Source organism: Rattus norvegicus, chromosome 2 (genome assembly GCF_021556685.1).
Source record: "Rattus norvegicus strain SHRSP/BbbUtx chromosome 2, alternate assembly SHRSP_T2T, whole genome shotgun sequence".
Taxonomy (NCBI): Eukaryota; Metazoa; Chordata; class Mammalia; order Rodentia; family Muridae; genus Rattus; species Rattus norvegicus.
The window spans coordinates 179,926,673-179,998,761 of record NC_141535.1 but is presented as its reverse complement, the minus strand read 5'-3'; the positions used below and the strand labels follow the sequence as shown (position 1 = coordinate 179,998,761).

Here is a 72,089-nt window from a genome sequence, read left to right as displayed (position 1 = left end):
AACACCACAGGATGAAGGGCCTCCTCTCCCATTGATACCAAGTAAGGGAAACCTCTACTACACAAGCAGCTGGAGCCATGAGTCCCTCCATGTGTACTCCTTGGTTGCTGATTTAGTTCCTCGGAGCTCTGGGGTATATGGTCCATTGATAATGGGGCTCTTTCTATAAGGTTGCAAATCCCTTCAGCTTTTTAAGTCTTTCCCATAGCTCCTCCATTGTGGTCCCATGTTCAGTCCAGTGATTTGCTGCAAGTATTTATATCTGTATTGGTCAGGCTCTGGCAGAGCCTCTCAGAGGACAGCCATGCCAGGATCCTCTCAGCAACCAATTTTGGCATTAAGAATCTTGTCTGGGTTTGGTATCTGCAGATGAGATGGTTCCCTTGGTGGGGTAGTCTCTAGATAGCTTTTCCTTCAGGCTCTGCTGCTGTTTGTGCATTTCCTTTAGACAGGAAGAATTCTGTGCTAATATTTTTGAGATGTGTGGGTGGCCCTTTCCCTCAAAAGTGGGCTGTACCTAACTTCTGGATATGGTCACTACAAGTTCTCTATCCCCTTTCTTAGTTATATCAGCTAATACTATCCCTCTTGGGTCCTGGGACTCTCTTGACTTTCTGGCATCTGTGTCTTTCTCATGTCTTCCCCCAGTCTCCCAATCCCCACTGTTACACACCTTCATTAAATTTCCTGACCCTATGTACTTCTCTCTCCTATCTCCTTCTACACTTGATCTTGGCCTTCTTTTTTCCTCCCCCTCCCTCCCTCTGCCTCCTGTGATAAATTTGTTCACCCTTCTATATTCTAAGAGTGGTAGTTAAATCATAAATGTACTCCAGTATCACTGCTTGAAAAAGATCCATCACTAATATTGTGTCAGGCACACTGCACAATGAGGAGCTGAAAACCTCCTAAAGTATTCATATAACTCATTGGTTAGGAGGAGGATGGTGGCCTTGAGAGCAACAAACAGAGGAAAACTCTACAACATCATGTAGTCCTCAGAACACTTAGTCCTCAGGTCTCCCCTTCTCCTAGGCATACACATTATGGTTGCGCTAACCAGTGGATAGTTTCCTTGAGTTCTAAAGTGTTGTGCTGTATTATATGTATTCTCCCCTTGACCAATACCTACAACATCCCATGTGGGTCTAATATGGAAAATCCACAGTTAACTCAAAGTGAAGGAGAGGAGCCAAAAAGATAAAGAGAGGGGTGGTGTGGAGAAAGAGAAAGAAAAAGAAAGAAAAATATGAAACCGTAACCACTGCTAACTACTGAGAACAGTGCTGTGCCTAAGTGTCTCTGCTTTCAGCCTGTCTCCCTGGTTGTCATTGTCACAAGTCAAAACCTCAAGAACCAATGAAGAACTACAGGAAACACTCAGAAATATAGAGACACATATGTTGGCAAACACAGAAATTTCATTTTAAAAGGAAAAAGAAATAAAAATGTGTAACCATAATAAACAAGGAAAAGTTGTATAGGATAACAGGAAAAAATCACAAAATTCTAATGAATTCACTTTCTGTTGAACAGCTCCAGCTGGTCATGTGTCCTGGATTTGAATAGTTTGTATACCTACTAAGACACTTGGAGAAAATGTATTGTTCTTTTGCAAATGATTGTCAGCTGAAGATATTTTGTAGATTAAGTTTCTCGGTGTCTGCTTGTCTCTCAGCACTGAAACGCATTCAGGCCTAGGCCTGTCCTCACCCTGTGACTACTATCACATACTCTGAAAGATCATATGTTCACAAATCCTGTTGTGCTTAGAAACATAATGACGTCAACATGCACAAGACTCTAAATGTTATAGTAGTAGGATGGACAAATATGTGAACTTGGCATAGATGCCTGAGAGTGGGGATGTAGAGTATGAAGAGAACAACTCTCAATTTTTAGAGGCCCCCTAGTGGAAGATTGCGGACTCTAACCAGAATGTAAAAGTTATGTTCCCAGAGTGTTCACATCTAGAAGAGGGACAGTGACAAGGAAGAAGCAGAGGCTCACCAATGACCTGCCCAATTTGTCATCCATCCCAGTGACAGGCAACAAAAACTGACACTATTACTGATGTTACGTTATGCTTGAAGATGGTAGACAAGCATGGCTGTCCTCAAAGAGGCTCTACCAGCAGATGACTGAAAGGGACGCAGATGCTCAAAGCTAAATACTTAATTGAAGATTGAGACCCATTTTTTTGGAGTTGGAGGAAACATAGAAGGAACTTAAGGGGATAGTAACCCCATACTTACCTGGAATCCTAGGAGCTCTGATTGTCTGGATCACCAAACATGGAGCAAGCATGGGCTGGTCTGAGGCCCCAGGCATATATGCAGAAGAGTACTGCTTTGTCTGGCCAGTACAAGAGGATGTCATTAGTCCTGTAGAGACTTAGTGCCCTAAAGAGAGGGCTTACTAGGGAGGGAAAACACTCAGTGTTTAGCAGGAAAGGGCAATTGGTGAATGAATTCCATGGTGGTGGGACTGGGAATTGGCAGCATTAGGAATGTAAAGAAATAAAATAATTAATGAATACTAATTTTTATAAGAGACAAAAGAGAAAGAGAAGAGAGAAAAGAGAGAGAGGGAGAGAGAGAGAGAGAGAGAGAGAGAGAGAGAGAATGGAAATTAGGTAGGAAGAAAGGAAGGAAGAAAGAAAGAAGGAAAGAAAAAAGAAAGGAAACAGAAAAAAACATTTTAAAGTACCAGGCATGAAATAATAATAGACTTTAATATGTGGAACAAATTATAACCATTATATCCTGATGTTTGGTTACATATAAACAACAGTTCATCATATCTAAAATATAGAAATAGATAATGCCAACATCAAAGAAATTTTTACTGCATAGAAAATTAGATGCTGAGAAACATTTGACAAAATTCAACTCCCCTTCATGATAAATTTCCTGGAAAAATAGGAATTCAAGGCCCATACCTAAACATAGTATAAGCCATACACAGCAAACCAGTAGCTAACATTAAACTGAATGAAGAGAAACTTGAAGCAATCCTACTAAAATCAGGCACTAGACAAGGCTGACCACTCTCTCCCTACTTATTCAATAGAGTTTTTGAAGTTCTAGCCAGAGCAATCAGACAACAAACGAAGATGAACGAGATACAGATTGGAAAAGAAGAAGTCAAAATATCACTATTGGCAGATGGTATGATAGTATATTTAAGTGATCCCAAAAGTCCCACCAGAGAACTACTAAACCTGATGAACAACTTCAGCAAAGTGGCTGGGTATAAAATTAACTCAAATAAATCATCAGCCTTCGTCTACACAAAAGAGAAACAGGCCGAGAAAGAAATTAAGGAAACAACTCCCTTCATAATAGTCCCAAATAATATAAAACACCTCAGTGTGACTTTAACCAACAAAGTGAAAGATCTGTATGAGAAGAACTTCAAGCCTCTGAAGAAAGGAATTGAAGAAGGTCTCAGAAGATGGAAAGATCTCCCATGCTCATGGATTGGCAGGATTAATATAGTAAAAATGGCCATTTTACCAAAAGCGATCTACAGATTCAATGCAATCCCCATCAAAATACCAATCCAATTCTTCAGAGAGTTAGACAGAACAATTTGCAAATTCATCTGGAATAACAAAAAACCCAGGATAGCTAAAACTAGCCTCAACAATAAAAGAACTTCTGTGGGAATCACTATCCCTGAACTCAAGCAGTATTAGAGAGCAATAGTGATAAAAATGGCATGGTATAGGTACAGAGACAGACAGATAGACCAATGGAATAGAATTGAAGACAGAGAAATGAACCCACACACCTATGGTCACTTGATTTTTGACAAAGGAGCCAGAACCATCCAATGGAAAAAAGATAGCATTTTCAGCAAATGGAGGTCAGCATGTAGAAGAATGCAGATCGATTCATGCTTATCACCTGTACAGAGCTTAAATCCAAGTGGATCGAGGACCTCAACATCAAACCAGGTACACTCAAACTAATAGAAGAAAAAGTGGGGAAGAGTCTGGAACATATGGGCACTGGAGAAAATTTCCTGAACAAAACACCAATGGCTTATGCTCTAAGATAAAGAATCAACAAATGGAATCTCATAAAACTGCAAAGCTTCTGTAAGGCAAAGGACACTGTTGTTAAGACAAAACAGCAGCCAACAGAATTGGAAAAGATCTTTCTCAATCCTACAACTGATAGAAGGCTTATATCCAAAATATACAAAGAACTCAAGAAGTTGGACGGCAGGGAGAAAATTTCCCTATTAAAAAATGGGGTTCAGAGCTAAACAAAGAATTCACAGCTCAGGAATACTAAATGTCTGAAAACACCTAAAGAAATGTTCAACATCTTTAGTCATAAGGGAAATGCAAATCAAAACAACCCTGAGATTTCACTTTACAGCAGTAAGAATGACTAAGATTAAAAACTCAGGTGACAGCAGATGCTGGTGAGGATGTGGAGAAAGAGGAACACTCCTCCATTGTTGATGGGATTGCAGACAGGTACAAACATTCTGGAAATCACTCTGGAGGCTCCTCAAAAAATTGGACATTGAACTACCTGAGGATCCAGCTATACCTCTCTTGGGCATATACCCAAAAGATGCCCCAACTTATAAAAAAGACATGTGCTCATCTATGTTCACAGCAGCCTTATTTATAATAGCCAGAAGCTAGAAAGAACCCAGATGGCCTTCAATAGAGGAATGGGTACAGAAAGTGTGGTACATCTACACAATAGAATATTACTCAGCTATCAGAAACAATGACTTTATGAAATTCATAGGAAAAAGGATGGAACTGGAAAATATCATCCTGAGTGAGGTAACCCAATCACAGAAAAACACACATGGTATGCACTCATTGATAAGTGGCTATTAGCCAAAATGCTTGAATTACCCTAGATGCACAGAACACATGAAACTCAAGAAGGATGACCAAAATGTGAATGCTTCACTCCTTATTTCAAGGGGAACAAGAATACCCTTGAGAGGGAATAGGGAGGCAAAGTTTAGAACGGAGGCAAAAGGAACATCCATTCAGAACCTACCCCACATGTGGCCCATACATATACAGCCACCAAAGTAGATAAGATGGATGAAGCAAAGAAGTGCAGGCCAGCAGGAACCGAATGTAGATCTCTCCTGAGAAACACAGCCAGAATACAGCAAACACCTAGGTGAATGCCATCATTAAACCACTGAACTAAGAATGGGACCCCTTAGAAGGAATCTTAGAAAGGACTGGAAGAGCTTGAAGGGGCTTGAGACCCCATATGAACAACAATGCCAACCAACCAGAGCTTCCAGGGACTAAGCCACTACCCAAAGACTATACATGGACTGCCCCTGAACTCCAACTGCATAGGTAGCAATGAATAGCCTAGTAGGAGCACCAGTGAAAGGGGAAGCCCTTGGTCCTGCCAAGACTGAATGCCCAGTGAACATGATTGTTGGGGGGAGGGCAGTAATGGGGGAATAATGGGGAGGGGAACACCCATAGAGAAGGGGGGGGAGGATTTAGTGTGATGTTGGCCTGGAAACTGGGAAGGGGAATAACAATCGAAATTTAAATAAGAAATACTCATGTTAATAAAGATTAAAAAATGTAATAGCAATATTTTAATTGAACAAGAATGTATTCAAATATTTTAATCAAATATTTTGTAAGGAATCCATAATTTAAATTCAAACATAGAAAATATAAAATAAAGTACAGAAAACACATACTGGTAACATAGAAGTAATCTTGCATACTTCTTGAAGATGTTTTTGACCAACCCATGCCTTGAAAAACATGATCCAAACTTCTACTAACAGCTTTCTCCAGAGAGACTTCTCTGAACTTTACCTAAGTCTATACTTTGATAAAGAGGTGGACATGCAGCTTTTCAGTTTCCCTACAATATTTTTGTCTTGAGGAGGAACATGGGAGACTGGATGGCTTCTTCTTACTTCGGTATTCTGAATGTTTTTCTATGTCGGCAAGACTCCTGGCAACCACTACATGCTATTTCAGAAAGATATGCTGGAATGTTTCTAAGGCATTATTAGAGAAAGAAAGATAACTATAGGGTTTTAGTTTTCCCCATAAATCTTTCACTCAAAATTGTCATTTGGAAATTTACCTTGAAGAAACTGACTGTGCTTTGAGGGAATAAACCAACAAAAACTTCTAATAATCGTGGAGACCCACACCTTTACTCAAGGGACTTGTAATTGGATAGAAAATTGTAATGGATGCAGGGTAAATGTAGATTAAACTTAACTTATTAAAACATAGTAGCCATTAAATTTACTGTCTAGTGTACAGAAAGGATTCAGTACTTGCTATAGCATTAACTAACCAGTGTGTTCAGTACTTAAAGAGAAATGCTGCAAATCTGCAGTAATTTCCTATTCAAAATAAACAGGGAAATCACAACTGTATCTGCATATGTAGTTGAGGAAATTATTTAATTATGGTTTACATTTATTTTTATCTATTTATTTATGTGTGTATACTGTAGCCATCTACAAACACACCAGAAGAGGGAATCAGATGCAATTATAAATGATGTGACCCACCATTTGGTCACTGTGAATTGAATTCAGGATCTCTGGAAGAGTACTCACTGGTCTTAACTTCTGAGCCATGTCTCCAGCCTCCAGATTAACATTTAAAGTATCTGTATAAATGTGACTCCATGAGAGGATGCATCTTTAATTTTATGGAGTGTAAAAGGAAGTTGAGAGCAAAAGAGAAGGAAAGACAATTTGAACTTTTTAGACACATTGTTAACTTTATGCAATATCCATCTGTTAAACTGTGTTGTCTGTACCCTAATAATTGGAGCTGTGGAGTATGTGGAATATGCTGTACCTGGGCTGCCTAGTCTGTGGCTCCATTAGAGAAGATTCACCTAACCTCACAGAGAATTGATGTACCAGAGTGGGGGAATACCCAGGAGTGAAGCCTACCACCTCTTAGGAAAAAGTGAGAGAGGATGGGGAAGAGACTATGGGAGGAGTTGACCAGGAACAGGGGCAGAGAATGGGATATAAAATTAATATGTAAAATAATAATGATAATAATAAGTAGAACTATAATAGAAACATGAAAACATTTTTGCTTCATACATAAAACTTCTCTTGAGAAACAAGGATAATATGCAATTGCATCTACCTTTATCTGTAATATTATGGATAAAATAAACATAAGAAGGAAATAAAGGGAAGATGAAACATAACACGTTTTGGAGTATGATTGCCTATGCAAATTACTGCAAGCCACATCCTTAATAGAACAACTATACTATAGGGATTGTGCAATTGATAGTGGTAGTACAAGTGATGTTGTTGCTGGAGTCAATGAACATGTAACTAGAGATGAGCCTGAATATGGTGCTCTTAGTAGGGGTGAGAGTAGTGAGGATGGCAATGGTAGTGAAGGTAGGCAGTAGTGGACAGTGTGAGAGCTTGTACTGTTTGTGATAATGGTGGAATTGGTGATGAACATGGTGATCTTGCAGACGGAAATGGGGTGGTGGTAAGGGTAGTAGAAACAATGTGGAAATGTTCAATATTTCTAGTTATTAAAGAAAAAAAATGAAAATTATAACAGAACTTTTTTAGCTGCGTAAGGATGAGTACCATTGACATAATAAAAAGTCCTGGCACAGCAGTGGAGTAACAGGAGCACAAATATTCAAATTGTAAAAGAGTAAATTAACCAAACGAATATAGAAATCACTGTGGGGTCTTCCAAAGAAATAACACTAAAGCAAAAATATCATATGATTCAACACCAACACTTGCATTCATTATATTTAAAAAAATATCAAATAGGAATACAATAGAGATGCCTGCATAACCATCTGTGTTTCAGCACTACTCCTAATATTGAAAATCATCAACATAGCTGCTTACCAGAGAATGAATGAATTAAGAAAATATGACACACAGATATACTGGATATAGTCAATGAAAATGAATAATGATATCATATTTTGAGAAGTGTGAATGAAACTGTATATAATTATATTAAGAAAAAGTACAGATCTTTTAAAATCCAAAGTTGGCATAGCTGTTTCAATTATTAACATACAAAAATATAACTATGATAGTTGATGTAAATGTGTTACTATTTGGTCCATGAAAGGAGTCAAGGGAGAGCAAAATACATGGTGGTATCAGAGGAATATAGGAGTGTGTCCTAATGACACCTTCATATCTTAAGATGAAATAGTCTTCCTGAATTTGCATGTGCTAAAGGAGACATTGTGGTTAAGCAGAGTAAATCAATGTGTCTCGTAAGGAAACCGACACAAAATAATCTTTGTTATGACAAAAACTCATTCAAAGCCTGATTACAGCCAAACGACTTGGGAGACAATGAATAAAACTAAAAACCTACAGGATATAGGAAGCACAAAAGTAAGGCAAACTTAAGAAAAAAAAAAAAAACCTCGCCATGTTCTCCAATGTATTCCAGCATGTGAATATCAAAAGTCTGCAACCATGCCTTCAAGGACAAATTTATAGAACTAGCTGGTCAGCCCTGTAGGAGCAGAGCTGACTGAAAGTGGTCAGGTCCCAAAATTTTGAAACCAAAATACAAATCCTTGTATAACTTGTAATAGTGTACGTATTAGAAAAAGGGGTTAGGGGAGAGCTGGTCTTCTAGAAGTGCAGACAATCCTGAGAGCTGAGGGGAATCAGCCAATTCTGCTCACATTCCTGGCCCAAGCAGAACCTGCCTTTAAATAAGGAAATATAGGGGCAGACAGTCCCAGGACCCTTCCCATTTCTTCCTAAGACCAGAGCTGAAAGCCATTTGCCTGCAGTGTTGACTCACTTGAGAGCAGAGGTAAGACCAACTCTTCTGCTCTGAGTGACCTGTCTGGAGGGTTCAGGACACAAACCCAGGAGAAGCTCTCTGTTCCCAGAGCCTGTTGAAAGAAAATAGGTCTAAAGGAGGACTGACACACAGGCCTACAGGAAGGTCAAACAGCTGTCAGAGACAACAAGACAAGGTAACAGCAGAAACAACCTGATGGCAAGAGGCAAGCACAGGAACCTAAGCAACAAAAATCAGGACTACTTGGCATCATCAGAGCCCAGTTCTCCCATTAAAGAAAATACTTCATATCCAAACACTCCAGAAAAGCAAGATTTGGATTTAAAAACCACATCTGATGATGGTGGAAGAAGACTTTCAGGAGAACATAAATAATTCACTTAAAAAACTACAGAACTGAGAATAGGTCCCCCATTGAAGGAATCAGAGAAAGAACTGGAAGAGCTTGAAGGGGCTCGAGACCCCAAAAGTACAACAATGCCAAGCAACCAGAGCTTCCAGGGACTAAGCCACTACCTAAAGACTATACATGGACTGACCCTGGACTCTGACCCCATAGGTAGCAATGAATATCCTAGTAAGAGCACCAATGGAAGGGGAAGCCCTGGGTCCTGCTAAGACTGAACCCCCAGTGAACTAGTCTATGGGGGGAGGGCGGCAATGGTGGGAGGGTTGGGAGGGGAACACCCATAAGGAAGGGGAGGGGGGAGGGGGATGTTTGCCCGGAAACCGGGAAAGGGAATAACACTCGAAATGTATATAAGAAATACTCAAGTTAATAAAAAAAAATAAAAATTAAAAAAAAAAAAAAAAAAAACTACAGAACAACACAGGTAAACAAATAGAAGCACTTCAATAGGAAACACAAAATTCCCTTTAAAAAATTACAGGAAAACACAACCAAACAGTGAAGGAATTGAACAAATTCATCCAGGATTTAAAAATGGAAATAGAAACAATAAAGAAGTACAAAGAAAGGCAACCCTGGAGATAGAAAACCTAGGAAAAAGAACAGGAATGCATAGACACAAGTATCACCAACAGAATACAAGAAATAGAAGAGAGAATCTCAGGTGCAGAAGATAACATAAAAAACATTGAAACAACCATCAGAGATAATGGAAAATACAAAAAGCTCCTAACACAAAATATCCAGGAAATCCACGACACAATGAGAAGGTCAAACCTAAGGATAATAGGTAGAGAAGTTAGCTAAGACTCCCAACTATAGGGCCAGTAAATATCTCCAACAAAATTATAGCAGAAAACTTCTTTAACCTAAATAAAGAGATGCCTTTCAATATGCAAGAAGCCTACAGAACACTGAATAGATTGGACCAGAAAAGAAATTCCTCCTATCACATAATAGTCAAAACACCAAATGCACAAAACAAAGAAAGAATAGTAAAACCAGTAAGGGGAAAAGGTCAAATAACATATAAAGGCAGACAATAAGAATTACACCAGACTCCTCACCAGGGACTATGAAAGCCAGAAGATCCTGGACAGATATCATACAGACCCTAAGAGAACACAAATGCCAGCCCAAGTTACTGTATCCAGCAAAACTCTCAATTAACATAGATGGAGAAACCAAGATTTTCCATGACAAAACCAAATGTACACAATATCTTTCTACAAATCCAGCCCTACAAAGAATAATAGATGGAAATCTCCAACATAAGAAGGAAAACTACACCCTATAAAAAGCAAGAAGTAATCTCCTTGCAATGAAACCAAAAGAAGGTAGCCACACAAACATAATTCTACCTCTAACAACAAAAATAACAGGAAACAGCAATCACTCTTCTTTATATCTCTCAACATCACTCGACTCAAGTCCCTAATAAAAATACACAAACTAAAAGATTGGATATGTATAGAGGACCCAGCATTTTGCTGCATAAGGGAAAAACAACTCAGTAACAAAGACAGAAACTACCACAGAATAAGAGGCTGGAAAACAACTTTCCAGGCAAACGTTCTGAAGAAATAATCTAGGGCAGCTATTCTAATATCGAATAAAAGTGACTTTAAACCAAAAGTCATTAAAAAGGATAAGGAAGGACACTTCATATTCGTCAAAGAAAAATCCACCAAAATGAACTCTCAATCCTAAATATGTATGCTCCAAATGCAAGAGCTCCTACATTCATAAAAGAAACCTTACTAAAGCTCAAAGCACACATTGCACCTCACATAATAATAGTAGGAGATTTCAACACCCCACTCTCATCAATGGACAGATCATGGACACAGAAACTAAAAAGACATATAGAGAAAATAACAGAAATCATGAACCAAATGTATTTAATAGATATTTATAGAACACTCATCCTAAAACAAAAGAATATACCTTCTTCTCAGCACCTCATGGTACCTTCTCCAAAACCAAACCATATAGCTGGTGACAGAACAGGCCTAAAAAGATGCTGGAAGAGAGAAAAATCTCATGCATCCTATTACATCACCATTGACAAAGATGGTCATCAAAAGCAACAATAATTACAGAAAGTCCACAAATAAATGGAAGTTGAACAACACTTCACTCAATGACAATTTGGATCAAGGAAGAAATAAAGAAAGAAATTAACGACTTTTTAGAATTTAATGAAAATGAAGGCACAACATACCCAAACTCATGTGACACAATGAAAGCAGTGCTAAATGGAAAACTCATAGCTTTGAGTACCTGCAAAAGGAAACAGGAGAGAGCATACCCTAGCAGCTTGACAGCACACCTAAAATCTCTAAAAGAAAAAGTAACAAATACACCCAAGATGAGTAGAAGGCAGAAAGTAATCCAACTCAGGTATAAAATAAACCAAGTAGAAACGAAAAGGACTATACAAAGAATCAACCTAACCAGGAGCTGCTTCTTTGAGAATATAAGCAAGATAGATAAATCCTTAGCCCGAATAACCAGAGGGCAAAGAGAGTGTATCCAAAGTAACAAAATCAGAAGTGAAAAAGGAGACATAAAACCAGAATCGGAGGGAATTCAAAAAATCGTAAGATACTACTGCAAAAGCCTGTGTTCAATAAAACAGGAAAATGTGGATGATATGGACAATTTTCTAGACAGATATCAGGTATCAAAGTTAAATCAGGATCAGATAAGCCATCTAAATGATCTCATACATCCTAATGAAAATAGAAGCAGTTATTAAAAGTCTTCCCACCAAAAAAGGCCAGAACCAGATAAGTTTATTACAGAATCCTATTAGAACTTCATAGAAGACCTCATACCAACACTGTCCAAACTATTCCACAATATAGAAACAAAAGGAACAGTGGCCAATTTTTTCTATGAATCCACAATTATGCACATACCTAAACCACACAAAGATCCAACAAAGAATGAGAACTTCAGGCCAATTTCCCTAATGAATATTGCCATGAAAATACTCAAAAGAATTCTCCTGCACAGAATCCAAGAACACATCAAAACAATCATACATCATAATCAAGTAAGCATTATCCCAGTTATGCAGGGATGGTTCAATATATGGAAATCCATCAACACAATCCAATATGTAAACAAATTCAAAGAAAAAAAATACATGATCATTTCATTAGATGCAGAGCACGCATTTGACATCCTTAGTTATCAGGGAAGTGAAAATCAAAACTACCCTGAGATTCCACTTCACACCAGTCAGAATGGCTAACATCAAAAACTCAGGTGACAACAGTTGCTGGCAATGATGTGGAGAAAGATTATCACTCCTCCATTGTTGGTGGAATTGCAAACTGGTACAAACACTCTGGAAATCTGTCTGGAGGTTCCTCAAAAAATTGGACATTGCACTACCTGAGGTCCCAGCTATACCATTACTGTGCATATACTCAAATGATGCTCCAACATACAACACAGATACATGCTCCACTATGTTCATAGCAGCATTATTTATAATAGCCAGAAGCTGGAAGAACCGAAATGTCCTTGGAATGGATACAGAAAATGAGGTACATTTACTCAATGGAGAACTACTCAGATATTAAAAACAATAACTTCATTAAAATCATAAGCAAATGTATGAAACTAGAAAATATCATCCTGAGTAAAACCTAATTACAAAATAACACACATGGTATGCACTCACTGATAAGTGAATATTAGCCCTAAAACTCGAATTACCCATGATACAATCCAGAGACCACCTGAACCTCTAGCAAAGGGTGACCAAAGTGCAGATGCTTCAGTCCTTCTTAAAATGGAAAACAAAAATATTCATAGAAGATGATATGGAGACAAAGTTTAGAATAGAGACTGAAGGAATGGCCATTTAGAGCCTGCTTTACATGGAGATACAGTATATATGTATATATATATATATATATATATATATATATACATATATATGAATGAGAACAGGATCCCTGTTGGAGGAATTAGAGTAGGAATTGAATGAGCTGAAGGGGCTTGCAACACCATAAGAATAACAATACCAAACAACCAGAGCTCCAAAGGACTAAACCACTACCCAAAGCCTACACATGGACAGACCCATAGCTCCAGCTGCATATGTAACAGATTAGAGCCTTCTTGGGTACCAATGGGAGGAGAAGCTCTTGGACCTGACAAGGCTGGGAATTGCAGGGGAATGTTAGGAGGGTGTGAATGGAATGGGGGGAGAGGGTGAACACCCTTATAGAAGTAGGGGAGAGGATGGGATAGGGGAGTCATGACTGAGAAACCTGGAAGGGGATAAGATTAGAAGTGAAAATAAAAACTGTCTAATAAAAAAAAAGAAAAAAGAAAAAAGGACCCAATAATACCATTCAACAGATTGTGCTTTATTCAGGAATCACAGTGGCAGCACTACAACTAAGGTAACTGACATCTTGAGAAACATATTCTGAGTGCACAGGGTAGATAAGAGCTACGATTCCCACTGAGCATCTGGAACACTGAATCACTTAGGACAGATCATTTTCAGCAGGTTCTTGATACCAACAGCTGGAAATCTTCTGTGTAAGGGGTCATCACATGCACATGGAGAGGGAAAAGTTTAGAAGATTCCTGTGCATTCATGAAAGACTATGGAGGGAAGAGGAAGGTGTTCCTTTGCAAGTATATGAGACAGATTCTCTTCTCTCCCCTTTGTCCTGATGAGTCCTGAAGTCCTTACTTGCTCTTTGGTGGACACTTCTGCTGGCAGGTTGGAGGAGGTTGCACAGGAGGGCATTTCTGTTGGTATGAGGGAGGAGGACAAGGTTCTGGACACTTCGGAGGAGGACAAGGCTCTGGGCACTTTGGAGGAGGACAAGGCTCTGGGCACTTTGGAGGAGGACAAGGCTCTGGGCACTTTGGAGGAGGACATGGCTCAGGGCACTTTGGAGGTGGGCACACAGGAGGAGGCTGGCAAGGCTGCTTGCACTGCTGCTGTTGGTAAGACATAGTGCTGGAATCTCAGGATCTGAAAGAGATTACATGAGAGTGTTCAGAGGTGATCAATTCAGAGAAGAGAATGGAGCTATGGATTATAAACTGAACTTGTCTCTCTGAACATCACCATCATTTCCCAACTCCTATTTTAGGAATTGCTGGCTTTTCTCTTTCCTGTCAGCACTTGTTTGCAGCAGCCTTGCGAAATGATCCTGTATTTCAGTCCTTCTCTCAAGAGAAAGTATTTTGTCAAAGGAACAAGTAATGCTGTTTACACAAGAGAACACCTTTAAGACAGGCTATCACAAGTACTGGTGCCCTGAAAAATAACAGCACCAGTTCCTGTCCTCTTCATTACATGTATTACCCCAGTAGGGTGTCTGGGATTGGAGAGCAAAGGACAGCTGAGGAAAGTCTCAGGTTGTAATACCTACTTAGGTATATAGCCTTTCAAAGAAGACCAAACGATGCATATGAAAGGGAAATATCCTGTGTTCTACAAGTTATTATATGTAAAGGAAAGCCATGTATTACTCTTCACTGTTGTATCCACTGTGAATTTTCTTACTGCTAAGTAGGTCCCATTCATCAAATAACCAAAACTGAACTCAAGACACTTACTCGGTCAAAATTGACTACAGCACATAGAAAGAGCAAAATGACAATCCAACTCAAGAAAAGATACTCACCAGGTTCTCCAAAGTAGTCTAGGATTTGACTGTCAGGAGTCTGCAGTCATACAGTCAAGGACCAATTTATAGAACTGGCTGGTTATCCCAGTGGGAACAGAGGTGACTGAGTGTGGGCAGGCCCGAAAATTTCCAAACCAAAATGCAAATCCATGCATGACTGGCTTGAATGGTACTCTACAAAATGGGAAACATCCTGTTCCTGGACATCGTCATTGTTGAGAGCTGTGACTCAGTGAGTCCTTCCCTGTTTTAAGTTTCAGTAAGGTCTAACTGGTTACCTATGTGCTCTTTTGTGATTATAACCAATGTTTTTTTCCTCTGTTACAACTCTCATATATCCTTCAGTATGTATTTTATTTGTTCTATTTATCTTATTATTATTCTCTGTTGCCTTTGCTCACTTATTGTTCTATTTTTTAAATATAATTTTCCAAAAGACTGAAAGAAAGTATTAAAAATTTTAATTGTGGTTTTAGCTTCATGTATGACAACCCTGTGCTTAGACTCAATTCATTCCTCCTTCCTTCTAACTTGGCTGCCTTGTCTCTGGCTTCATTGGAGAAGATTCCCTTAGCATCACAGCGAATTATGTATGAGGGTGGCAATACCCTAAAGGGGAACCCACCTGCTCTTAGGAAAAAGTGAGGGAGGATGTGGAAGAGAATATGGGAAAAGTTGAAAAGGACCAGGGGCTGAGAATAGGATATAAAATTAATATGTAAATAATAATTATAATAAGTATGAGAGCAAAATTAAAAATATGAAAATGTTCCACTTCATACATAAAACCCCTCCAGATAAACAAACATGATAACCCGATTACATCCATCTATTATCTTCAATATTATTGATGAAATACACATAAGAAAATAAAGGGAAGATGGAATATAACATGTGTTGGAACACAATACCTATGCTAATTATGTGCAAACCACATCTTTAATGGACCAATTGTACTGTTGTCATTGTGCTATTGAGGTGGTAGTACAAGTGATATTTTCCTTCCTGGAGTCAATAGGCATGTAAATAGTGATGGACATGGATATGATGCGCTTTATAGGGATGAGAAGAGTGAGGATGGCAATGATAGGGAAGGTAGGTAACAGTGGATAGTGTGATAGCCTGTACATTTATGATAATAATCGTGCAATTGGTAATGAAGATGGTCATCTCGCAGATGGAAATGAGGTGGTAGTAAGGGTGGTGCACACAATGTGGACAGCAGTTTCTAAAATTTTCACTTACATACAACTAATTAGGTTCTGTAGTCTGTGCAAATGAAAAGGCATGAAATAGTTCAATTTTTACTAAAGATAAGTTTGGGGTATAATTAACAGTTTCCACAAATAACAGTAACAAGAAAATGTTCAATATTTCCAGTTATTAAAGAAACAAAAACCAAAATTGCACCAGAACAATTTTACCTGTGTAAGAATGAGTATCATTGACATAATAACAGGAACTGGCAGAACAGTGGAATAAAAGGAACACAAGTATTGAAATTATAGAGGAGTACATTAATCAAAGAAATATGGAAATAATTTTGGGGTCTTCCAAAGAAATAACACTCTAGAAAAACTCTCATATGATTCTGCAGCACCACTTCCATTCATTATATTAAAAAAAATTCTATACTACATACAATTCAAATTCATAGATAACCATCTATGTTCCAGCACTACTCCTAACATTCAAAATCAACAACCCAGCTGCTTAGAACAGAATGGATGAATTAAGAAAATACAACACACATATATAAAGGAGTAATAGTCAATGATAATGAATAATGATGTCATATAATTCTGAGAATGGTGATGGAAACAGCCTATAATTTTATTAAAACAGTACAGACCTTTTAAAATCGAAAGTTGGCAGAGTTATTTCAATTAAAAAGTACAAAGACAAAATAGTTGAGGTAAAATGCCTATGGAAGGAGTGAAGAGAAACAAAAGACTTGTTGGTATTAGGTGAATACATGAGTGTGTCCTAAATAGAACTTTCATGTCTGAAGATTAGATAGTCCTCGTGAATTAGCATGTCATAAAGGAGACACCACAGTTATGCACAGTCAAGTAATGTGTCTGTTGAGAAAACCAACACAAAATAATCTTGATTATGGCAAAAATGTCAGTCAAAAACAGATTACAGCCATTCTGAATGACTTGGTAGTCAATGAATAAAACTAAAGAACTATAGGACATAGGAAGCACAAAAAGTAAGACCAATTCAAGAAAAAGAAAATGGATGAAGTTCTTCAATGTATTCCATGACCTGAGTACCAAAAGTCTGCAATCATGGGTTCAAGGACCAATTTATAGGACTAGCTGGCAAGCCCATTTGGAGCAGAGCTGAATGAAAGTGGTCAGGTCCCAAAATTTTGAAGCCAAATTGCAAATCCCTACAAAAATCGTAATAGAGTACATATTAGAAGAAAAGACCACATGGATATCATTCATCAGATTATACTTTATTCAGGAAATGTAATCACAATTACAGCACTACAACTAAGGTTTTGACAGCTTGAGAAACATCTTCTGCGTGCACAGGATAGATAACAGTTACACTTTCCACTGAGGATCTGGGACACCAAATCACTGAGGACACATTATTCTCAGCAGACTCTTGATAGCAAAAGCAGTAAAACCACTATGTAAGGAGTCAGCACAGGCACATGGAGAGGGAAAAAGTGTAGAAGATTCCTCTACATTCATGACAGGCTTTTTAGGAAGAGGAAAGTATCCTTTGCAAGTACATGAGACAGATCCTGTTCTATTTCCCTTGTCCTCATGACTGTTGAAGGTCTTACTTGCTACTGGGTGGACACTTCTGCTGGCATGGGGGAGGAGGTTGCACAGGAGGGCATTACTATTGGCATGAGGGATGGGGACATGGCTCAGCAAAAGGTTCAGTGCATTTTGGATGAAGACAAAGTTTTTGGCATTTCGGAAGAGGACAAAGCTCTGGGCACATCAGGGTTGGGTACACAGGAGGAGGCTGGCAAGGCTGCTTGCACTGCTGCTGTTGGTATGACATACTGCTGGAGTCTCAGGATCTGAAAGAGATTACATGAAGGTGTTCAGGAATGATTACTTCAGAGAAGACAGGTTGAGATATGGACCATCAAGTCCATTTGTCTCTCTGAACATCGTTATTTCCCAACTCCTATTTTAGAGTTTGTTGCAGTTTTCTGTTCCTGTGAGGACTCTGTCCCAACAGACTAGGGAAATCCTTCTGCATTTCAGTTCTTTTCTCAAGAGAAAGTATTTTGATCCAAGGAAAAAAGTAATGTTTTTGATATAAGGAAACACCTTCAAGACAAGCTGTCACAAGTATTGGTGCCCTGAGAAATAATATTACCAGTTCCTGTCCTCTTCATTACGTGTGTCATCCCAGCAGGTTGTTTTGGGCTCGAGAATAAAGCACAGCTAAGGGAAGACTCAGGTTCTAAAAGATACTTAGGTGTATAGCCTTTCAAAAAACTTTAAAAAATGTGTATGAAAAAATAAACTGTGTTCTACAAGTTATTAAATGTATAGGAAACGTCACTTATCACACTTGATTATTTTATCCTCTTCTGTTTCTGACTACTAAGTTTTGATCACCTCATGATCAAAACTGAACTCAAGACACTTTAATCCTCCAAAGACTGTAAACAGGAAGAACAAGACAGACCAAATAAATAAAAGACGCTCACCAGGTACTCAGTCTCTTTACTTGAGTACCAGGAGTCCGCAGTCACGCTGTCAAGGATCAATTTATAGAAATAGCTGGCCACCCCAATGGGATCAGAGGTGACTGAGAGTGGGCAGTTCCAAAAATTTCCCAACCAAAATGCAAATCCATGCATGACAGGCTTGACTGGGACTCTACAAAATTGGAAATCCATTTTTGTTCCTGAACATCATCACTGTGACTCACTGGACATTTCCCTCTTTACAGTTTCTGATCTTACTGGCCACCTAAGTTCTATTTTGTGATTGTAGCCAGTACTTTATTTCTTTGTTACAACAATTTTTGTCCTAAATTACATGTTTTATTTGTTCACTTCAGCTTATTAACATTCTTTAATGCCTTAGCTCATTAAATTCCTGTTTTCTAAGGATAATTTTCCTGTAGACTGAAAGAAAGATGGTAATAAAGATTTTAAGCATGGTTTGTTCTTATCTATGACAACTCTATGCCTAGAGTAAGTCATATCTCCCTCCTGAGAATCCTGATTTTTCTGAATGTTGGAAAATATGATATGCCCTTCATAACAGACACTTAAGTTCTTTGTTCTTGCCATTCTTCAGGACAGCATGTCAAAAGACACTGTGGGCATATGTATTTGAACTCCCCTCTAAATATGTACACAAAACTGTTTATCATGACAGTACTAGAACTAAAATTCCATGTTCTTTCTTAGGTGTTCAGGGCACTTTGGAGGAGGACAAAGATTGGGACACTTCAGAGGTGGCCACACAGGAGGAGACTGGCAAGGCTGCCTGCACTGCTGCTGTTGGTAAGACATAACAAATACATGGCCCAAGAGGCTGGTAAGAGCTGAGGCAGACAAAGACTCAAAGAGAGAAACAGAGGCACATACACAGAAAGACATCAGTCTTACACTTTAACTTCCCTCCCATGTAGTTACAAGTATCACTCTCTTATTTTCTATGGCTTTACCAAAATTACTGTCTTTTTAAAACTGACAAAATGAATTAACATGTTATTTTTCTGTAATTTTAATTCATTTATTGAATACTGTTAGAAAAAGCCATTTCTTATTATATAAATTATTGAATCGATATTAGATAACCATACGTGGTTTTGAAGACATTGTTGAAATGTATGAATTTTTATATAATATCATCAAAATTTTCCAGTGCTAATTGAATTTATTATAGCATCCTGCATATTTTATTGTATAGTTATTGTGAAAAGAATAGGAAATGTACACAATAATTTTCTAAATATTTATTCTCATGTCAATTTTCTGTCCTAAATACAGTCCATGTCCAAGTGAAAAATGACCTACATAAAAATAACAAACATTTGTATATATATTATATATACATATGTAAATTGATGAAAATATATCATATATATAAATATGATGAAAATTCATACCACATAATACTGTATTGGCATGTAAAAGAATGAGTATAATCTATAATAATTATGGACAAAATCCAGGCATATTAATTGAAGTTACTCAGGTAGAGGAAAACAAATACTCTGCAATTTCTCTTAAATTTCAGATCACACTGTCTTATAGGATGATTTTGGTTTCCATGAGAACAGTATAGGTAAGAGAAGAATATGAAAAGTCTTCTGAAAGTTATCTAAGCTACAATGAATGTAAACGTAAGTTCAGTAAAGTTTTTTGTATTGTCAAATTTCTACACTATATGATTGTTTTCACCATATTCGATGATAAACTTTGAAATTGTGGAATACACTGTCCTAGTTTGGAGCTGTCAGCAATGTTTGATTTAATCATGATACCACTCATTACATGCACTATGATGAAATTACATTAAAAATGGAAAGGAAATATCCAATTAAAAGACTTCAGGTGTTTATTTTGATATTTCAAAAAAACCATTAACAGAATGCTGTACACAGATTGAAGTGAACACGTGAAAAAAAATGATACTCCAAGAAAATAGAATCATTAGGCTTCCCTGAATTAGTGACCATCATCTGCAACAGAATCTAAAAGCCAAGCAGAGGAATGAAGAGTACCACTACATGTCAAAAAAGGAAACAATCAAATGAGAAACTGCAGCTTTACATATACAAGTCAAGTTTGCAAAATTTTATTAATTAATCACTGGTAGACAGGAAGGGAGATATTCATCAAGGAAAAAAGTATAATTCTCCTATTTATGCCTCTATCAGCCATAGATAATCTTCTCTACAGATGAACAAAAAAGCTAAAACAAATATTCTTTAGATTTAAAATATAAAATATATCTCATTCTCATAAAAAATACTACAGGCTGAGCTATACAACATGGTAAAATGCACAGTCTTATCTGGAAATAATTTCTCTGTGATACATCAAAGTTTACACAGAAAGTAATCTTAACAAACTTAAAAAGCGATACTTCCCTCTGTTTGATCAAATAATGGAAAAATAGAAACAGGAAGAAGTACAAATTCATGGAGAATGAACAATTTTCTTTTAAATTATTAGAAAATCAAAGTAATGTTTAAAGCTTTAAGTCTCTAGGCTTGAAGCTATTAGAACGGTGGATATACAGAAAAGGCAGTTGTATCAAGGTATTTTTAAATTTAATTTAACTGGAAATTTACATTTTATTTAATTATGAAATATTTCTATATTATACAATATTTTCCACCATAGCATATGAAAGTTCTTCTCTCTTCATGAAGCTAACATAACTTCGATGCCACTGCCTCCCATAAATAAAATACTGAAATTGTGCACAAATCTTGATCAAGAATAGAAACTAATTATAGAAATATATGACTGGATAGCACATCGTGATGGAACACTACTTTTCTATCTTCTATTTTATATTACTATATTTTATTTTATTTTTTCCCTTTACAACCTGCTCATTGTCATTGCCTCCCTCCTGACCACTTTACTCCCACAATCCTTACCCCAATAATCTCCACTATTCCCTGGAAGGGAGGGGCTCCTCTGCTTATCTTCCACACCAACCCTGGCACTTCAAGTTTGTGAGGCTCGCCACTTCCTTTATGACTGAGGATAGAAAAGGCATCTCAGGTAGAAGAACAAATCCCACCTAGAGGCAACAACTTTGGGGACACGTGTTATACATTTTTTAAAATATAAATGCCTATTGAAGACAGTTTCAACAGGTCAGGTTAATTTAAGGAGGGTATGAAATAGGCAATTATTTGCACAACAAAATTTTTCTGAAGGAATAAAATTTAATTCTTTGTTTCACAGAGATAAACTCTCTAGGGACAGAGAAAAGGAAAAGGAAATATACAAACACTGAAAACACACACACACACATACACACACACACACACACACACACACACACACACACCACACACCATGTGTGAAGCAAGGTTCCACAAGCTCCAAAAACATTTTCCTTCTTCAATAGTTTATATATCACAATGAAATCTTTCAAGCAATATAAATATGCCAATGTGATTATATTCTACTCTTATTTATGTAAATAATTACCATGAAATAAAATTTCCATTTCCCCAATGCCATTACATGATTGAACATTTTATGTAATACAAGTTAAAGACACATTATTTCCAAGAACCTATTTATAACCATAACTAAGCAAATTATTATAAATTAACAAATATAAGCTAGCAATATATTTTTTTCACAGTCAGACTCTCTTACTGACAGTCTGAACTTTATAGTCACCAAGGAAGAATCATTCATTTTATTATTAGTCTTAAAGCAATGCCATAAAAACCCTTCAGAGTCACAAGTATAAACTTTTATATGTAAAAACCATCAGCATCTTCTACTTTAAATCTTCAAAGACCACACCAAATCACAAACAACCTTTTAGTACATCATATCAGAAAGCTGAAGCAAAACTTAGTACAAGATTTTTGTCATCACCTGATTACCAGCCCAGCCTTAGCAAAAAACATACATCAACTAGTAGTTGTTGGGCTGCCATTGTTCTTGTTCCATTACCTGAAAAACTCCTTTTTCAATTGTCAAGAGTGTGTATTTTGAACATTAAATTGTTCTCCAATATTTTTTATGTCAAAGTCACTAAGAAAAATATCTTAACCAACTTTTGCTTAAAATCTACATCTTTAAATTCTTTCTCTTTTTTTATTGGTTACTTTATTTATTTGCATTTTGAATGATATACCCCTACCTGGTCTTGGGTCTTGATGTTTTTTGGGACAGCATGTCAAAGGACACTTTTGGGGTATATATTTGAACTCCCTTCTAAATATGAACACAAGACTGTACCAAAACTAAAGTTCCATGTTCTTTCTTAGGTGTTCAGGGCACTTTGGAGGAGGACAACGCTTGGGGTACATCGGAGGTGGGCACACAGCAGGAGACTAGCAAGGCTGCTTACACTGACACTGTTGGTAAGACATAACAAACATATGGGGTACGGGGCAGACAGGAGCTGAGGCACACAAAGACTCAAACAGAGAAACGGAAACACATACACAGAAAGACCATAAGTCTTACACTTTAACCTCCCTCCCATGTAGTTACAAGTACGACTTTCTAATTTCCTATCCCTTTACTTAAATTACGGTCATATTAAATCTGACAAAATTAATTAAAATGTTATTTTTAGTAATTTTAATTCATTTATTTAATTCTATTAGAAAAAGCCATTTTTGATTATACAAATTATTGAATCAATATTAGATAAACATATATGTTTTTGAAGACATTGTTGAAATGTATGAATTTTTATACATTACCATCAACGGTTTCCAATATTAATTGAACTTATTTCAGCAACGTGCATATTTTAATGTATAATATATTGCTAAAAGAATAGGAATTGTACACGTTAATTTTCTAAATGTTTCTTCTGGCTTTAGTTTCTGTCCTAAATACAATCCATATCCTAGTGACAGATGACATAGACAAAAAACAAACATCATATATATATATACATATAATGAAAATAATATCGAATGGGCATGTAAAAGAAAAAGCATAGTATGCAATAACTATGAACAAAACTCAGGCATGTTAACTGAAGTTACTCAAGAAGTGGAAAACAAATACTGTGTGATTTCTCTCAAATTTCAAATCACAGAGTCTTACAGGATGACATTGGTTTCCATGAGTTCAGTGTAGGTGACAGAAGAATATGAAAAGTTTTCAAAAATTATCTAAGCTACAATCAATGCAAACATAAGTTCAGTGAACCTTTTTGTATTGTCAAATTCTACATCACAGGATTGTTTTCACCATAATCAATGGTAAACATTGTAAGTGTGGAATATACGGACCTTGGTTTGAACTGTCAGCAATGTTTGCTTGAGTCATGGTACCACTCACTGCGTGCACTATAATGAAACTCCATTAAAAATAAAATGGAAATATCCAATTAAAAAAAGCCTTCAGGTTTTTGTTGTGTTACTTTCTAAAGACCATTAACACAATGCTGTACAAAGATAGAAGTGAACATGTGAAAAAAGTCATTCTCCAAAAAAGTAGAATGATTAGGCTTCCATGAATTGGTGTTCATCATCTGCAACAGAAACTTTAAAGCCAAGCAGAGGAATGAAAAAGTACCACTACATGGAAAAAAGGAAACAATCAACTGAGAAACTGCAGCTTTATATATATAAGCCAAGTTCGCAAAATTTTAATAATTAATCACTGATAGACACGAATAGAGATATTCATCAGGGAGAAAAAGGAATAACCCTCATATGTATACCACTGCCAGCCACAGATAATCTTCCCAAAAACACACAAAAAAGCTCCAACAAAAAATTCTTCATATTCAAAATGTGAAATATATCTCATCCTCAAGCCAAACCCTACAGGCTGAACTACATGACATTGTGAAATGCACTGTCTTATATGGAGATAAGTCCTCTGTGATACACCAAGGTTTATGACAGAAGGTAATCATAACAAAATGAAAAACTGATACTGCCCTGCGGAAAAATAGAAACAGGAAGAAGTATACTTCAAAGTTGTAGAAATACACGGAGATTGAACAATTTCCTTTTGAATTATTAGAAAACCAAAGCAATGTTTAAAGCTTTAAATCTCTAGACTTGAACCTATTAGGACACTGGATGTACAGCAAAAGCATTTATATCAAGTTATTTTTAAATTTAATTTAACTAGGAAATTTACATTTTTATTTAAGAATGTAATATTTGTATATTGTACAATATTTTTCTGAATAGCACTTGAAAGTGCTTCTCCTTAAATGAAGCTAATATAACTTTGATGTCATGGCTTCCAATAAATCAGATACTGAAATTGTGCACAAATCATGACCAAGAATAGAAACTAATTATAGAAATATATGAATGGGTAGCACATTGTACAACAATGCCAAGCAACCAGAGCTTCCAGGGACTAAGCCACTACCTAAAGACTATACATGGACTGACCCTGGACTCTGACCCTATAGGTAGCAATGAATATCCTAGTAAGAGCACCAGTGGAAGGGGAAGCCCTGGGTCCTGCTAAGACTGAACCCACAGTGAACTAGTCTAGGGGGGGAGGGCGGCAATGGGGGAAGGGTTGGGAGGGGAACACCCATAAGGAAGGGGAGGGGGGAGGGGGATGTTTGCCCGGAAACCGGGAAAGGGAATAACACTCGAAATGTATATAAGAAATACTCAAGTTAATAAAAAAAAAAAAAAAGTAAAAAAAAAAAAAAGAAAAAGAAAAACAGGCTTTCCATTTTATTTTATTTTGAATTTTATTTATTTTATTTTTTCACTTTACATCCTACTCACTGCCTTCCTTGTGACCACTCCCTCAGACAATCCTTACCCCAACAACCTCCAATTTTCCCTGGAAGGGAGGGGCTCAATTGGTTATCCCCCACCCACATCCTGGCACTTCAAGTCTGTGAGGCTAGGCACTTCCTCTCTCACTGAGGACAGAAAAGTCATCCCAGGTACAAGAACAAATCCAACTTACTGGCAACAGCTTTGGGGACATGTGTTATAACAAGTTTTTAAATATAAATGCCTGTTTAAGACAGTTTCAATAGGTCAGGTTAATTTCAGGAGGTATGGAGTAGGCAATTATTCACTGGGTAGACTTCTTTCTGAAGGAATAAACTTTAATGCATTGTTTCCCTGTGGTAAACTCTCTCAGGACAGAGAAAAGGGAAAGGGAATATAGGCACACACAGAACACACACACACACACACACACACACACACACACACACACACACATCCCATGTATGTAGTTTGGTTCCACAAGCTCAAAAAACTTTATTTCTTCTTCAAGTTTATGTATCCCAAGAAATCTTTCAAGCAACATAAAAATTTCAATATGATTATATTCTATTTTTATTTATATGAATAATTACCATGAGTTAAAAAGTACCATTTTCCCTAATAACATTACATGATTGAACATTTTATGTAATACAGTAAAAGACACATTAGTTCCAAGAGTACACTTATAACCATACCTAAGCAACTTACTATAAATTAAAAAAACATAAGCTAGAATATTTTTTCACAGCCACTCTTTCTTACTGACAGGTTGAAATTTCAGTTACAAAGAAGAAACCATTCATCTTATTTTTAGTCTTAAAGCGAAATCATAAAAACCCTTCAAAGCATCAAAAATGTAAACATTTATATATAAAAAGCCAACACTATCTTCTACATTAAATCTTCAAAGCCACACTGACTCAAAAACAACTTTTTAGTAAATACTACCCGAAAGCTGACAGCAAAAATTGGTACAAGAATTTATTCATCACCTGGATCACCAGCTCAGCCTAAACAAAACACATATCAACTAGTATTTGTTGGGCTGCCATTGTTCTTGTTCCATGACCTAAGAAATCTCCTTCAATTATTAGGAGTTTGCTTTTTGAACATTAAATGGTTCTCCAGTATTTTCTATGTCAAAGTCATTAAGAAAAACATCTTAACCAACTTTTGCTAAAAATCCACATATGTAAATTCTTTCTCTTTTTTATTGGTTATTTTATTTGTTTGCATTTCAAATGTTATCTGCCTACCTGGTTTCCCCTCCACAAACCCCTATCACATTCTCCTTCTCCCCTTCTTCCCTGCTTCTATAAGAGATCTCAACCATTCACCTACCCACTCCTGCCTCTCTCCCCTAGCCTGCCTCTACCTTGGATCATTGAGTATCCACAGGATGAAGGGCCTCCCCTCCCATTGATACTGAATAAGGGAAACCTCTGTTACTTAAGGAGCTGGAGCCATGAGTCTGTCCATGTGTACTCTTTGGTTGGTGATTTAGTTCATGTGAGCTCTGGGGCACATGGTCCATTGATAATGGGGCTCTTTCTATAAGGTTGTAAATCCTTTCAGCTTTTTCAGTCTTTCCCATAACTCCTCCATTGTCGTCCAATATTTAGTCCAGTGGTTTGCTGCAACATTCATATTTGTATTGGTCAGGCTCTGGAAGAGCCTCTCAGAGGACAGCCATACCAGGATCCTCTCGGCAAACAATTTTGGCATTAAGAGTCTTGAATGGTTTTGGTATCTGCAGATGAGATGGATCCCTTGGTGGTGTAGCCTCTAGATAGTCTTTCCTTCAGTCTCTGCTTCACTCTGTGCATTTCCTTTAAACAGGAACAATTTTGTGCTAATATTTTTAAGATGTGTGGGTGGCCCTGTTCCTCAACTGGGGGCTGTACCTAACTTATGGATTTGGTCGCTACAAGTTCTCTCTCCCCTTTCTTAGGTATTTCACCTAATACCATCCCTCTTAGGTCCTGGGACTCTCTTGACTTTCTGGCATCTGTGTCTTTCTCATGCCTTCCCCCAGTTCCCCAACCCCCACTGTTACATACATTCATTAAATTTCCTGACCCTCTGTACTTCTCTCTCCTATCTCCTTCTATACATGATCTTGGCCTTTTTTCCTCCCCGTCCCTCCCTTTGCCACCTGTGATAATTTTCTTCACCCTTCTACATTCTAAGGGTGGTAGTTAATTCATAAATCTGCTCCAGTATCACTGCTTGAAAAAGATCCATCACTAATATTGTATCAATCACACTGCACACTGAGGGACTAAAAACCTCCTAAAGTATTCATATAACTCATTGATTAGGAGGAGTATGGTGGCCTTGAGAGCAACAATCAGAGGAAAACTCTACAACGAATGTAGTCCTTAGGACACTTAGTCTTCAGGTCTCCCCTTCTCCTAGGTATATCCATCATGGTTGTGCTAACCAGTGGATAGTTTCCTTGAGTTCTAAAGTGTTGTGCTGTATTATATGTATCCCCCCCCTTGACAAATACCTACAACATCCCATGCAGGACTAATATCGAAAATTCACAGGTAACTCAAACTAAAGGAGAGGAGCCAAAAAATAAAGAGAGGGGTGGTGTGGAGAAAGAGAAAGAAAAAGAAAGAAAAATATGAAAGACAGGAAGACAGACAAAAAGAAGTAAGAAATAAAGGAAGAAAAAAAGACAGAAAAAGAAAAGCAGAAAAAATAGGAAAAGGAGAGAGAGAGAGAGAGAGAGAGAGAGAGAGAGAGAGAGAGAGAGAGAGAGAGAAAGAGAAGTGGCAAGAGAGATGGTTCAAGGGTTAAGAACATTTAACTTCTCTCAAGGGACCCAATTCTCTTGCCAACATGAATGTCTATCAGATCACAAATCCCTATACTTCCACCCCCATAGAACCTGGTACCACCTTCTGACATCCTAAACATTGTATTCATGTGCATTAAAACATACACAAACGCATACATGTACACGTAATAGAATAAAGAGGAGGTAATTCCTGTGGAAAAAGTGGTAGAGAGTTCAATACAAAACAGAAGTGAGTAATGGTACAAATGTCATTAAAATGATTTAATAAAAACTAAAGAAATCATATTGATTTATATTTATATAAAATTTACTAAATTTCATTTATTATAAACTAGGAACACAGGTGCTTATATCATTCCAGATGGATTGGCATACTTCTCTGCAGTCCACCTTTTACGGTTTCAGAAAATACTCTCTATTCTACTAAGTAGGGGAAGCAATTCAGCACTTGAACATATATGTATGACATAGGATCCATAAAAATGAATGAATGGAAATATATGCATAAAGATATCATAAATGGCCTTCACATGTCGGGGCCAACCCAAAACTGTAAACACTGCTTACTACTGAGAACAGTGCTGTGCCTGAGTGTCTCTGGTTTCAGTCTGTCTCCCTGGTTGTCATTGTCACAAGTAAAAACTCAAGAACCAATGAAGAACTACGGGAAACACTCAGAAATATAGAGACACACATGTTGGCAAACACAGAAATTTCATTTTAAAAGGAAAAAAAATACAAATGTGTAACCATAGTAAACAAGCAAACAGGATAACAGGAAAAAATCACAAAATTCTAATGAATTCCCTTCCTGTTAAACAGCTCCAGCTGGTCATGTGTCCTAGACTTGAACAGTTGAAGGAATTAAAAATGGAAATAGAAGAAATCAAGAAAGAACACATGGAAACAACCCTGGATATAGAAAACCAAAAGAAGAGACAAGGAGCTGTAGATACAAGCTTCACCAACAGAATACAAGAGATGGAAGAGAGAATCTCAGGAGCAGAAGATTCCATAGAAATCATTGACTCAACTGTCAAAGATAATGTAAAGCGGAAAAAGCTACTGGTCCAAAACATACAGGAAATCCAGGACTCAATGAGAAGATCAAACCTAAGGATAATAGGTATAGAAGAGAGTGAAGACTCCCAGCTCAAAGGACCAGTAAATATCTTCAACAAAATCATAGAAGAAAACTTCCCTAACCTAAAAAAAGAGATACCCATAGACATACAAGAAGCCTACAGAACTCCAAATAGATTGGACCAGAAAAGAAACACCTCCCGCCACATAATTGTCAAAACACCAAACGCACAAAATAAAGAAAGAATATTAAAAGCAGTAAGGGAAAAAGGTCAAGTAACATATAAACGGAGACCTATCAGAATCACACCAGACTTCTCGCCAGAAACTAGGAAGGCCAGAAGATCCTGGACTGATGTCATACAGACCCTAAGAGAACACAAATGCCAGCCCAGGTTACTGTATCCAGCAAAACTCTCAATTAACATTGATGGAGAAACCAAGATATTCCATGACAAAACCAAATTTACACAATATCTTTCTACAAATCCAGCACTACAAAGGATAATAAATGGTAAAGCCCAACATAAGGAGGCAAGCTATACCCTAAAAGAAGCAAGAAACTAATCGTCTTGGCAACAAAACAAAGAGAATGAAAGCACACATACATAACCTCACATCCAAATATGAATATAAAGGGAAACAATAATCACTATTCCTTAATATCTCTCAATATCAATGGCCTCAACTCCCCAATAAAAAGACATAGATTAACAAACTGGATACGCAACGAGGACCCTGCATTCTGCTGCCTACAGGAAACAGACCTCAGAGACAAAGACAGACACTACCTCAGAGTGAAAGGCTGGAAAACAACTTTCCAAGCAAATGGTCAGAAGAAGCAAGCTGGAGTAGCCATTCTAATATCAAATAAAATCAATTTCCAACTAAAAGTCATCAAAAAAGATAAGGAAGGACACTTCATATTCATCAAAGGAAAAATCCACCAAGATGAACTCTCAATCCTAAATATCTATGCCCCAAATACAAGGGCACCTACATACGTAAAAGAAACCTTACTAAAGCTCAAAACACACATTGCACCTCACACAATAATAGTGGGAGATTTCAACACCCCACTCTCATCAATGGACAGATCATGGAAACAGAAATTAAACAGAGATGTAGACAGACTAAGAGAAGTCATGAGCCAAATGGACTTAACGGATATTTATAGAACATTCTATCCTAAAGCAAAAGGATATACCTTCTTCTCAGCTCCTCATGGTACTTTCTCCAAAATTGACCATATAATTGGTCAAAAAACGGGCCTCAACAGGTACAGAAAGATAGAAATAATCCCATGCGTGCTATCGGACCACCACGGCCTAAAACTGGTCTTCAATCACAATAAGGGAAGAATGCCTACATATACGTGGAAATTGAATAATGCTCTACTCAATGATAACCTGGTCAAGGAAGAAATAAAGAAAGAAATTAAAAACTTTTTAGAATTTAATGAAAATGAAGATACAACATACTCAAACTTATGGGACACAATGAAAGCTGTGCTAGAGGAAAACTCATAGCGCTGAGTGCCTGCAGAAAGAAACAGGAAAGAGCATATGTCAGCAGCTTGACAGCACACCTAAAAGCTCTAGAACAAAAAGAAGCAAATACACCCAGGAGGAGTAGAAGGCAGGAAATAATCAAACTCAGAGCTGAAATCAACCAAGTAGAAACAAAAAGGACCATAGAAAGAATCAACAGGACCAAAAGTTGGTTCTTTGAGAAAATCAACAAGATAGATAAACCCTTAGCCAGACTAACGAGAGGACACAGAGAGTGTGTCCAAATTAACAAAATCAGAAATGAAAAGGGAGACATAAGACAGAATCTGAAGAAATTTTAAAAAAATCATCAGATTCTACTACAAAAGTCTATATTCAACAAAACTGGAAAATCTACAGGAAATGGACAATTTCCTAGACAGATACCAAGTACCAAAGTTAAATCAGGAACAGATAAACCAGTTAAACAACCCCATAACTCCTAAGGAAATGGAAGCAGTCATTAAAGGTCTCCCAACCAAAAAGAGCCCAGGTCCAGACGGGTTTAGTGCAGAATTCTATCAAACCTTCATAGAAGACCTCATACCAATATTATCTAAACTATTCCACAAAATTGAAACAGATGGAGCCCTACCGAATTCCTTCTACGAAGCCACAATTACTCTTATACCTAAACCACACAAAGACACAACAAAGAAAGAGAACTTCAGACCAATTTCCCTTATGAATATCGACGCAAAAATACTCAATAAAATTCTGGCAAACCAAATTCAAGAGCACATCAAAACAATCATCCACCATGATCAAGTAGGCTTCATCCCAGGCATGCAGGGATGGTTTAATATACGGAAAACCATCAACGTGATCCATTACATAAACAAACTGAAAGAACAGAACCACATGATCATTTCATTAGATGCTGAGAAAGCATTTCACAAAATTCAACACCCCTTCATGATAAAAGTCCTGGAAAGAATAGGAATTCAAGGCCCATACCTAAACATAGTAAAAGCCATATACAGCAAACCAGTTGCTAACATTAAACTAAATGGAGAGAAACTTGAAACAGTCCCACTAAAATCAGGGACTAGACAAGGCTGCCCACTCTCTCCCTACTTATTCAATATAGTTCTTGAAGTTCTAGCCAGAGCAATCAGACAACAAAAGGAGATCAAAGGGATACAGATCGGAAAAGAAGAGGTCAAAATATCACTATTTGCAGATGACATGATAGTATATTTAAGTGATCCCAAAAGATCCACCAGAGAACTACTAAAGCTGATAAACAACTTCAGCAAAGTGGCTGGGTATAAAATTAACTCAAATAAATCAGTTGCCTTCCTCTATACAAAAGAGAAACAAGCCGAGAAAGAAATTAGGGAAAGGACACCTTTCATAATAGACCCAAATAATATAAAGTACCTCGGTGTGACTTTAACCAAGTAAGTAAAAGATCTGTACAATAAGAGCTTCAAGACACTGAGGAAAGAAATTGAAGAAGATCTCAGAAGATGGAAAGATCTCCCATGCTCATGGATTGGCAGGATTAATATAGTAAAAATGGCCATTTTACCAAAAGTAATCTACAGATTCAATGCAATCCCCATCAAAATACCAATCCAATTCTTCAAAGAGTTAGACAGAACAATTTGCAAATTCATCTGGAATAACAAAAAACCCAGGATAGCTAAAGCTATCCTCAACAATAAAAGGACTTCAGGGGGAATCACTATCCCTGAACTCAAGCAGTATTACAGAGCAATAGTGATAAAAACTGCATGGTATTGGTACAGAGACAGACACATAGACCAATGGAATAGAATTGAAGACCCAGAAATGAACCCACACACCTATGGTCACTTGATTTTTGACAAAGGAGCCAAAACCATCCAATGGAAAAAAGATAGCATTTTTAGCAAATGGTGCTGGTTCAACTGGAGAGCAACATGTAGAAGAATGCAGATCGATCCATGCTTATCACCCTGTACAAAGCTTAAGTCCAAGTGGATCAAGGACCTCCACATCAAAGCAGACACACTCAAACTAATAGAAGAAAAACTAGGGAAACATCTGGAACACATGGGCACTGGAAAAAATTTCCTGAACAAAACACCAATGGCTTATGCTCTAAGATCAAGAATCGACAAATGGGATCTCATAAAACTGCAAAGCTTCTGTAAGGCAAAGGACACTGTGGTTAGGACAAAACGGCAACCAACAGATTCGGAAAAGATCTTTACCAATCCTACAACAGATAGAGGCCTTATATCCAAAATATACAAAGAACTCAAGAAGTTAGACCGCAGGGAAACAAATAACCCTATTAAAAAATGGGGTTCAGAGCTAAACAAAGAATTCACAGCTGAGGAATGCCGAATGGCTGAGAAACACCTAAAGAAATGTTCAACATCTTTCGTCATAAGGGAAATGCAAATCAAAACAACCCTGAGATTTCACCTCACACCAGTGCGATTGGCTAAGATCAAAAACTCAGGTGACAGCAGATGCTGGCGAGGATGTGGAGAAAGAGGAACACTCCTCCATTGTTGGTGGGATTGCAGACTGGTAAATCCATTCTGGAAATCAGTCTGGAGGTTCCTCAGAAAATTGGACATTGAACTGCCTGAGGATCCAGCTATACCTCTCTTGGGCATATACCCAAAAGATGCCTCAACATATAAAAGAGACACGTGCTCCACTATGTTCATCGCATCCTTATTTATAATAGCCAGAAAATGGAAAGAACCCAGATGCCCTTCAACAGAGGAATGGATACAGAAAATGTGGTATATCTACACAATGGAATATTATTCAGCTATCAAAAACAACGAATTTATGAAATTCGTAGGCAAATGGTTGGAACTGGAAAATATCATCCTGAGTGAGCTAACCCAATCACAGAAAGACATACATGGTATGCACTCATTGATAAGTGGCTAATAGTCCAAATGCTTGAATTACCCAAGATCCCTAGAACAAACGAAACTCAAGACGGATGATCAAAATGTGAATGCTTCACTCCTTTATATGAGGAAAAAGAATACCCTTGGCAGGGAAGGGAGAGGCAAAGATTAAAACAGAGACTTAAGGAACACCCATTCAGAGCCTGCCCCACATGTGGCCCATACATTTACAGCCACCCAATTAGACAAGATGGATGAAGCAAAGAAGTGCAGACCGACAGGAGCCGGATGTAGATCGCTCCTGAGAGACACAGCCAGAATACAGCAAATACAGAGGCGAATGCCAGCAGCAAACCACTGAACTGAGAATAGGTCCTCTATTGAAGGAATCAGAGAAAGAACTGGAAGAGCTTGAAGGGGCTCGAGACCCCAAAAGTACAACAATGCCAAGCAACCAGAGCTTCCAGGGACTAAGCCACTACCTAAAGACTATACATGGACTGACCCTGGACTCTGACCCCATAGGTAGCAATGAATATCCTAGTAAGAGCACCAGTGGAAGGGGAAGCCCTGGGTCCTGCTAAGACTGAACCCCCAGTGAACTAGTCTATGGGGGGAGGGCGGCAATGGGGGGAGGGTTCGGAGGGGAACACCCATAAGGAAGGGGAGGGGGGAGGGGGATGTTTGCCCGGAAACCGGGAAAGGGAATAACACTCGAAATGTATATAAGAAATACTCAAGTTAAAAAAAAAAAAAGAAAAATTCTCAAGGAACAGAACAGTCCCTTATTAAGTCATTATGTTTAGAGTTACTTTTGGAATCATTAACAGATCTTTCTTTATACTCAGATTTTAAAAAAAAAATTGAGTAAAGAGCTAAAAAAAGAAATCTCAGGTGAGGAATACTGAATGGCTGAGAAGCACCTAAAGAAATTTTCAACATCCTTAGTCATCAGAGAAATGCAAATCAAAACTAACCTGAGATTCCCACCTCACACTAGTCAGAATGGGTAAGATCAAAAACTCAGGTGACAACAGATGCTGGCAATGATGTGGAGAATGATTATCACTCCTCCATTGTTTGTGGAATTGCAAACTGGTACAAACACTCTAGAAATCTGTCTGGAGGTTCCTCAGAAAATCGGACATTTCACTACCTGAGGTCCCAGCTATACCATTACTGTGCATATACTCAAATGATGTTCCAACATACAACACAGATACATGCTCCACTATGTTCATAGCAGCCTTATTTATAATAGACAGAAGCTGGAAGAACCCATACGTCCTTCAACAGAGGAATGGATACAGAAAATGAGGTACATTTACTCAATGGAATACTACTGAGATATTAAAAACAATAACTTCATTAAAATCATAAGCAAATATATGAAACTAGAAAATATCATCTTGAGTAAAACCTAATCACAAAATAACCGACATGGTATGCACTCACTGATAAGTGAATATTAGCCCTAAAACTCAAATTACCCATGATACAATCCAGAGACCACCTGAAGCTCTAGAAAAAGGGTGACCAAAGTGCAGATGCTTCAGTCCTTCTTAAAAGGGGAAACAAAAATATTCATAGAAGGAGATATGGAGACAAAGTTTGGAGTAGAGACTAAAGGAATGGACAATGAGAGCCTGCTTTACATGGTGACACAGATATATATATATATATATATATATATATACATATATATATGATATAGATATATAGATATAGATATAGATATAGATATATAGATATAGATATATATCCCTGTTGGAAGAAATAGAGAAGGGATTGAAGGAGCCAAAGGGACTTGAAATCCCATAAGAACAATACCAAACAACCAGAGCTCCAAAGGACTGAACCACTACCCAAAGCCTACACATGGACAGACCCATGGCTCTAGCGGCATATGTAACAGAGGAGGGCCTTCTTGGGTACCAATGGGAGGAGAAGCCCTTGGTCCTGCCAAGGTGGGGCCTCAAATTGCAGGGCAATGTTAGGAGGGTGCGAATGGAATGGGGATGTGTGTGGAGGGTGAACACCCTTACAGAAGTAGGGGAGGGGGATGGAATAGGGGGACTCATGACTAGGAAACCTGGAAAGGTGATAACATTTGAAGTAAAAATAAAACCTATCTAATGAAAAAGAAAAGAAAAAAGAAAAAAGAAAAAAAGGATCCATTAATACCATTCAACAGATTGTGCTTTATTCAGGAATCACAGTGGCAGCACTACAATTAAGGTGACTGACATCTTAAGAAACATTTTCTGAGTGCACAGGGTAAATAAGAGCGATATTTCCCACTGAGTATCTGGAACACTTAATCACTTAGGAAAGATCATTTTCAGCAGGTTCTTGATACCAAAAGCAGGAAATCTTCTGTGTAAGGGTTCATCACAGGCACATGGAGAGGGAAAAGTTTAGAAGATTCCTCTGCATTCATGAAAGAATATGGAGAGAAAGAAGGTGTTCCTTTGCAAGTACGTGAGACAGATTCTCTTCCCTCCCCCTTGTCCTGATGAGTACTGAAGTCCTTACTTGCTCTTTGGTGGACACTTTTGCTGGCAGGTTGGAGGAGGTTGCACAGGAGGGCATTTCTGCTGGTATGAGGGAGGAGGACAAGGTTCTGGACACTTTGGAGGAGGACAAGGCTCTGGGCACTTTGGAGGAGGACAAGGCTCTGGGCACTTTGGAGGAGGACAAGGCTCTGGGCACTTTGGAGGAGGACATGGCTCAGGGCACTTTGGAGGTGAGCACACAGGAGGAGGCTGGCAGGGCTGCTTGCACTGCTGCTGTTGGTAAGACATAGTGCTGGAGTCTCAGGATCTGAAAGAGATTACATGAGAGTGTTCAGAGGTGATTAATTCAGAGAAGAGAATGGAGCTATGGATTATCAACTGAACTTGTCTCTCTGAACATCAACATCATTTCCCAACTCCTATTTTAGGAATTGCTGGCTTTTCTCTTTCTTGTCAGCACTATTTTGCCGCAGCCTTGAGAAATGATCCTGTGTTTCATTCCTTCTCCCAAGATAAAGTATTTTGTCAAAGAAACAAGTAATGTTGTTTACACAAGAGAACACCTTTAAGACAGGCTGTCACAAGAACTGGTGCCCTGAAAAATAACAGCATCGTTTCCTGTCCTCTTCATTACATGTATTACCCCAGCAGGGTGTCTGGGATTGGAGAGTAAAGGACAGCTGAGGAAAGTCTTAGGTTGTAATACCTACTTAGGTATATAGCCTTTCAAAGAACACCAAATGATGTACATAAAAGGGATATATTCTGCGTTCTACAAGTTATTATATGTAAAGGAAAGCCATGTATCACCCTTGACTGTTGTATCCACTGTGAATTTTCTTACTGCTAGGTAGGTCCCATTCATCCCATAACCAAAACTGAACTCAAGACATTTACTCTGTTAAAATTGACTACAGCACATAAAAAGAACAAAATGACAGACCAACTCAAGAAAAGATACTCACCAGGTTCTCCAAAGTAGTCTAGGATGTGACTATCAGGAGTCTGCAGTCATACAGTCAAGGACCAATTTATAGAACTGGCTGGTTATCCCAGTGGCGGCAGAGATGACTGAGAGTGGGCAGGTCCCAAAATTTCCAAACCAAAATGCAAATGCACTCATGACTGGCTTGACTGGGACTCTACAAAATGGGAAACATCCTGTTCCTGGACACCATCACTGTTGGGAGCTGTGACTCATTGAGTCCTTCCCTGTTTTAAGTTTCAGTAAGATCTAACTGGTTGCCTATGTGCTCTGTTGTGATTGTAGCCAGTGTTAATTTTTCCTCTGTTACAACTCTCATATGTCCTAAATTATGTATTTTATTTGTTCTACTTTAGCTTATTAATAGTCTCTGTTGCCTTTGCACACTTCTTCTTTTTTTAAATATAATTTGCCTATAGACTGAAAGAAAGTATTAAAAAAATTTTGTGGTTTTAGCTTCATGTATGACAACCCTGTGCCTAGAGTCAATTCATGTCTCCTTCCTGACAATATTCTTTTTTTTTCTGAATATTGGAAAATAGTATATGCCTTTTTTAGTGGATACTAATTGTTTTTGGTCTTATCATGACATTCTTCAGGACTGCATGTCAAATGACATATTTCAGATATATATTTGAACTCACATTTGAAGCTAATCACAAGACTGCTTGTCATGACAGTAGCAGAAATTTAGGTGGTTAACACATGCACACACACACACACACACACACACACACACACACACACACACATGCAAGCACGCCGGCACAGCACACATGCACACAAACAGAGAGAGATGGTGGCAAGGGGGCAGGATCTGAGACAGACAACAAGAAACAGAGACACATACACAGAAAGACCATGAGTCTTACAATTTAACCTCCATCCCATTTAGCTATATGTATCACTCCTGTTTTTCTAAGGTTTACTTTAATTACTGTCAAATAAATACTGACAAAATAAAACATTATTGTTTTGTGATTTTAAATTCATTAGATAGTATTTGAAAAGGCCATTTTTAATTATACAAAATTTTGAACCAAAATCAAATAAATATATATGTTTCTAAAGACACTGTTTAAAATGTCTGAATTTTTATACACTATCATCAAAATTTTCAAGTTATTATTAACTGTGTTCCAGCCTGATAAATACTTTATTTTTAAGTATATTACTAAAAGAATAAGAAATATACACAACCATTTTCTAAAAGTTCCTTCTGGCTTCTAGTTTCTGTCCTAAATACAATCCATCCCAAATATGTCTACAGATTACAGGTAAAAAATATGATGAGAATGTACACCACATAACACTATATGAGCATGTAAAAGACAGAGTCTAAGCTGTAATAACTATTGATAGAACTATGTTCTGTAAACTGGTTAGTCAAAAAGAGGAAAACAAATACTGTGTGATTTCACTCATATTACATCTCTAAGTAGTTGATCTCACAGATAGACAAACCAGACTAACAAGAGTGTGTCCAAATTAACAAAATCAGAAATGAAAAGGGAGACATAATTACAGAATCAGAGGAAATTCAAAAAATCATCAGATCCTACTACAAAAGCCTATATTAAATAAAACTTGAAAATCTGCAGGAAATGGACAATTTCCTAGACAGATACTAGTTACTAAAAGGAGGCTGGCAACTTTCAGGGGTTAGGGAAAGCAGATGCAATATAGTACAAGGAACTTAGCCAAAAGAGACTGGGTTGGAATAAAGATAGTGATTAAATTATGTAATTTTGTTTCAATTAAAACCATAATTTAAAAATCAAACTATAATATAAGAAATAACATTAAAACCAAGCTGTGGTAGTGAAAACCTTTAATGCCAATACTTGGGAGACATAGGCAGGAGGCTCTCTAAGTTCAAGGCCATCCTGATCTACAGAGCAAGTTCAAGGACAGTAGGTACTACACAGATTATATAGAGGAATTCTGTCTCAAAAAACTTAATAAATATATAATAAATAAAATTAATCAAATATCAACAAAACACCTACAATAATACCTACAATGATTAAAAATACCTACAAATATAAGATGAGAATTTCCAAAGGAATAAATATTGATGTATGATAAGTATTTCTAACAGTGTTCAACAACATTACCCATAGAGAAAATGCAAATCTAAATTTGAGGTTGCAGCCAACCATTGGAACAAACATGGGGAACCCAATAGAGGAGTTAGGGGAAGGATTGAGGAGCTGAAGGGATTTGCAACCCCATAGGAGGAACAACAATATCAACCAACTAGAACCCCTAGAGCTCCCAGGGACTAAACCACAAACTAAAGAGTACACCTGAAGGGACCCATGGCTCCAGCTACATATGTAGCAGAGGATATCTTTGTCTGGTATCAATGGAAGGGGAAGCCCATAGTCCTGTGAAGGTTTGATGCCCCAGCATAGGAGAATACTAAGTCAGTGGGGCAGGAGGGATTGGATGGGTGCGAGAGCACCATCATGGAGGCAGAGGCTGGGGAGTGCATGAAATGGGGAGTTTTCAGAGGGGAAATCAGGAAGTGGATAACATGTGAAATGTAGATAAACAAATAAAAAAAAGTTAGTAGATAAATTTGAGATTCTATCTCAGACTTGTTAGAACAGATATCATTAAATCAACAGAACCAAAACCTGGTTCTTTGAGAAAATCAACAAAAGATAAACCCTTAGCCAGACTAACAAGAGAACACAGAGAATGTGTCCAAATTAAGAAAATCAGAAAAAGGAGACATAACTACAGAATCAGAGGAAATTCAAAAAATCATCAGATTCTACTACAAAAAGCCTATATTCAACAAAACTTGAAAATCTACAGGAAATGGACAATTTCCTAGACAGATACCAGTTACCAAAGTTAAATCAGGAACAGATAAACCATTTAACAACCCCATAACTCCTAAAGAAATAGAAGCAGTCATTAAAGGTCTCCCAACCAAAAAGAGCCCAGGTCCAGATGGGTTTAGTGCAGAATTCTATCAGACCTTCATAGAAGACCTCATACCAATACTACCCAAATTATTCCACAAAATTGAAACAGAAGGAGCACTACCGACTTCCTTCTATGAAGCCACAATTACTCTTATACCTAAACATTACAAAGACCCAACAAAGAAAGAGAACTTCAGACCAATTTCTCTTATGAATATCAATCCAAAAATACCCAATTCTTGCAAACCAAATCCAAGAGCACATCAAAACAATCATCCATCATGATCAAGTAGGCTTCATCCCAGACATGCAGGGATGATTTAATACACGGAAAACCATCAATGTAATCCACTATATAACAAACTGAAAGATAAAATACACATGATCATTTCATTAGATGCTGAGAAAGCATTTAACAAGATTCAACTCTCCTTCATGATAAAAGTCCTGGAAAGAATAGGAATTCAAGGCCCATACCTAAACATAGTAAAAGCCATATACAGCAAACCAGAAGCTAATATTAAACTAAATGGAGAGAAACTTGAAGCAGTCCCACTAAAATCAGGGACTAGACAAGGCTTATTCAATATAGTTCTTGAAGTTCTAGTTAGAGCAATCAGATAACAAATGGAGATCAAAAGGATATAGATTGGAAAAGAAGAAGTCAAAATATCACTATTTGCAGATGATAAGATAGTATATTTAAGTGATCCCAAAAGATCCACCAGAGAACTACTAAACCTGATAAACAACTTCAGCAAAGTGGCTGGGTATAAAATTAACTCAAATACATCAGTAGCCTTCATCAACAGAAAAGAGAAAAAAGCCGAGAAAGAAATTAGGGAAATGACACCCTTCATAATAGTCCCAAATAATATAAAATACCTCAGTGTGACCTTAACCAAGCAAGTGAAAGATCTGTAGGATAAGAACTTCAAGCCTCTGAAGAAAGAAATTGAAAATCTCAGAATATGGAAAGAGCTCCCTTGCTCATGGATTGGCATGATTAACATAGTAAAAATGGCCATTTTACCAAAAGTGATCTACATATTCAATGCAATCCCCATCAAAATACCAAGTCAATTCATCAAAGAGTTAGAACAATTTGCAAATTCATCTGGAATAACAAAAAACCCAGGATAGCTAAAACTATCCTCAACAATAAAAGGACTTTCTGGGAATCACTATCCCTGAACTCAAGCAGTATTACAGAGCAATAGTGATAAAAAGTGCCTGGTATTGGTACAGAGACAGACAGATAGACCAGTGGAATAGAATTGAAAACCCAGAAAGGAACCCACACACCTATGGTCACTTGATTTTTGACAAAGGAACCAAAACCATCCAATGGAAAAAAGATAGCATTTTCAGCAAATGGTGCTGGTTCAACTGGAGGTCAGCGTGTAGAAGAATGCAGATTGATCCATGCTTATCACCCTGTACAAAGCTTAAGTCCACATGGATCAAGGACCTCCACATCAAACCAGATACACTCAAACTAGCAGAAGAAAAAATGGGGAAGCATCTCGAACACATGGGCACTGGAGAAAATTTCCTGAACAAAACACCAATGGCTTATGCTCTAAGAACAAGAGTCGACAAATGGGACCTCATAAAACTGCAAAGCTTCTGTAAGGCAAAGGACACTGTTGTTAGGACAAAATGGCAACCAACAGATTGGGAAAAGATCTTTACCAATCCTACAACTGATAGAGGGCTTATATCCAAAATATACAAAGAACTCACAAAATTAGACTGCACGGAGATAAATCACCCTATTAAAAAATGGGGTCAGTGCTACACAAAGAATCCCACACAGCTGAGGAATGTGAAATGGCTAAGTAACACCTAAAGAAATGTTCAACATCTTTAGTCATAAGTGAAATGCAAATCAAAACAACCCTGAGATTCCAACTCACACCAGTTAGAATGGCTAAGATCAAAAACTCAGGTGACAGCAAATGCTGGCAAGGATGTGGAGAAAGAGGAACACTCCTCCATTGTTGGTAGGATTGCAGACGGGTACAACCATTCTGGAAATCAGTCTGGAGGTTCCTCGGAAAATTGGACATTGAACTGCCTGAGGATCCAGCTATACCTCTCTTGGGTATATACCCAAAAGATGCCCCAACATATAACCAAGGCACTTGCACTACTATGCTCATAGCAGCTTTATTTATAGTAGCCAGAAGCTGTAGAGAACCCACATACCCTTCAACAGAGGAATGGATACAGATAATGTGGTACATCTACCTAATGGAATAGTACTCAGCTATCAAAAACAATGACTTTACGAAATTCATAGGCCAATGGATGGAACTGGAAAATATCATCCTGAGGAGGTAACCCAATCACAGAAAAACACACATGGTATGTACATATTGATAAGTGGCTCTTAGCCCAAATGCTTGAATTACCCTAGATGCATAGAACACATGAAACTCAAGAAGGATGACCAAAATGCAAATGCTTCACTCCTTCTTTATAAGGGGAACAAGAATACCCTTGGGAGGGAATAGGGAGGCAAAGTTTAGAACAGAGGCAGAAGGAACACCCATTAAGAGCCTGCCCCAGATGTGACCCATACATATACAACCACCAAACTAGATAAGATGGATTAAGTAAAGAAGTGCAGGCTGACAGCTACTGGATGTAGATCTCTCCTGAGGGACACAGCCAGAATATGCAAATTCATAGGCGAATGCCAGCAGCAAACTACTGAACTGAGAATGGGACCCCCGTTGAAGGAATCAGAGAAAGGACTGAAAGAGTTTTAAGGGGCTTGAGACCCCATATGAACAATAACACCAACCAACCAGAGCTTCCAGTGACTAAGCCACTAGCCAAAGACTATACATGGACTGACCCTGGACTCTGACCCCATAGGTAGCAATGAATATCCTAGTAAGAGCACCAGTGGAAGGGGAGCCCTGGGTCCTGATAAGACTGAACCCCCAGTGAACTAGACTATGGGGGGAGGGCGGCAATGGGGGGAGGGTTGGGAGGGGAACACCCATAAGGAAGGGGAGGGGGGAAGGGGATGTTTGCCCGGAAACCGGGAAAGGGAATAACACTTGAAATGTATATAAGAAATACTCAAGTTAATAAAAAAAAAAAAAAGAAAAGAAAAAAAAAACATAGACAATATCATAAATGAAAAAAGCTCAAAGCAATTTTATAATGCTTGTATAATGTTTGTAAGTCATCTAGAATAATTTGTATTATTAGCATGGTGAAAGTAAAAAATAAATGAGTAAATAGTAATAATCACAAGTGTAGTTCCAACGCATTACAGATTAAAAATAACAAGAAAAAAGACAAAGAATACATGCTGTCTGCAGTTAATAAGATAAGGAAACACATGAGATTTTTCAGAACAAAAGAGGTTTTGACTTTTAAAGATAACGTAGGGTAAACTCATATCCCAAAATTTCAGTCTTACCATGGAAATGTATGAAATTGATATTAATTGAAATTGATTGACTGCCTTTATTTTTATTTTTTCCAAATATATGTTCATAGATTTCCAATATTCCTTAGATACTTTTTCTTCCCTCGGTCTAAACTTAATCTTTACTACATGTAGTAATTGACTACACAAAACTCTCCTTGTGCTCTAAGGTTGCAAATTTCAAGAAAGTGAAAGAGCAAATTGTTGACAGCTGGATCCCTTGATAAATTTTGTCTTAAGGTAACAGATATTATCATAATTTTATTTTAATATTAATTAAGTTAGAGCCTAAAATACGTTTATATGACTTTAATCTATTTATTTATTCATTTGTTCTTTCATTGTTATGCACCAAACTCAAGGTCATAAGCATGCTGAGAAAGCTCAGTCACTGAATGATGTCACCTGCCCTTGTTTTTATGCATAAGTTGTCATTAGGTAGATCAGGTTGGCCTTAAACTCAGTAATTGTGTTTCCAATTTGGCCTTGAACTTAGGATCCTGGTGCTTCTGCCTGTTAAGTGCTAAATTACAGACAAGGCCGTCACATTGTAGGGGAACCCAAAATAGCTATAGGGAAGATTCAAATTTTTAATAATTGTGTACATTGTCTTACAGCTAGAGATAGAGTGTATGTAACACACTGCTCAACTTTCAAACATTGAATGGTCAAAATAGGAATATCAATTACTATTTAAAAATGAAAAATGTGCTTTGAAATGTTCAAGATGTTTGTATTGATGATCTACATGAACTCTATGTTAAGCAGCTATTTGAATGTAAATATCTGAAAATACCTCAAATTTCTGTATTTTTCAAAAGAAAACTGTATATTTTCTCAATCATACATAGAACAAAAGTCTTATGCAATTTTCAAAAAATAAAGATATTTGCTACCTCTATTCACAATTGCTTTACTATAGAATCAGCCTGTTTTTACAACATCTAATTTATTACATGATAGAATTTTATTTATCTATAAGCAACAGTATAACTGTGAAATTATTAGGTAAATGAATGAAACTAGAAATAATGTAGTGAAGAAACCTGGACATGAGAAAGCAAGTGCCCAATGTTGTTTGTTTGTTTGTTTGTTTGTCTTGTTTTGTTTTTATGCATGCGGTCTCTAATCTCTAGTTGTTGCATTTAGCTTAGAACTCCTGGAAAGGCCAGAAGTCTACAAAGAGACTATTGGGAAGTGGTTGCCTTAAAAGGGGTGAGGGTAGAGAGTAGAACACAGAAAATATGAAAGTAGACATGGGAAATACCTGGGGTGAAATGTTTGAATAGCTGAAGACATCTTGCATATTGGTTGCTTAAGAAATCAGGATATAGCTGTGTTAGACACCTCCTCCCTGCCAACTAACTTTCATAGTGCTTAGAAGATGCTACTTAGGCTTAATGAGAAAAGGCATCAATAGTCTTACCTGGCTGTGTAGCCAGAAATTTTAGTACCACTCTCCCAGTCAAAATATACCCGCTTGGGCAACAGTGCCATGACTGTTGTGATACTAACCCAATCACTTTATGATTAGCCTAGAAACACTTTCCATCACACACACACACACACACACACACACACACACACATATGTGTGCATATATCATACTTGGTATTGTGAACACACTCTAAAGCTCGTGTTGGGATAAGACATAAGACCAAGGCAATTTAAGTTCTTAATTCTCTTGTTAGATGAATTGAAACAATGTGAATGCAACTTCTAAATATATATTCTATTACTTTTTATTGTTTTGTGATTAAAAATACAATGATTAAAAGCAAAGTTTGAGGAGGATGTGATCATTTTTTCTTTCAGTTTCAAAAGGTATGTGGTTCTGCCTGGTCGGGAAGACACTGTAGAAGGATGGTGAGTAGACTAGCATAGGAGGCCAGGAAATCATATTTCATCAACACAGGAGGACAGGAAGTTGGGAAAGGCTGAAAATCTTAACCATTTATATTTGAATACACTATATTTTTTAATAACATGTGCAGCCATTGCCTCAAAACTTTTTTTATAGAATGTTTCATTCCTGGGTTTCTTTGTAGTTTGTTTATGTATTATTTTTCAGTTTGCCCTTTCCCTTCTTCTGTACAATCCTTCCTATCTATCCCTTCTTGCTTCTTTTCTAATTCATGCCCTATTTTTCATTAATATCTGTTACATGAATATATGTGTATATATATGTGTGTGTGTGTGTGTGTGTGTGTGTGTGTGTGTGTGTGTGTGTGTATTCCTGCATATAACCTATTCAGTATGCATAGTGTAACTTGTATGTATGTTTTCAGAGCTGACCATTTGATATTGGATAGCTGCCTTCCCTGGGTAAGAGTATTTCCACCACTCTCAGTGTTCCTTTGTTCTTTGTAGTCTCTGTGTAGAATGGAGGCCTCATTGTTTTTCTTCCATCCAGTATAGTATGTTTATTGCTGTTAAAGACACTATTCAACCTTACAAAGAAAGGGAACAACCAACAACCCTAACCAGATAAGACTGGTTAAACCAAATCAACAAGTGTGGCTCAATAAACCCAAGGGTGCAGTAGTGACAAGCATACTTTTACAGTAATCAGCAAGTCTTGATTGAATTGAATATAAGATCCTCTCAACAAGAGGGGAAAAATGCATTATACTGGAAACCTAGTGAAGTTCCCATGACAGGTGAAATTAAGGACATTGGAGAAGAACCTATAAGCTACTTTACTCTCTAAGTACATTCTACATATCTGTTCTTATACCCACAGGTAAGTATAGCACTTGTTCCCCATGAAGGAGATGGCTATTCCCAACAGAAAGACTATTGTAGAAAACAAAAACCCATCAAAATGCAAATTTTTTAATATGGTTCCAATGGATGCATCTACAAAATATCTCCCCCTTTCTATGGCTAACAGAAATTTCAGGGAAAATGAGAACAAAAGAAAAAAGCCTGTCAAAGTCAGAGGATCAGGTAGTTTGCTATGAGACTGTTTCTGCTAGTAATTTCAGACACTATGTGCATGAAGTTTCACCAACATGAGTGCATAAACAGGAGCTGAGCAAGGACAAATTCAGACATTTCGGAATTCAGAGTTTTCAGAAGTAGTTCTTTGCTTGAGGTGAAGTCTTGTTGCATTTATGCATCCAAGAGCTTCTTCATAACTGCTTTGGATGAGCATGTCTAATAATATCCTAAACAAAATGCTAATTATACATAAATGGCTAAGCCAGTACTACACAAAGAAGGACATCACTCTTTTTGAGCATCTTCACTGCTGAAGGGTTCTGAGTCAGAGATCCTTACATTTCCCACATTTTCAGTAACTATTGGCAGCTGTGGAAACTGAAGCATCTTCTAGCTGGTTTCTATACAATTATTTTCTCTTTGACTACCATATCATTTTCTCTTCCTCATCTTCCCTGGATTTGAAACTACCCATGTCAGGTTTTTGCCACTTTGGAGCACACTGATATATTTACTTATATCATTGCATTTCTTATACAATTTCTCACTATGACATAAGAAGGAAAAAGTAGAAGAAACATCATTTGTGATTCCATGTCCACCTCTGGCAATCTGTAGCCATTTTTTTCTCCTCCCAGAGTTTAAATATTTTTCTGGAACAAATTAATAAGAAAAAGGAAATAATAGCATCTGCCTTCCATAACAGGTAAGGCTGGATTAAGCCATCTGCTTAACTAGTTGGAGCCTGACATTTTCTGCAATTCTTTCTTTCATGAACAGAATCACAGTCTCCAACTGTGTGCTCTGCACTAAAAGTGCTCACATCTTACCATTGACAACAGTGCTGTAAACACCAGGTGGAACTCTCCTTTCAGAGTAGCTCCAAGAATGCCTTGCATTACATTGTTGCTAGTATTTCCTCATCTTAATAAAGCAATCATTAAAGCTTTACGGAACATTATAATTGAAGAAGAAAGATTAAAATGAGGAAGGAAAAACGAAGCCTCAATTAGTCCCAACTCTGTTTGGAGAAGCACCCAGACATTGATTCAGGTTCAGTGATGTATGTGAGTTTCCTATGACTGTCAATGCTTCTGACAGTAAGGAAGAATTTTGCTGAGAATGTCATTGTCCTTGTCCCTAATGGGAAAGAGTCATTAGTTCTGCACCCGGGGCCAGGTGCTGAGTAATTTATGACCATAAGATTGCTCAAAAAGGTTAGTACATATAACAAAGAGCCAGGTCAGTAGGAGGCTTAATACTTTCTATATTTGCATATCACACCAATAGTATCTTCCTTAGACAAATATCTAGTAGCTCTTATGCCAAATTACAAAATAACCAACTGTATTGTGATTATGGAGCCATATGACACAACATTAGTTACACCTGAAGTTTTATTGAGTATAGCCCACTTAGAAAAGTTTAAAGAGACAAAGACCACAGTAGAAAAGGAAGACAAATATTTGTGTGAGAGATGTGAGGGCAGGGTATATCAGGAAATATTGAGAGAGATTACTAACACTGAATATCTTTTGAAAAAGGTACAAGGACCCCACTGCCAATGTTGGAACAACACACTGTTCCTTACCCCAGAACTTCACCTGCCACCCAGGAGGTTTGCCCCACTCCAGGACATCCAGGTGAGACACCCATGCTTCAATGTATCCATATGCTGGGACCAACAAGTCCAGCAGTGGTGAGCTCTGTTCTACTCGATGGGAGCTCCATCTTCATTCTGGTTCACATCTGCTCCTGCAATAAAGACTCTGTACCCCACATTCTAGCTCACAGCTCTGCTTGCATTTTGAGAGACCTGCAACTATCTGGAACAACCAGTTCCAGAGGCTTTACTCTCAGGTATAACCAGGCTAACCAATACAAGAGACAACCAGACAGAAAAGGGCAAGTTCAAAAGCACAGTCAGTAAATGTTAGTGCAATCTGACCATCACAACCCAAAGATTAAAGATCTTTTCCCAGCCTGTTGTGTCCTAATTACAGTGTCCTTTGCCTTATAGAAGCTTTGTAGTTTTATGAGGTCCCATTTGTTGATTCTTGATCTTAGAGTTATTAACAGAGACTCTAAAACCCAGAAGATCCTGGTCTGATATCTTATAGACCCAAAGTGACCCACACATGCCAGTTCAGACTACTATATCCAGACAAACTTTCAATTATTATGGAAAAATCAAGGAATTTCATGACAAAACCAAATGTAAATAATGTCTTTCAACTAATACAGCCCTATAGATGATACTAGAAGGAAAATTCTAACACAAGGAGAATTACTACACCAAGAAAATACAAGAACTTAGCCATATCACAGAAAAACCAAAACAATAGTACTACCACCAACGTCAAAACAACAGGAAAAAATAATCATTTGTCATTAATATTTGTCACCATCAGTGGACTCAATTCACAAATAAAGAGACACTGGCTAACAGACTGGATATGCCATTCTGCTGTATATAAGAAACGCAGCCCAGGTATAAAGATAAATAATACCTCAGAGTAAAGAGCTGGAAAAAAGATCTTCAAGTAAATGGACCCAAGAACCAAGCTGGTATAACCATTGTGATATCTAATAAAATATCAAAAGAAGTGGGGAGAAAATTCATACTGATTAAAGGAAAAATCCACCAAGTTGATATCAGAATTCTGAACTTCTAGTCTCCAAATGCAGAGGCATCCTCATTTGTGAAAGAAAATTTACTAAATCTAAAATTATACATTGAACCATATATAATAATGGGGATCTTCAACACCCCACTAGCAACAATTGACAGGTAATCAACACAGAAAATAAACAAATAATGACGCTAACATGTTATGAACCAAATGGATCTGAAAGATTTCTATAGCTCCTTTCACACAAAACCAAAAGAATATACCTTCTTCTCAGCACCTCAGAGAGCTTTTTCTAAAACTGACCATATAATCTGACTCATAGCAAGCTTCAGTAGATACAAGATTGAAAAAATACCTTCACCCTATCAGACAATCATGGATTAAATATGGTCTTCAATAATAACAGAAACAACAGAAGCCCCCTATACTCATGGAAACAGAACATAGTTATGGACCTATCTACTCAGTGGTCACTTGGTCAGGGAAGAAATAAAGAAAGCCTTTTTAGAATGCAATGAAAATGAAGGCATAAAATATGCAAATTTATGAGATGATGAAAGCAATGACAAAAGGAAAATCCATAGCACTAAGTGCCTTCATAAAGAAGCTGGAGAGATTTATACGAGGAATGCAACAGCACACCTGAAAGTTCTAGAACAAAAGGAAGTAAACACACACAAGAGGAATAAGCAACAGGAAATAGACTCAGGGCTGAACTTAGTCAATTAGAAACAACCAACCAACCAAACAAACAAACAAACAAAAACCATGAAGAATCAACAAAACCAAGTGCTGTTACTTTGAGAAAATCAGCAATAACAACCTTCAAAATAATATACAATATTTTATACAAGCAAATAAAAGACCTCTATGGTAAGAATTTTAACTCTTTGAAGAAATAAATGGAAGAAGATATCAGAAGATAGAAAGATCTCTCATGTTCCTGGATCAGTAGTATTACCATAGAGATATCCCCCAACATCTCTCCTATGTACCCTCTGTGCCTTTCTTCCCTTTTTCTCTGTACCATGATAATTTGATGGTCTCTGTGTTAATAATCTACAGCAAGGAGAAGCTTCTTTGATCAGGAAATGCAAATTTTAAAATATCCAATAATAAACTAGTGTCAGAGACTAGTGCATGCTCATGAGATAGGTCTCAAGGTGGACCACTTATTTATTAGCAACTCTCTCAGTCTCTACTCTGTCCCTGTGCATGCAATTTATTTAGACAGGTTAAATTTTGGATAAAAAGGTTTGTGGGTAGATTGGTGTCTCTATCACTCCACTGGGCTTCCTGCCTGGGTACAGGAAGTAGTCTCTTCAGGTTCCATATCCTCAATGTCATGATTCACAGCTAAGGTCACCTCTATTGATTCTTGGGCACCTTCCTTTTACCAGGTCTCTATCTTGTCCTGGAGATCCCGGTTTTCTAAGTTTTTTTTTATGAATCAAATTATAGAACTGAACATCAAGATTAAATGTTTTTGAGTTTTCATTTAACTTTATATTTTACTGCAGTATATACTATTCCATTAAGAAAATACTGCATGAAAAAAATCAAGATTGTATAATAACATATGCAAAAAATAAGAACAAGAAACAGGAGGTTCTATGCAGACCTCGGATTCTGTGGCTAGAATCACTTCACCCGTAAATTATTACATTTAATAATACTTTATTTGATTTGGGGGATGTAGTTTGTTTATTTTTATTTTAAGCTTCTTGAAAATAGGCAGTTTCCATGCAATACTATCTGGTTATGGTTCTGACTCCTCAACTCATTCCAGATGTTCTATACCTTCCCACCACAGGTATTTACAAAGTAAAACAGAAGGTAACAAAATGAGATTTAAAAACAAAGAAAATGAATAGCACTAAGCAAATGACCAGAAAAACAAAGACCCAAAGGAAAGCCACAGGAAACACACAGAGATATAGAAACACACATATTGGACAAATACAGAAATGTCATTAAAAATGTAAAACAAATACAAATTTGTAAACATATATAAGCAAAGGACCTGTGGATTAACAAAAGAAAAAATCCCCAAATTCTTTTGACTTCTATTTGTGTTGGACATCTACAGCTGGCCAAGGGTCCTGGACTTGAATACTTTGTATACCCATTACGACTGTACTAGAGAAATTGCATTGTTCATTTCCAAGTTGTTATCAATTGGAGATAGCTTTTTGGTTAAGTTTCTGGGTGTCTATTTCCACTCTCAACACTGGGACCCCATTAGACATAGACCTGTCCAGGTCCTGTTCATACTGCCAGAGTCTCTGCATGTTTGTATATTTACCAGGACTGCTGTGCTTAGAAGAATAATGACTTCAACATCCACATGAGTCTAAATGCTGTGATAGTGGAGTGGAAACAAAACATCAAATAATAAAGCACAGTAAACCAATACTGGACACCGAGAGGTGAGTTTGCACTGCTCCTAAAGATGTGACTGACCAGCCCATTTTGGGGAAACAGAAAACTTCCACTAACAGCTTCCATAAGAGAGGTTTCTCTGCACTATGTGTAAGTCTATACCTTGATAGAAGTGGATATGCAGCTCTTTAGTTCCATAAAATATGTTTGTCTCAAGCAGGGACATAGGAGAGTAGATGACTTCTTCTCACTTTGACATTATAATATTTTTTTCTATATTGACAAGATGCCTGGCATTCACCACATGCTATTTCAAAAAAAGTATACTGGAATGTCACTAAAGAATCATTGGAGAAACAAACAAAACTTCATGGTTTTAGTCATTCCCATGAAAACTTTCACTCAATATTACCTTTTGGAAAGCTACCTTGAAGAACCTGACTGTGCTTTGAGGGAGTGAACCAACAAAGACTCCTAAAAATCATGGAGACTCACACTTGTCCTCGAGGCTCTTGTAGCTGAACAGATAACCATGGTGGTTGCAGTGAAACTGTGGTTTAAACTCCATTTACCACAAGTTAACAGCTTTTAGTTCCATTTACATTTTCATGTCAGTCTAGGAAAGGACTTAGTTGTCACATGACATGACCTTAGTTGACCTGTGATTTCAGTACATAAATATAAACGTTAAATAGCTTCAGTATTGACAATTCTAAATTAACGTGGGAACCACTGATTTGTTTACCTGTGAAACCAGAAGAGCTCTTAAAATACCTGCAGCAGTGAGGCACGATGAGAAGATGACTCTTAAGCTTTTATGGACTGTGAAACGAAGCTGGTAGGTAGCAGAGGTGATGAAACAAAAACAAAAATGATACCAGAATCATCATACCTGTGTAAGAAGAGAACCATCAACATAATAGCAGGACCTGACAGAAAAGTGGTCAAAAAGGGATGCAAATTCTCAGACTGTGAAAGTAGATGAACCCAACATATATGGATATAAGTGTGGAGTCTTCCAAAGAAATAACACTAAAGCAAAACTATCATATGATTCATATTATATGAACAACATCATCACTTACGTTCATATTTAAAAAGTCCAATAGTGCATAAAATAGACATGTCTGCATACCTATCTGTATGTTAGTACTACTCCTTAGATTCAAGATAAATAATAAACCTAGTCGCTTACTAATGAATGAATGGTTTTAAAAAATGTGGCATGTATATGTAGAGAAATAATAGTCAGTAATAACAAACAATGATATGCTATTTTTAGAAAGCTGAATGAACTGCATTTTATCATGTTAAGAAATATAAGAACATTTGAAAATATAAGGTTGGCATAGTTGTTTAAATTAGAGATGTAGAAAAACATAACTATGATAATTGATGTAAATATGTAACTATTAGGTCAGAGGAAGGGGTCAATGAAGAGCAAACATATGGGGGAGTTAGGAGAATGTAGAAGCATGTGCAAGCGGCACACACATTTTGAAATACCAGATACTCTTCTACGTTAGCAAGTGACCAAGGAGACATTTAGTTGTGCAGAATGAAAGAATGTGTCTCTCAAGCAAATCAACAAACACTATGTAAAATTTGATATGGTCCAATATCAGTCAAAACTTGATTGCTGGAGAATGACCTTGGGATCAGTGAATACAAATAAAGGAACATAAGCATGTCAGGCAGGTAATAGAGTGTTTCAGAAAGGGACACATGAATACCATTAATCAGACTGTGCTTTATTTGGGAAATGAAATCACAGAGACAACACAATTACTAAGGTGACTGACACTTTTGAAAAACATCTTCTGAGTACACAGACTAGACAGCAGCTGCTCTACCCTCTGAGGATGTGGGACACTGTACCACTGAGAACAGATCACTCTCAGCAGCCACTTGAGAGCAAAAGCAGGACATCTTCAGGGAAACATCTTCCCTGAAAGGGGACAACACAGGCATATGAAGGGTGAAATGTGGAGAAGAATGCTTTGCGTGCATGACAGATGGAGGTGTTGCTCTGGAAGTAATTTAGATGGATTCCTTCTTTATTCTTGGTCCTGAATTCTTCTGAAGCCATCACTTACTCTTAGGTGGGCACTTCTGTTGGCATGGTGGAGGTGGTTGTACAGGAGGGCATTTCTGCTGGTATGAGGGAGGGGGGCATGGCTCAAAACAAGGTTCAGGGCACTTTGGGGGAGGGCAGGGCTCTGGGCACTTTCGAGGTGGGCACACAGGAGGAGGCTGGCAAGGCTGCTTGCACTGCTGCTGTTGGTAAGACATAGTGCTGGAGTCTCAGAGTCTAAAAACAATTTCATGACAGTGTTAGGGGCTAATCAATTCAAAGAAGACTGATTGAAACTTGAAATACCAGGTACCCCTCCCCCTCTCTAGAAATGAACATTATTCTATAACACTTGTTTTAGGATTTCCTGCCATTTCCATTTTTTTTCCCTTGGCATTTCCATCTCCTGGAGTAGTCTTGGTAAATCCTTCTTTGTCTCATGCTTTTTTTTCAGAATTATTTTGTTTCAATGAAACACGTCGTGAATTCACAAAGAATCAGCTTCAGTACAGGCAGCCACAAGTGTTGATACCCTGAGAAATCACAAAACCAGTTTCTGTCCCCCTCATTATGTGTATCTGCCAGCAGGTTTTTTGAGGTTGGACAATAAAAGACAGATCAGGAAAATCTCAGGCTCTAATAACTGCCAAGGTATATGGACTTTCAATCTATATCAAAATATGCATATAAAAGAGAAATATACTCCATTCAACGAACTATCAAATAAAAGGAAAGGTCACTTATCACAGTGGTCTATTGCATCCATGGCTAAATTTTTTACTACTAGGTATGTACCTTTCATCCCAAGATCAAAACTAAGTTCATGATACTTACTCCCAAAAACTCATTTCAGAAAGATGAATAAAACATAAAGACAGACCTAATCAAGAAATGTCACTCACCAGGTTCACCAAACTAGAACAGGACTTCAGTAATAGGAGTCTGCAGACATGCCGCCAAGGATCACTTTATAAGTCTGACAGGCCAGTCCAGTGGGAGAAGAAGTGACTGGTAATGGGCAGGTCCAAGAATTTCCTAGCAAAATGCAAATCAGTGTATGACTAACTGGACTGGGGCCCTACAAATGTGAAATGTCCTCTTCCTGGAAATCATCACTATTTGGTGCTGTAATTCAGTGGGTGTTCCCCCATTTCAGTTTCAGTAAGATCTCACTGATGCCCTATGTTCTTTTTCTTGATTAAAGTCAATATTTCTTTTCTTTGTTATAACTTATGTGTGCTATTTGTTCTGCTTCAGGTTAGTCATATCCATTGATGTGTTGGTCCATTTATATTCCTGTTTTGTAGGTATAATTTGTCTATGGGATGAAAGAAGGAAAGTATTAAAGGGATATTAGCTGTGGTTTTAACTTCTTTAACAAGCATGTATGGAGGTCAGATCACGTCTCCTGCCCATGTATAGTCCTTTTTTGTGAATAATGGGAAATATCTTAACCCTTTTAATGACGACATGTCAAATGACATACTTCGAGTATATATTTAGACCATTGAATGTACCTTTGAAAATAACTTTGAATACAATTTTAAAGACTACCTCAAAAGGATATACCTTCTTCTCAGCTCCTCATGGTACTTTCTACAAAATTGACCATATAATTAGTCAAAAAACAGGCCTCAACAGGTACAGAAAGATAGAAATAATCCCATGCGTGCTATCAGACCACCACGGCCTAAAACTGGTCTTCAATAACAATAAGGGAAGAATGCCCACATACACTGGAAATTGAACAATGCTCTACTCAATGATAAACTGGTCAAGGAAGAAATAAAGAAAGAAATTAAAAACTTTTTAGAATTTAATGAAAATGAAGGTACAACATACCCAAACGTGTGGGACACAATGAAAGCTGTGCTAAGAGGAAAACTCATAGCGCTGAGTGCCTGCAGAAAGAAACAGGAAAGAGCATATGTCAGCAGCTTGACAGCACACCTAAAAGCTCTAGAACAAAAAGAAGCAAATACACCCAGGAGGAGTAGAAGGCAGGAAATAATCAAACTCAGAGCTGAAATCAACCAAGTAGAAACAAAAAGGATCACAGAAAGAATCAACAAAACCAAAAGTTGGTTCTTTGAGAAAATCAACAAGATAGATAAACCCTTAGCCAGACTAACGAGAGGACACAGAGAGTGTGTCCAAATTAACAAAATCAGAAATGAAAAGGGAGACATAACTACAGATTCAGAGGAAATTCAAAAAATCATCAGATCTTACTATAAAAGCCTCTATTCAACAAAACTTGAAAATCTACAGGAAATGGACAATTTCCTAGACAGATACCAGGTCCCGAAGTTAAATCAGGAACAGATAAACCAGTGAAACAACCCCATAACTCCTAAGGAAATAGAAGCAGTCATTAAAGGTCTCCCAACCAAAAAGAGCCCAGGTCCAGATGGGTTTAGTGCAGAATTCTATCAAACCTTCATAGAACACCTCATACCAATATTATCCAAACTATTCCACAAAATTGAAACAGATGGAGCACTACCGAATTCCTTCTATGAAGCCACAATTACTCTTATACCTAAACCACACAAAGACCCAACAAAGAAAGAGAACTTCAGACCAATTTCCCTTATGAATATTGATGCAAAATACTCAATAAAATTCTGGCAAACCATATCCAAGAGCACATCAAAACAATCATCCACCATGATCAAGTAGGCTTCATCCCAGGCATGCAGGGATGGTTTAATATACGGAAAACCATCAACGTGATCCATTATATAAACAAACTGAAAGAACAAAACCACATGATCATTTCATTAGATGCATTTGACAAAATTCAACACCCCTTCATGATAAAAGTCCTGGAAAGAATAGGAATTCAAGGCCCATACCTAAACATAGTAAAAGCCATATACAGCAAACCAGTTGCTAACATTAAACTAAATGGAGAGAAACTTGAAGCAATCCCACTAAAATCAGGGACTAGACAAGGCTGCCCACTCTCTGCCTACTTATTCAATATAGTTCTTGAAGTTCTTGAAGGAGGTCAAGGGGATACAGATCAGAAAAGAAGAGGTCAAAATATCACTATTTGCAGATGATATAATAGTATATTTAAGCGATCCCAAGAGTTCCACCAGAGAACTACTAAAGCTGATAAACAACTTCAGCAAAGTGGCTGGGTATAAAATTAACTCAAATAAATCAGTAGCCTTCCTCTACACAAAAGAGAAACAAGCCGAGAAAGAAAAGAGGGAAATGACACCCTTCATAATAGACCCAAATAATATAAAGTACCTCAGTGTGACTTTAACCAAGCAAGTAAAATATCTGTACAATAAGAACTTCAAGACACTGAAGAAAGAAGTTGAAGAAGACCTCAGAAGATGGAAATATCTCCCATGCTCATGGATTGGCAGGATTAATATAGTAAAAATGGCCATTTTACCAAAAGCGATCTACAGATTCAATGCAATCCCCATCAAAATACCAATCCAATATTCAAAGAGTTAGACAGAACAATTTGAAAATTCATCTGTAATAACAAAAAACCCAGGATAGCTAAAACTATCCTCAACAATAAAAGGATTTCAGGGGGAATCACTATCCCTGAACTCAAGCAGTATTACAGAGCAATAGTGATAAAAACTGCATGGTATTGGTACAGAGACAGACACATAGACCAATGGAATAGAATTGAAGACCCAGAAATGAACCCACACACCTATGGGCACTTGATTTTTGACAAAGGAGCCAAAACCATCCAATGGAAAAAAGATAGCATTTTCAGCAAATGGTGCTGGTTCAACTGGAGGTCAACATGTAGAAGAATGCAAATCGATCCATGCTTATCACCCTGTACAAAGCTTAAGTCCAAGTGGATCAAGGACATCCACATCAAACCAGACACACTCAAATTAATAGAAGAAAAACTAGGGAAGAATCTGGAACACATGGGCACTGGAAAAAATTTCCTGAACAAAACACCAATGGCTTATGCTCTAAGATCAAGAATTGACAAATGGGATCTCATAAAACTGCAAAGCTTCTGTAAGGCAAAGGACACTGTGGTTAGGACAAAACAGGAACCAACAGATTGGGAAAAGATCTTTACCAATCCTACAACAGATAGAGGCCTTATATCCAAAATATACAAAGAACTCAAGAAGGTAGACCACAGGGAGACAAATAACCCTATTAAAAATGGGGTTCAGAGCTAAACAAAGAATTCACAGCTGAGGAATGCCGAATGGCTGAGAAACACCTAAAGAAATGTTCAACATCTTTAGTCATAAGGGAAATGCAAATCAAAACCAACCTGAGATTTCACCTCACACCAGTGAGAATGGCTAAGATCAAAAACGCAGGTGACAGCTGATGCTGGCAAGGATGTGGAGAAAGAGGAACACTCCTCCATTGTTGGTGGGGTTGCAGACTGATACAACCATTCTGGAAATCAGTCTGGAGGTTCCTCAGAAAATTGGACATTGAACCGCCTGAGGATCCAGCTATATCTCTCTTGGGCATATACCCAAACGATGCACCAACATATAACAAAGACACATGCTCCACTATGTTCATAGCAGACTTATTTATAATAGCCAGAAGTTGGAAAGAACCCAGATGCCCTTCAACAGAGGAATGGATACAGAATAAGTGGTACATCTACACAATGGAATATTACTCAGCTATCAAAAACAATGACTTTATGAAATTCGTAGGCAAATGGTTGGAACTGGAAAATATCATCCTGAGTGAGCTAACCCAATCACAGAAAGACAAACATGGTATGCACTCACTGATAAGTGGCGATTAGCCCAAATGCTTGAATTACCCTAGATGCCTAGAACAAATGAAACTCAAGACAGATGATCAAAATGTGAATGCTTCACTCCTTCTTTAAAAGGGGAACAAGAATACCCTTGGCAGGGAATAGAGAGGCAAAGATTAAAACAGAACACCTTCAGATCCTGCCCCACATGTGGCCCATACATATACAGCCACCCAAATAGACAAGATGGATGAATCAAAGAAGTGCAGGCTGACAGGAGCCAGATGTAGATCGCTCCTGAGAGACACATCCAGAATACAGCAAATACAGAGGGGAATGCCAGCAGCAAACCACTGAACTGAGAATAGGACCCCTGTAGAAGGAATCAGAGAAAGAACTGGAAGAGCTTGAAGGGGCTCGAGACCCCATATGTACAACAATACCAAGCAACCAGAGCTTCCAGGGACTAAGCTACTACCTAAAGACTATACATGGACTTACCTTGGACTCTGACCTCATAGGTAGCAATGAATATCCTAGTAAGATCACCAGTGGAAGGGGAAGCCCTGGGTCCAGTTAAGACTGAACCCCCTGTGACCTAGACTGTTGGGGGGTGGGTGGCAATGGGGGGACGGTTGGGAGGGGACCACCCATAAGGAAGGGGAGGGGGGAGGGGGATGTTTGCCCGGAAACCGGGAAAGGGAATAACACTCGAAATGTATATAAGAAATACTCAAGTTAATAAAAAAAAAAAAGACTACCACAAGAATATTTATCATGACAATAGCGGGACTATATTGTACTTGCCCCAACCATACTTTTCTTAAGGGGTTAGCATGAAGACACAGTCTCTTACAGTTCACTTCTGTGAAAAACTGCTGAGATCACCTGTGTAACACAATTAGGTGAATTTTTCTTCGCTTGAACTTCCAAAAGACTAAAGACCCAGTAAAATGTACAATGAATCCCTCATATATAGTAGGCACATGTACACACACACACACACACAGACACACACACACACAGACACACACACACAAACACACACACACACACACACACACACACACACACACACACACCCTATGCTCACAAAGGCCTACTGGGGGTGAGAGAGTGAAGACTGGGCAGAGATAGTCAGACAGTCACACACAATGACACATACACAGAAAGACCATTAGTCATACATTTTAGTCTCCCTGGTAATTACATATATCATTTCTGAATATCTAAGACCTTAATAAAAATCATCATCATTTTATTTTTTTGATATTTTTATTAACTTGAGTATTTCTTATTTACATTTCGAGTGTTATTCCCTTTCCCGGTTTCCGGGCCAACATCCCCCTAATCCCTCCCCCTCCACTTCTTTATGGGTGTTCCCCTTCCCACCCTTCCCCCATTGCCACCCTCCCCGCAACAATCATGTTCACTGGGGGTTCAGTCTTAGCAGGACCAAGGGCTTCCCCTTCCACTGGTGATCTTACTAGGATACTCATTGCTACCTATGAGGTCAGAGTCCAGGGTCAGTCCATGTATAGTCTTTAGGTAGTGGCTTAGTCCCTGGAAGTTCTGGTTGCTTGGCATTGTTGTTCATATGGGGTCTCGAGCCCCTTCAAGCTCTTCCAGATCTTTCTCTGATTCCTTCAACGGGGGTCCTGTTCTCAGTTCAGTGTTTTGCTGCTGGCATTCGCCTATGTATTTGCTCTATTCTGGCTGTGTCTCTCAGGAGAGATCTACATCCAGCTCCTGTCTACCTGCACTTCTTTGCTTCATCCATCTTGTCTAATTGGGTGGCTGTATCTGTATAGGCCACATGTGGGGCAGGCTCTGAATGGGTGTTCCTGCTGTGTCTTTTTTAATCTTTGCCTCTCTATTCCCTGCCAAGGGTATTCTTGTTCCCCTTTTAAAGAAGGAGTGAAGCATTCACATTTTGGTCATCCTTCTTGAGTTTCATGTGTTCTATGCATCTAGGGTAATTCAATAAATTGGGCTAATATCCACTTATCAATGAGTGCATACCATGTTTGTCTTTCTGTGATTGGGTAGCTCACTCAGGATGATATTTTCCAGTTCCAACCATTTGCCTACGAATTTCATAAACTCGTTGTTTTTGATAGCTGAGTAATATTCCATTGTGTAGATGTACTACTTTTTCTGTATCCATTCCTCTGTTGAAGGGCATCTGGGTTCTTTCCAGCTTCTGGCTATTATAAATAAGGCTGCGATGAACATAGTGGAGCATGTGTCTTTTTTATATGTTGGGGCATCTTTTGGGTATATGCCCAAGAGAGGTATAGCTGGATCCTCAGGCAGTTCAATGTCCAATTTTCTGAGGAACCTCCAGAATGATTTCCAGAATGGTTGTACCAGTCTGCAATCCCACCAACAATGGAGGAGTGTTCCTCTTTCTCCACATCCTTGCCAGCATTTGCTGTCACCTGAGTTTTTGATATTAGCCATTCTCACTGGTGTGAGGTGAAATCTCAGGATTGTTTTGATTTGCATTTCCCTTATGACTAAAGATGTTGAACATTTCTTTAGGTGTTTCTCAGCCATTCGGCATTCCTAGCTGTGAATTCTTTGTTTAGCTCTGAACCCCATTTTTAAATAGGGTTATTTGTCTCCCTGCGGCCTAACTTCTTAAGTTCTTTGTATATTTAATCATCATCATTTTAAAACTGCCAATATAAATTAAAACTTTACTGTTTTTGTAAGTTTTGATTGACTATTCTGTACTATTTAAAAAGGCCAGTTTGGGTGATACAAATTTTGAACCAATATCAGATAATTATATAGTTTTAAAAACATTGAAAATATTTGAAATTTTATTCAATGTCATAAAAATATTCAAGTAGTAATTAAATATATTTCAACATCATAATAATTTTATTTTCAAGGATTTTTTTGTTGCTGTTGCATAGATAGTTGATTTAGATTGTTATTTTGGTTTATTTTTAATGTTTGCTTCTTTTTTAATAATTTTATTTTTCTTGGATATTTTTGTATTTACGTTTCAAGTGTTATCCCCTTTCCCTCTCTCCCTTATGCCACCCCTGTCTCCCTGGTTCAGTGAGGATACTCCCATTCCCACCCACCCACTCCCACCTCAAAGCCCTGGCATTATCCTACATTGGGGAAACAAGCCTTCACGGGTCCAAGGGCTTCTTCTCCCATTGATGCTGAACAATGCCATCCTCTGCCACACATGTGGCTGGAGCCATGGGTCCCTGCATGTGTACATTTGTTAGTGGTTTAGTCCCTGGGAACTCTGGTGGGGTCTGGTTGGTTGATATTGTTGTCTTCCTATGGTGTTACAAACCACTTTAGCTCCTTCAGTCTTTTCCCTAACTCCTCCATTGGGGTGCTCTTGTTCAGTCCAATGGTTAAGTGCAACCATCCTCATCTGTATTAGTAGGGAGGCTCTAAGGAGACACCAATATCTGTCTCCTGTCATCAAGCACTTTTTGGCATCAGCAATAGTGACTGGAGTTGGTGGCTGCATATGGGATCCCCAGGTGGGGCAGTCTCTGGATGACATTTTCTTCAGTTGAAGGCGCTTTGACCTCCTTTTGTTGTCTAATTACTCTGGCTAGGACTTCAAGTACCATATAGAATAACTAACAAGAGAGTGGGCAGCCATGTCTAGTCCCTGATTTTAGTGGGATTTCTTCAAGTTTCTCTCCATTTAGTTTAATGTTAGCTACTGGTTTGCTGGATATGGCTTTTACTATGTATAGGTATGGACCTTGAGTTCCTGATCTTTCCAAGACTTTTAACATGAAGGGCTATCGAATTTTGTTAAATGCCTTCTCATTATCTAATGAGATGATCATGGGGGTTTTATTTGAATTTGTTTATATAGTGGATTTTGTTGTTGAATTTCTGTATATTCAACCCTCCCTGCATGCCTCAAAACATGCCTACTTGAACATGATGAATGATCATTTTGATGTGTTCTTGGGTTAGATTTGCAAGGATTTTATTGAGTATTTTTGCATTGATGTTCATAAGGGAGATTGATCTGAAGTACTCTTTCCTTGTTGGGTCTTTGTGTGATTTAAGTATAAGAGTAATTGTGCCATCTTAGAACAAATTGGGTAATGTTCCTTCTGTTTCTATTTTTGTGGAATACTTTGGACAGTATTAGTATAAGGACTTCTTTGAAAGTCTGATAGAATTGTGCACTAATCCCATCTGGTCCTGGGCTCTTTTTGGTTGGGAGACTTTAATAACTGATTCTATTTCTTTAGGGGTTATGGGACTGTTTAGATGGTTTGATCCTGATTAAACTTGGTACCTAGTATCTCTCTAGAAAATTGTCTATTTCCTCCAGATTTTCTCGTTTTGTTGGGTATACATTTTTGTAGTAAGATATGATAATTTTTTTAATTTTCCCAGTTTCTGTTGTTATGCCTCCCTTTTCATTTCTGATTTTTTTAAATTTGGATACTGTGTCTCTGTGCTCACTGGTTTGTCTAGCTAAGGATTTATCTATCTTTTTGATTTTCTCAAAGAACCAGCTCCTGGTTTTGTTGATTTTTTGTATACTTATTTTGTTTCTGCCTGGATGATTTCAGTTGTGAGTTTGATAATTTCCTGCTGTCTATTCCTCTTAGGTGTATTTCCTTCTTTTTGTTTTAGAGCTCTCAGGTGTGCTGTCAAGCTGCTAGAGTATGCTCTATCCAGTTTCTTTTTGAAGGCACTCAGAGCTATGAGTTTTCCTCTTACCACTGCTTTCATTGTGACTCATACATTTGAGTATGTTGTGCATTCATTTACATTAAATTCTAAAAGTCTTTAATTTCTTAATTTATTTTTCCCTTGATCAAGTTATTAAGTAGAGCATTGTTCAGCTTCCATGTATATGTGGCCTTTCTGTTGTTATTGTTGTTATTGAAGCCCAGCCATAGTCCGTGGTGATCTGATGAATGCATGGGATTATTTCAGTCTTCTGGCGTCTGTTGAGGCCTGTTTTGTGACCGATAATATGGTCAATTTTGGAGAAGATACCATGAATTGCTGAGAAGCTATATTCTTTAGTTTTAGGATGAAATGCCCTATAAATTCTGTCAAATTCATTTGGTTCATAACTTCTGTTAGTTTCACACTCTGCTTCCATGATCTGTCCATTGATGAGAGTGGGGTGGTGAAGTCTCCCACTATTATTTTGTGTGGGGCAATGTATACTTTGAACTTTAGTAAGGTTTCTTTTATGAATGTAGGTGCCCTTGTATTTGGAGCATAGATATTCAGAATTGACAGTTCATCTTGGTAGAATTTTATTTTTGATGAGTATGAAGTGCCCTTCCTTATCCTTTTTGATATCTCTTGGTTGAAAGTCAATTTTATTCTATATTAGAATGGTTACTCATGTTTGGTTTTTTGAGCCATTTGCTTGGAAAATTTATACCAGCCTTTTACTCTGAGGTAGTGTCTGTCTTTGTCGCTGAGATGCATTTCCTGTAATAAGCAAAATGCTGGTTCTTATTTATGTATTCATTCTGTTAATCTATGTATTTTTATTGGGCAATTGAGTCCAATGATGTTAAGAGATATTAAATAGTAGTGCTTGTTGTTTCCTGCTATTTTTGTTGTTAGAGGCAGAATTATGGTTGTGTGGCTATCTTCTTCTGGGTTTGTTGCAAGAAGGTTGCTTTCTTGCTTTTTCTGGGGTGTAGTTTCTCTCCTTGTGTTGGGGATTTCCATCTGTTATCCTTCGTAGAGCTGGATTTGTGGAAAGATATATTTGTTTTTGTCATGGAATATTTTGGTTTCTCCATCTATGGTAATTGAGAGTTTTGCTGGATATAGTAGCCTGGGATGGCATTTGTGTTCTCTTAGGGTCTGAATGGCATCTTCCATCTATAGGAATTTGATTTCACAAAGGTTTATAGAGAGATGCTGGTTTCAATGGAAACACTATGTGTGAGAGAAGAATGTGGAAAGTTTTCTGAACAAAGCTACAATGAATTCAAGCATGAGTTCAATGAAGTATTTTATATTATAAAATATCTACGCAATATAATTATACTTTCACCATAAAATATGGTAAATGATCTAGGTGTGAGATATATTGACCTCGGTTTGAACTTACACCAATGCTCATATAAATCATTGTACCCCTCATTATATATACTATGATGAAATATAGTAAAAACATAAAAGAAATCTCCAATTAAATTTAATTTCATGCTATAAAAGATCCTTAACACAATGATACACCCAGATAGATGCTGTAAATACACATGGGGATTGAACAATTTTCTTTTAAATGATTACAAAAAATCAAACAATGTATAAAACTGAAAGTTCTCAGAATTGAACCTATCAGAACACAGGATTTAAAACAAAGGCAGTTATAAAAAAATTATAGGAATGAATGCCTACAACATCCAATCTGGGATTAATATCAAAGATAACCAAAAACTCCAGAGAGTGAGAAAGACAGACAGACAGACAGACAGACACACACACACACACACACACACACACACACACACACACACAGAGAGAGAGAGAGAGAGAGAGAGAGAGAGAGAGAGAGAGAGAGAGAGAGCCTGCCTGTACCTCCATCTCCAGACCATCTGATACCCTCTTCTGGGACATCAAGCATTGCCTAACCCACTCACAGACACATATAGATACACATAATTGATGGAATAAAGTGGAGATGGCTCCAGTGGGAGAAGTGGTAGGGAGGACAATACAGAAACAAGAGAGACAAAAGACAAATAATAATAAGGTGATTTGAAAACACCCCAAAGAATCATATTACTTTGTATTTATATAAGATTTACTGAATTTAATTTATCCTACACTAAGGACACAGGACTCACATAATCCAGCTGGTATTTCACTGAACATCTGTTCCTTGCAGTCTACCTTTCATGGCTACAGAAAATATTATATAATATGCCAATAGAGGGAATCAGTTAAACAGTTCCATATACCTATATATCCTAGGAACCACAAAAATCACAGGCATGGTAATATTCTATGTGGAATTCATATGTTGGGGACAATTGATGACTGTCCAATTTGATGTAGTTTTCACTCAAGAGAAATGGATACATAGCTGATGTTAAAAATTAGCCAGCATCTGGGGCTTATGGGGTAATTTTTAAAAGGAAAACAGATTATGGGGAGGCCAGGCACAGTGATATAAACACACTCCAACTCCTGCATCTGTAACTCAGAAAATGTTCTTGACAAGAACAAGAATATTGGGGAGGGGATGTAAAACTGTCTCTCATGGAAATGGATGCATACACAAGCCCTGAACAACAGCAGCATCAAAGGCATATTGCAGAAGCAAGTTGGAAAATCACATAGAGTTCGTCTTTTAGAAAAGTATGGGAAAGTAATGACTCTACCAAAAGGACATTGACCTCACCCATAGATGAGCTGGCTGTCTTGTTGGTTGTTCAGTATAACATGGTCAGCCTTAAAACCAAAGGACTCAGGAAGTTGCATATGTATGTGTATATTGTATATATGTATGTGTATTATATTTGTACACACACATGTGTGTGCACACAACAATTAGCAATAAGAAAGGGAGATTAGTAATTTGAATGTGTAGAACACATGGGAAGTATACAAGCGAACTTAGGTAGAAGGGCCTAGAAGGAATAAAGATGGAGCTAAAGTTATGTGTTTGTTTCAATTAAAAACATAATTTAAAATTTAAAATATAATTTAAAAATTAAAATTAAAGCTGAGAAGTGGCTACATACACATTTGTTAATTGGGAAACTTTATTTTATAAAATGAACACTTTATAATATAAATTTAATAAGCCAATGAAAAACATGGCACCATGTAGTTTGTGAATGAATTATAACAGGTTAATTCACTTAAGAAATCTTTTTAAAGACCTTTTTAATTTATTTTTTATTATGTGTATTATTAGCTTGGCTTTCTGGTTTTTGTTATTGTCTTGGTTTGTTTGCTTTCCTGCGAGTAGTTCATCTGTAATTTTTCTATTAATTAGTGTATTTATTCACTTTACATCCTAATTGCTGCCTCCCCTCCTCACAATGCACCCCTGACACAATTCATCCCCTATACCCCTTCTCCTCTGAAAACGTAGAGGCTACCTGGTTCTCCTCCCATCCTGGAACATCAAGTTTCTGCAATGGTAGGGTTAGCATTGAAAGGAAGAAAGAAAGAAAGAAAGAAAGAAAGAAAGAAAGAAAGAAAGAAAGAAAGAAAGAAAGAAAGAAAGAGAGGAAGGAAGGAAGAAAGAAAGAAAGAAAGAAAGAGAGGAAGGAAGGAAGGAAGAAAGAAAGAAAGAAAGAAAGAAAGAAAGAAAGAAAGAAATAAAGAAGCAAGGAAAGAAGCAAAGAAACAAGGCTGAACAAGTTATCAATAAAAAAAAACAACCCAAACAAAAATAGAAGCTACAAACATGAAACAAAAATTTCCAAGGGAAAAAATATTATTGCCTGAGGAGGGTTTCTAACAATGTTTAACATTGTTACTCACAGAGGAAATGCAAATCTAAATTTGAATTCCATCTCACTTTAATGAGAACAGGTACCATGAAGAAATCAAATGACTCTATCCAGCAGCTGTCTAAAACAGATGCAGACACCCACAGCCAAACATTGGACAGAGGTTAGGGACTCTAAGGGAAGATTGGGGAAAGGATATAAGGCTCCAAATAGGATACAAACTCCACAGGAAGAAGAACAGAGTCAACTAACCTAGACCTCTGGGAGGTTTCAGAAACTGAACCGCCAATCAAAGAATACACAGGGTTGGAAGGAGGCCCCCAGCACTTATGTAGCACTTATGTAGCATATGTGCAGGTCAATCTCCATGTGGGACCCCTAATAACTAAAGCAGAGGCTTTCTTTAAAGCTGTAGCCTGACTATGGTATCCTTTTCCCAGCACAGCTGCCACGTCTGGCCTCAGTGGGAGAGGATATGTCTAATCTTGTAAAGACATGATGCACCAGGGTTAGGGGGATAGCCAGGGGATGTCCCACTTTCTCAGAGAAGGGGGAGAGTCTCAGTGAGGGGGAACTGGGAAGGCACAGCTCTTGGGATGTAAATCAATTAACTAAGTTAAAAATAAATAAAATGGCAAGTGCTAGTAAAGAAGATGAGAAAATAACAAACTCTTACTCATTATTGATAGGAGTGAAAAGTGGTGAAGTCACGATGAATATCGATGTTGACACCTCAAAAAGCTAGAAATAGAATTATTCTGATGTAGCCATTCCACTCCAGAGCATAGGCCCAAAGCCATATTCTCCCAGATATTTGACAGTTCTGTTCACAATTACTATACTATAGAATCAACCTGTTTCCCATCATCTAATAAATTCCACAATAGAATTTTTATTCAGCGTAAGCAAAATGTAACTATGAAATTAGCAGGTAAATGGATGAAACTAAAAACACAACAAAAACAAAAACAAAACAACAAACAAAGAAAAAACTAAAACAATAAAAAGCAAAACCCAAATTGTAGTAAGAAAGCTGGGCATAAAGAAGCAACTGCCCAAAGTTTTCTTTTATACATGTGCCTTGGCCTCTAATAATTAATTGTATTCATTTAGTTTAGAATTCCTGGAAAGGTCAGAAGTCTGAAAAGTGACTATTGGGAAGTGGTTGCATGAAGAGGAGGAGAGGTAAATAGTAGAACACAGAAAATATGAAATGAGATATATGGAATAACTGGGATGATATGTTTGAATAGAGGAAGACATCTTGCATATTGGTTGCTTAATATAAGAAATCAGGATAGAGATGTGTTAGAAGCCTCCTCCATATCAATTAACTTTCATAGTGCTAGAAGATGCTACTTATGCTGAGTGAAAAGGCATCAATGCTCTTACCTAACTGTACCCCAGAAATTTTGGTATCACCCTACCAGTCAAGATAAACCCACTTCAGCAACAGTACCACGACTGCTGTGACACTAAACCAATCACTTTATGATTAGCCTAGAAACCCTTTCCATCATATATACACTCACTTGGTATTGTAAAGACACTCAAAAGTTCATGGGACGAGAAGACATATGATTGAGAGGAACTTAAGTTCTTAATTCTCCTGTTAGTGAATTAAAATAATATGAAGACAACTTCTGAATATACATTCTATTAGTTGTTATTCGGATTATATGATAAAAAACAACTTTGAGGAGGACATGATAATTTTGTCTTTCGGTTTGAGAAGGGATGTGGTCCAGCCTGGTGGGGAAGATATTGTAAAAAGATGGTGACTAGACTAGCATAAGAGGCCAAGAAATGATATTTCATTAATACAGGACGATAGGAAGTTGGGACAGGTTAAAAATCTCAAAATTTCATATTTGAATACACTATGTTTTTTAATGACATGTGCAGTCATTGCCTGGAAAGTGTTTTCTTTGCTTGTTTGTTTGTTTGTTTGTTTTTTCCTTCTTTATTAACTTGAGTATTTATTTACATTTCAATTGTTATTCCCCTTCCTGGTTTCCAGGCCAATATCCCCCTAACCCCCCCTCCCCTTCTCTATGGGTGTTCCCTTCTCCATCCTCCCTGAATTACCGCCCTCCCCGCAACAATCACATTTACTGGGGGTTCAGTCTTGGCAGTACCAAGGACTTCCCCTTCCACTGGTGCTCTTACTAGGATATTCATTGCTACCTATGAGGTTGGAACCGAGGGTCAATCCATGTATAGTCTTTAGGAAGTGGCTTAGTCCCTGGAAGCTCTAGTTGCTTGGCATTGTTGTTCATATGGGGTCTCGAACCCCTTTAAGCTCTTCCAGGCCTTTCTCTGATTCCTTCAACGGGGGTCCCGTTTTCAGTTCAGTGATTTGCTGCTGGCATTCGGCTATGAATTTGCTGTATTCTGCTTGTGTCTCTCAGGAGAGATCTACATCCGGATCCTGTCGGCCCGCACTTCTTTGCATCATCCATCTTGTCTAATTGAGAAGCTGTATATGTGTGGGCCACATGAAGGACAGGCTCTGAATGGGTTTTCCTTCAGTCTCTGTTTTAATCTTTGCCTCTCCCTTCCCTGCCAAGGGTATTCTTTTTCTTCATTTAAAGAAGGAGTGAAGCATTCACATTTTGATAATCCGTCTTGAGTTTCGTTTGTTCTAGGGATCTAGGGTAATTCAAGCATTTGGACTAATAGCCACTTATCAATGAGTGCATACCATGTATGTCTTTCTGTGATTGGGTTAGCTCACTCAGGATGATATTTTCCAGTTCCAACCATTTGCCTACGAATTTCATAAACTCGTTGTTTTTGATAGCTGAGTAATATTCCATTGTGTAGAAGTACCATATTTTCTGTATCCATTCCTCTGTTGAAGGGCATCTGGGTTATTTCCAGTTTCTGCCTATTATAAATAAAGCTGCAATGAACATAGTGGAGCATGTGTCTCTTTTATATGTTGGGGCATCTTTTGGGTATATGCCCAAGAGAGGTATAGCTGGATCCTCAGGCAGTTCAATGTCCAATTTTCTGAGGAACCTCCAGACTAATTTCCAGAATGGTTGTACCCGTCTGCAATCCCACCAACAATGGAGGAGTGTTCCTCTTTCTCCACATCCTCGCCAGCATCTGCTGTCACCTGAGTTTTTGATCTTAGCCATTCTCACTAGTGTGAGGTGAAATCTGAGGGTTGTTTTGATTTGCATTTCCCTTATGACTAAAGATGTTACACATTTCTTTAGGTGTTTCTCAGCCATTCGGCATTCCTCAGCTGTGAATTCTATGTTTAGCTCTGAACCCCATTTTTTAATAGGGTTTTTTGTCTCCCTGCGGTCTACCTTCTTGAGTTCTTTGTATATTTTGGATATAAGGCCTCTATCTGTTGTAGGATTGGTAAAGATCTTTTCCCAATGTGTTGGTTGCCATTTTGTCCTAACAACAGTGTCCTTTGCCTTACAGAAGCTTTGCAGTTTTATGAGATCCCATTTGTCGACTCTTGTTCTTAGAGCATAAGCCATTGATGTTTTGTTCAGGAAATTTTCTCCAGTGCCCATTTGTTCGAGATTCTTCCCCATTTTTTCTTCTACTAGTTTGAGTGTATCTAGTTTGATGTGGAGGTTCTTGATCCATGTGGACTTAAGCTTTGTACAAGGTGATAAGAATGGATCAATCTGCATTCTTCTACATGCTGACCTCCAGTTGAACCAGCACCATTTGCTGAAAATGCTATCTTTTTTCCATTGGATGGGTTTGGTTCCTTTGTCAAAAATCAAGTGACCATATGTGTGTGGGTTCCTTTCTGGGTTTTCAATTCTATTCTACTGGTCTATCTGTCTGTCTGTGTACCAACACCATGCAGTTTTTATCACTATTTCTCTGTAATACTGCTTGAGTTCAGGGATAGTGATTCCCCGGAAATCCTTTTATTGTTGAGGATAGTTTTAGCTATCCTGGGTTTTTTGTTATTCCAGATGAATTTGCAAATTGTTCTGTCTAACTCTTTGAAGAATTGGCTTGGTATTTTGATGGGGATTGCATTGAACCTGTAGATCGCTTTTGGTAAAATGGCCATTTTTACTATATTAATCCTGCCAATCCCTGAGCAAGGGAGCTCTTTCCATCTTCTGAGATTTTCAATTTCTTTCTTCAGAGGCTTGAAGTTCTTATCCTACAGATCTTTCACTTGTTTGGTTAAGGTCTCACTGAGGTATTTTATATTATTTGGGTCTATTATGAAGGGTGTCATTTCCCTAATTTCTTTCTCGGCTTGTTTCTCTTTTCTGTAGATGAAGGCTACTGATGTATTTGAGTTAATTTTATACCCAGCCACTTTGCTGAAGGTGTTTATCAGGTTTAGTAGTTCTCTTATGGATCTTTTGGGATCACTTAAATATACTATCATATCCTCTGCAAACAGTGATACTTTGACTTCTTCTTTTCCAATCTATATCCTTTTGATCTCCATTTGTTATCTGATTGCTCTAACTAGAACTTCAAGAACTATATTGAATAAGTATGGAGAGAGTGGGCAGCCTTGTCTAGTCCCTGATTTTAGTGGGATTGCTTCAAGTTTCTCTCCATTTAGTTTAATATTAGCTTCTGGTTTGCTGTATATGGCTTTTACTATGTTTAGGTATGGGCCTTGAATTCCTATGTTTTCCAGGACTTTTATCATGAAGGTGTGTTGAATCTTGTCAAGTGGTTTCTCAGCATCTAATGAAATGATCATATGGATTTTATCTTTCAGTTTGTTTATATAGTGGATTACATTGATGGTTTTCCGTGTATTAAATCATCCCTGCATGCCTGGGATGAAACCTACTTGATCATGATGGATGATTGTTTTGATGTGCTCTTGGATTTGGTTTGCAAGAATTTTATTGGGTATTTTTGCGTCGATCTTCATAAGGGAAATTGGTCTGAAGTACACTTTCTTTGTTTGTTCTTTGTATGGTTTAGGTATAAGAGTAATTGTGGCTTCATAGAAGGAAGTCAGTAGTGCTCCATCTGTTTCAATTTTGTGGAATAATTTGGATAGTATTGGTAGGAGGTCTCCTATGAAGGTCTGATAGAATTCTGCACTAAACCCATCTGGACCTGGGCTCTTTTTTGTTGGTAGACTGTTAATGACTGCTTCTATTTCTTTAGGAATTATGGGGTTGTTTAAATGGTTTACCTGTTCCTGATTTAACTTTGGTAACTGGTATCTGTCTAGGAAATTGTCCATTTCCTGCAGATTTTCAAGTTTTGTTGAATATAGGCTTTTTGTAGTAGAATCTGATGATTTTTTGAATTTCCTCTGATTCTGTAGTTATGTCTCCCTTTTCTGTTCTGAT

At 37.6% G+C, this 72,089-nt stretch overlaps 1 protein-coding gene and 2 long non-coding RNA genes across 4 annotated transcripts; all 3 read right to left on the bottom strand.

Annotated features, from left to right (window-relative positions):
• Nucleotides 1-13,870: 13,870 nt before the first annotated feature.
• Sprr2b (small proline rich protein 2B) lies at nucleotides 13,871-14,993 on the bottom strand. 2 transcript variants are annotated; one of them, XM_087613824.1, is made up of 2 exons: nucleotides 14,909-14,993; nucleotides 13,871-14,250 (listed from the first exon to the last, which is right to left on the bottom strand). In XM_087613824.1, exon 2 carries the CDS (start codon nucleotides 14,229-14,231, stop codon nucleotides 13,959-13,961), a length of 273 nt encoding a protein of 90 aa, XP_087469950.1. In that variant the 5' UTR covers nucleotides 14,232-14,250; nucleotides 14,909-14,993; the 3' UTR covers nucleotides 13,871-13,958. The 2 variants fall into 2 exon arrangements, with proteins under 2 accessions (XP_087469950.1, NP_001395840.1); NM_001408911.1 differs by lacking the exon at nucleotides 14,909-14,993 and having other exon boundaries at nucleotides 13,959-14,231.
• Nucleotides 14,994-35,829: 20,836 nt separating this feature from the next.
• Nucleotides 35,830-37,188, bottom strand: Sprr2a (small proline rich protein 2A). The gene is made up of 2 exons (XR_015678143.1): nucleotides 37,130-37,188; nucleotides 35,830-36,471 (listed from the first exon to the last, which is right to left on the bottom strand). It is a non-coding gene; the product is annotated as a small proline rich protein 2A (long non-coding RNA).
• A 16,046-nt stretch (nucleotides 37,189-53,234) lies between these two features.
• LOC103691627 (small proline-rich protein 2E-like) lies at nucleotides 53,235-54,559 on the bottom strand. The gene is made up of 2 exons (XR_015678142.1): nucleotides 54,474-54,559; nucleotides 53,235-53,808 (listed from the first exon to the last, which is right to left on the bottom strand). It is a non-coding gene; the product is annotated as a small proline-rich protein 2E-like (long non-coding RNA).
• Between the last annotated feature and the right edge of the window lie 17,530 nt (nucleotides 54,560-72,089).

Bases quoted from the DNA above. Each gene is read 5' to 3' on its own strand.
- Sprr2b (XM_087613824.1), bottom strand. From the start codon at position 14,231: ATGTCTTACCAACAGCAGCAGTGCAAGCAGCCTTGCCAGCCTCCTCCT.